At 41.1% G+C, this 67,547-nt stretch overlaps 2 protein-coding genes across 3 annotated transcripts; both read left to right on the plus strand.

Annotated features, from left to right (window-relative positions):
• Positions 1-21,287: 21,287 nt before the first annotated feature.
• On the plus strand, positions 21,288-29,843 carry dicp2.1 (diverse immunoglobulin domain-containing protein 2.1). Its single transcript, XM_041267918.1, has 8 exons — positions 21,288-21,469; positions 22,012-22,147; positions 24,086-24,303; positions 24,845-25,099; positions 26,189-26,470; positions 26,756-27,067; positions 27,782-27,903; positions 28,366-29,843. Exons 1-8 carry the CDS (start codon positions 21,421-21,423, stop codon positions 28,477-28,479), a joined length of 1,488 nt encoding a protein of 495 aa, XP_041123852.1. The 5' UTR covers positions 21,288-21,420; the 3' UTR covers positions 28,480-29,843.
• Positions 29,844-31,659: 1,816 nt separating this feature from the next.
• LOC121326283 (hemicentin-1-like) lies at positions 31,660-60,521 on the plus strand. Of its 2 annotated transcripts, XM_041269527.1 has the most exons (10): positions 31,660-31,738; positions 50,380-50,520; positions 52,039-52,206; positions 53,415-53,555; positions 54,185-54,409; positions 55,450-55,803; positions 56,497-56,727; positions 57,860-58,017; positions 58,234-58,301; positions 60,221-60,521. In XM_041269527.1, exons 2-10 carry the CDS (start codon positions 50,436-50,438, stop codon positions 60,276-60,278), a joined length of 1,488 nt encoding a protein of 495 aa, XP_041125461.1. In that variant the 5' UTR covers positions 31,660-31,738; positions 50,380-50,435; the 3' UTR covers positions 60,279-60,521. The 2 variants fall into 2 exon arrangements, with proteins under 2 accessions (XP_041125461.1, XP_041125462.1); XM_041269528.1 differs by lacking the exon at positions 52,039-52,206.
• The last annotated feature ends 7,026 nt before the right edge of the window (positions 60,522-67,547 follow it).

The following is a 67,547-nucleotide window of genomic DNA, read 5'->3' on the forward strand; positions in this document are numbered from 1 at the left end:
AAGGCTGAGAGGGAGCTGTTCCCATCTCCACCAGCAGAGGGTGAGTGCCTACTTGTACCACTTCCCCTACCATCACCACCTGGAGGAGAGGAGCAGGTGCTTTCTTTGCCTCCATCACCTTCCCCTGCAAGTGAGGGAGAGACGCACCAGTCCCCTGCAAGTGAGGGAGAGCCGCACCAGTCCCTTGTAATAAGGGTAGACTACAAGCCGCTCCCATCTCCGTCACCAGGAGACTACACGATGCTCCCACCTCCGTCGTTTGGAGACTGCACACCTCCACCACCTTCATCGACAGGAGCAGACTCTGCCTCTTCCACCAGCAGAGGATGAATGCCTGCTGGGTTCCCGTCCACCAGCAGAGGGTGAATGCCTGCTGGGTTCCCGTCCGCCAGCAGAGGATGAATACCTGCTGGTATCACTTCCCCCACTAGCAGAGGATGAATGCCTGCTGGTAAAACTTCCCCCACCAGCAGAGGATGAATGCCTGCTGGTACACTTCCCACACCAGCAGGAGAGGAGCGGGAGCTGACTCTGCCTCCATCACCATCAGGGGGAGAGGAGCAGGAGCTGCCTCTCCCTGCACCAGAATGACCAGGAATAGATGCTGGCGGTCCTCAGCCACCCTTGCATAGGATGCTGAGGGAAGCACGGGGAAGAACCGCCTGGCTGCAGTGGTCGAGAAGAGGGCCAACACCCTCACCCCAGCTTGTTCTGACTCCCTGGCTCGCTTTGCCCAAGGATGCCTGTCTCGCTTCGCCCAAGGATACCTGCCTCGCTTCGCCCAAAGATGCCTGCCTGTCAGCCTGGGGTTGTCTGCCGCTTCATATCACCTGGGGTTGCCTGCAACTGCGCATTGCCTGGGGTTGCCTGCCGCTCCGCATCGCCTGGGGTTGCCTGCCACTCCGCATCGCCTGGGGTTGCCTGCCGCTCCGCATCGCCTGGGGTTGCCTGTTACTCCTCATCGCCTGGGGTTGCCTGTTGCTCCGCATCGCCTGGAGTTGCCAGCTGTTCCGCATAGCCTTGAGTTGCCAGCCATTCTGCATCGCCTAGAGTTGCCAGCTGCACATCGCCTGGGGTTGCAGCTGCGTCGCATCGCCTGGGGTTGCCAGCCGCTCTGCATTGCCTGGGGTTTTCAGTCACTCCACATCGCCTGGGGTCACTGGAACTGTTTCGCCAGAGGTTGCAGTCAGCTCTGCTTGGCCACAGGGGTCAGTGTGGCCGGAGGCCCACCAGAGGGAGCTGCCAGCTATGAGAAAGGGGGGAGAGGTCAGGAGATTACCTTCCCCCGCAGTAGTTTCGCTGCTGGAGATCTTGGGGGAGGTCTGGAGACCACCAGCAGCTTTTCTGCTGCTAGACTTGCCCCGGCTGAAGGAGTCAGTCTGGGTGCTGTCAGTACGTCTGCATTTCTGCTGCCAGTGGTACAGCAGGATGAGAGATTCGCTCCACTGTCAGCATGTCTGCTCACAGCATGACCAGTAGCAGCCTGGCTACTGGCAACATTTCCGCCCATCAACCCCTTAAGTTCCTTTTTCTTGGCCCAGGACTTTGAGCGAGACTTTTGGGATTTTAAGGGGGGAGGTGGCCATTGAGGCCATGTGTGCTTTGCACAAGGGGGGTATATGTGACAAAGTGGCCGCCCCTGTGTGTATTTTGTGTTGTATGTTGCGTGTTAATGTTGGTGTACAGTCATTGGTACACAGGATATAAATGGGTCTGTGTAACACGAGTGTTTAAAATGTATATTTGTATTTAGGCACGAGGACAGCACAGCACTTCACGTGCAAGTAAAAAGTAATAATATGTTAGCACGGGGAATTGCAATTTATTAATTCACGTACAGTTGTACCGTGACTCCAGTTGAATGATTGATTAGCAATCGAGTCTCAGTACAGGTGCATAAAAGCAGCATGTTTTCACTCACTCGGGGTTTGTGTGTTCTGTGAGCGGAGAACGGGATTGGAGGTAATAATAATAGTAATAATAATAATAGTAGTTAAAAATATCAGCTCACCGTGTTTGTTTAGTGTTAGTCCATTTATTTTTCTCTTTAATTTGGCGAATGTGTTGTGTCCTGAGTTTTGTTTGTCTTGCAACCTTTTATTTTCTGTCTGTCTGTGCACTATTAAATGCTGAGCGAGACCATTCGCTCAGCTCCACCCAACTCCACCTCTCTCTTTGTTTATTTCCTGGTTCCTGTTCTGGTCTGACGTCCCCCACTCCAGCCGTCTTTGTGACAAGGACAAAGAGTGGAGTAGGCCTTATAGGGGACTCCTTCCTTTACTGATGTATCACTATCAGTGTCACTTCAACTTTTAGACTTGCATAAACAAACACTCACAGAAACAAAGAAAACACTAAAATTAAAATATTCCTCAAATTGTATTTTGTTTGCTATCACCAAAGCAGATTAGTGTCAGACTGTTGGGGAGCATGTGATGTCAGTGTAAAAAGTCACATGATAGTGGTATTATACAGTGCCTTGCAAAAGTATTCAGACCCTCTCACAGTTTTCACATTTTGTGGCTTTAAAGCTTGCAGTCATGATCCTTTGAAGTAGGAATTAATATGTGTTTGTGACAAAGTGGCTGGTGATTGTTAACAGGTGTAGAGGTGATGCAGTGCAGAAGTAATGACAAACAATTGTAATTCCAGTAAGAAAGGGGTTTTAATTATAATTCGGATCTGGTGACCAAAAAGAAAACGCTTGTGCAATACACAACAAATGGGTTTACAGTTCCAAACAAAAATCGTTATCTGCCCCACAATGCTAAAACACAGTCACCAGTCCAGGGTGTGTGTATTAGTGCTCATGGTGGGTGATAACAGACTATTTTGTGACAGTTTGTGAAGTGCAGTTCCGGCTTGTCCTGGCCCAAAAGCAACAGCCCTGGAACGTGTTTAGCCATTTGGTGATTCAACAGACAAGACAATTACTAACAACACATATAACAAACAAACACTCAAGAATATTCTTCTCAGGCATTTACTGCTGTGGTTCTCAGTCCTTCCGGGTATATGTACACAACCCAAACAAAGGAAAATATTACTGATTCTCTGTTCCTTTTTATGCTATTATGCATGACCCCTTGGCAAACGATTGCAGCTGCTTTTATTGCTTGCAGCTACTACCTCCAGGTCAATACTTTCCTGCAACGGAGTCTTGCCTTCATCCAGGCTGACGAACTTCCAGACCCTGGAAATGAACAGTCAGGCCAGCCCGTTTCAGGACTTTTCCTTTCGCTATTTTGTGCCCTCACAGGTCAGGAGGGAGATTTCCAACCAGAACTTATTATATTTCCGTCACAGTGTTTTATACACAACCTACTCCACATATTCAAAGCAAAAACAAAAGAAAGAAATAAATAGATCATTAATATGAAAAAAAATGAAAAAGTCATGAGTGCATAAGTATTCAAACCCTTTGCTCTGGCAAAACTAAATTAATTCAGGTGTACAAAATGACCTTAACGAGCCACACAATTAGTTGAATGGTCTGTCTGTGTGAACTATTAGTGGTTCTCATGATTTCAAAATAAAAACACCTGTATTTGTGAGGTTCCTTGGTCAGGTAGTGAAGTTCAAGCAAAGACTCAACCATGAAGACCAAGGAACTTTCAAAGCAAGTCAGGGATAAAGTCATTGAAAAGCACAGATCAGGAGAAGGGTACAAAAAAATATCGAAGTCTCTGAATATCCCTGTGAGCACAGTCTACACAATCATCAAGAAATGGAAGTTGCATTGTACCACCCAGACACTGCCTAGATCAGACCGTCCCTCCAAACTGAACAGCTGTGCAAGGAGGAAACTGATGAGTGATGCCACTGTGAGGTCAATGACAAATTTGAAAAAGCTACAGAGTTCAATGACTGAGATGGGAGAAAATGTGCATCAGTCAACAATATCCAGAACATTTCACAAAAGTAGCCTGTATTCCAAGGTGGCAAAAAGGAAGCCATTACTAAAAATAAGCCATCTCAAAGCCTGCATGAAGTTTGTAACAATGTACCTGAGTGATCCTGCAAAAATATGGTAAAAAGTGTTGTGGCCAGATGAGACCAAATTGAAACTTTTTGGTATAAATGCCAAGCGTTACATTTGGCGCAAACCCAACACAACACATTTCCCAGTCAAAACCATCCCTACAGTCAAGCATGGTGGTGGCAGGATCATGATATGGGGATGCTTCTCCTCAGCAGGGACTGGAAAGTTTGTTAGGATTGAATGAAAAATGGATGGAGCAATGTACAGGCAAATACTAGAGGAACACCTCTACTAAAGACTTAAAATTGTGGCAAAAATTCACCTTTCAGCAGAACAATAATCCAAAGCACAAGGCCAAAGCTACACTGGAGTGGCTTAAGAATAAGAAAGTGAATGTCCTTGAGTGCACAGTCAAAGTCCTGACTTGAATTCTACTGTGAATCTGTGGAAAGACTTGAAAACCTAGGAATCCGTCCTGGAAGCATTTGGTCAGGGACTGAGATTTGATCTTTACATTGAGGGACTGTCCAGTCCAATTAGGGACAGGTGGTCACCCTAGCTATGTTTAGAGAGAGGTTCCAGAGCTCTATTGAGGTTGCAGTGGTGCTTTTAAGTTTTAAAATGTACAAAGTGAGTCTAAACAACAACAAAAACATATTAGTCAAGAGAACTGATATTTCATACTGCATCAAGCAGCTGCTTAATGTCACTGGCAGTAGAAACAGCGAATGGAAATTTCCACTGTGTCTACAACACAAAGGTCACAGTATTTATAAAAATGGACTTTGCAAAGGAAATGTGATCATCGCTGTGATCTCTGGTAAACGGTCTTATCAGAACCACCACATATTGCGGTGAAATAAAAACACTATCTAAATTTGTATCATTTTCTTTTTCCGCAGACGTACATATTGTTTGAGATCCACACCCCTAACATGAAGCTCAAGTGGACAGACGTGCCGGGTGGGTAATCACAATGAGTTCAACAGGAAACTTCTCATACATCTTGTGCTTGCTGAGCCCATTCAAGATGTGTACTCTTTTGTCCCTTATAAACATTTACCACGGTGTATTTTGTCACAGTATTATCGTAGTTTTCCCATGGTTATACGTTGCATTTAGTATAGTTTACCATATGGTTTCTGGTCTGCTTTTACAGCTCTCCATGCTTTACAATGATTACCTATGCTTTACCTAGATTCACTATACCTATGCTTTACCTAGATTCACTTACTACACTTTGCTCTGATGTTATAGGGCATGCTTTTATAAGGGGTCTTTGTCTGTCTGTCACATTCTGCACAGGGTTTATCAATGCTTGGGATCTACTATAGGGGTCCTAAATATAATAAGTCAGTTCCTTCTCTGAAGTTGTTGCTATTCTGTCAATGGGACCCTTTGTGACGTTATCCAAACTGTACTGTGTTCTGTTACAACTGCACACTACACCACCTACGTTGTACTCAATTCCCTGGTTACATCCAATCAACACCAATCCACACAGACCCGTAACAACATTATGTTTTTAATTTGAAAAACATCATAAGTCACAATATTGCTTTGCAGACAGAAAACAAATCATGTTCCGTTTTCCACAGGTTCTGCTGCCATGCGGAACATTAAGAAACTGTATCGTCATGCTCTTCAAGCAGAGCCTGGTTCTGACTCATTACTCGTGCAGAATCCTCCCAGCAGTCAGCAGATTGAGTCCTGTCTTCCAGTAATGTGTTGATAACAACACAGAGGCTCTGCTGTTTCAGAGCAGCTCTGTCAGCAAACAGCTTGGCTCTGTTTTAGTCAGAGTCGGTAAGTGTCTGACAGCTTGCACAGCTGGCTTCAAAACCGCACTGACCACAAGTTGCAACACAAAACACATTGCTGCTGTTTTGGAAAATAATAAAATATAAAATACACACACACACATTTATATATATATATATATATATATATATATATATATATATATATATATATATATAAGTTATATAATGAAGTGAAGATTGAAACAATATATGTGGGTCATTGTACAGAAATGGGACAAACTGAGTCCTCACCTCAAGGTAAAGTGTATTTAAATATATTGTTCAAAAAGTTTTGATTACCATAACAGACAGTATATCGCCCTGTCACATAGACGGCCGGAGTGGGTGGCGTCAGACCAGAGCCAGGAAATAAACGACAGAGAGGTATGGAGTTTGGTGGAGCTGAGCGAATGCTTTCGTTCAGCATTTAATAATTTATACAAGCAGAAAATTAAAGGTTGCAAAGACAAACAAGACACAGGATACGGCACATTCGCCAAAACAAAAAGACAAACAAAACGGACTATACAGACAAAACACCATGAGCTTCTATTTAATGATTATTATTACATTTATTATTACCTCTGTCTCCAATCCTTTTTTCCACTCACCGAACACACAACCCCGAGTGGGTGAAAACATGTAGCTTTTATGCAGCTGTACCATGACAAGATTGCTAATCAATCATTCAATTGTAGTCATGGCACAACTGCACGTGAATTAATAAAGTGCAATTCCCCATGCTCACATATTATTACTTTTTACTTGCATGTGAAGTGCTGTGCAATCCTTGTGCCTAAATAGAAATATACATTTTTAAACACACGTGAGACACAGACCCGTTTATATCCCATGTACCAATGAATATACATAAACATTTAACACACCATTTGCAACATATACAGAAAATACACACAGGGGTGGGCACTTTGTCACACGCCCCCTTGTGAAAACATGCCTTAGGCCACACCTTTGATCATGAAAAGAGATTGTACCATTGCCAATATGGCCAAATGGTGAATAGATCAGTATGAAACATTTCTTTAAAATTACTGTGTGCCTGGAAATCATGGATTAGGTTTATTATGCTTCATTACCATACATGCTATTATGCTATCATTAAATGTTTTACTATACAAATGATTATAGGTTAGAATTAGTTTGTGATTTATGTTCAAAGTCAGGTCAGAATGTATATGCCACAGATTTTTATAAATTCATAAAATGCTTAAAATTGTCATTACTGTAACAACTTATTTTGTTTCAGTAATGATGGAACTGTTTAAAAATACTTTACCTAAATTACCCAGAAATTCCGCTGACTGAATGCTGACGCAGTGGAGAGCATAGGCAGCAAAAGCTGGTTGCCGATTTGAAATGACATGCGCTGTAGTCTTCACATTGTTGTAGGACGCGTAGATAATAAAATACTATTTTAAATTGAAACTAAATTATTTGTCTCATATTTTTATCTCTGCTGCCACCAGTAAATAAGCTCCTTCCCCTCTGTACAACTGCAGACCTGTTGCTATCCACAATTTGTATGCTAGCTGGCATATTTCCGACCAGTATTTTTGCTTCTAATAAGTTAATAAATAAGGCATGATGACTTTGGGGAATACCATGAACAGTCATCTCAATTTTCCTCCTGCAGTTCTGGCCAAATTATCACCACTTAATAAATGAGACCCATAGTAAAATGGGCTTGTGATTGAAATATTTGCCTATTAATAAAAATGAAAATATAATAAATATTTTGCTCTATTTAACAATGCCAAGATATTTAGTCAATAAGGGGGTTATGTAATGTGAAATGGCCAATAAAAGCCTCGGCCCCACCAAATCCAACAGGGTAGAAACGCACACAATAAAGTGGCCAGGCAGTGCATTGTCTAACGCTCTACTGTATTGACAGTTTATTTTTTTAGAGTAACACAGAAAGAGAAAGTAAGAAATAGACCATTCCTCAAAGTAGTGCAGATAGAAGTAGATGTTTTAGAGAAAAATGGCAAAGATATGCAAGAAGAAAAGAGCAGGGCAAGCTGACAAGTATAAATGACATTTCAAGCAGGTCACAGCGAAGACAATGTAAAAGGTGACGAGCTAATCAAAGGCGGCACAGGCAGAAAGAATGAAACAATTGAAAAGTTTTGTTCAGCAGCCACACCACACGATAGTGACAGTAGTGCAGCAGAGTCTTCAATTCAAATCAGCAAAAGGGGCAGAAAGCATATAAAAAAGGATAGAGAAAAGGTATATCAAACTATGAAAAAGCTGAAAGAAGTAATTGAGATTAATAATAAGAAAGCAGACAGGAAAATGCAGTATCTCCAAAATCTAAAACAACAAAAGAACTGAAAGATACCACACTACCAAATAATACATGAAAGGACTCTTGTTCCATAACACATTAGTAAGTGAACTGAAGGAAAACCACACCAAAGAATCATGTCAGAAAGAAAGACATGTGTACGCAAGGATCTCAGCACCAAGTTGCTGAAAAAAATTGAACAAAAAAAATACAAAAATACATACACATTTCAGTTCGACTGAGTTGTGTTATATGCAGATTAGATGTTTTCTTATTCACAACATATATTAGAACACCTCAAGATTTGCCATTTATAGAATTTATACACCTACCGGCATGAAAACCTCTGGGTGTAAGAATTACCTTTTTTCTGCCACCAATCAGAGATAGAAACATTTGGCAGTCATCTGTGAAAATGTTCAACCACTTTGTGCTTTAATTAGGCTTATCTTAAACAACTTCTAAAAAGTCTCATGCATATTACAATTTGTGGCTATGTGTTCCTTTTCTCTTACTATTTTTAATTAATTGAACATGTGGCCTATTAAATTAAACAATTAAATTAGACAATCACCAAATTGCCTATTTTGACAATTCAGTTCCAGTTGTTTGATTTTGTATGCACAACAAATCTTAACAACAGAAGCAATGGGGTGTTCTAATCCATGTGCACACTGCTGTATTATAGACAGCAGCAATGGGGTGTTCTAATCCATGTGCACACTACGGTATTATAGACAGAAGCAATGGGGTGTTCTAATCCATGTGCACACTGCTGTATTATAGACAGCAGCAATGGGGTGTTCTAATCCATGTGCACACTGCGGTATTATAGACAGAAGCAATGGGGTGTTCTAATCCATGTGCACACTGCTGTATTATAGACAGAAGCAATGGGGTGTTCTAATCCATGTGCACACTGCTGTATTATAGACAGAAGCAATGGGGTGTTCTAATCCATGTGCACACTGCGGTATTATAGACAGAAGCAATGGGGTGTTCTAATCCATGTGCACACTGCTGTATTATAGACAGAAGCAATGGGGTGTTCTAATCCATGTGCACACTGCTGTATTATAGACAGAAGCAATGGGGTGTTCTAATCCATGTGCACACTGCTGTATTATAGACAGAAGCAATGGGGTGTTCTAATCCATGTGCACACTGCTGTATTATAGACAGAAGCAATGGGGTGTTCTAATCCATGTGCACACTGCTGTATTATAGACAGAAGCAATGGGGTGTTCTAATCCATGTGCACACTGCGGTATTATAGACAGAAGCAATGGGGTGTTCTAATCCATGTGCACACTGCTGTATTATAGACAGAAGCAATGGGGTGTTCTAATCCATGTGCACACTGCGGTATTATAGACAGAAGCAATGGGGTGTTCTAATCCATGTGCACACTGCTGTATTATAGACAGCAGCAATGGGGTGTTCTAATCCATGTGCACACTGCTGTATTATAAACAGAAATAAGCCAATGTGTTTTTATTTATGACAGGCGTGGGCTTTTAACTGTTGAGAAATCAACTAATTCTAGATCACAATGATGCAACAGTGCTGAAATGATGTTATTACTGAGAAGAAAAATGGTGACATTCCTTTATAATTATATCATTTAGGGTAAACAGTATGACACATATACGAAAATGCATGCATGGGCAACTGATCTGATTACCATGGTAATTTGGCACTTTTTTGTATCAGTATCAGTATTGTAAGCACAGTGTTGGACAGTATCAGTATTGTAAGCACAGTGTTGGACAGTAGTCAGTTCTGCAGGCACAGTGTTGGACAGTATCAGTATTGTAAGCACAGTGTTGGACAGTATCAGTATTGTAAGCACAGTGTTGGACAGTAGTCAGTGTTGTAAGCACAGTGTTGGACAGTAGTCAGTTCTGCAGGCACAGTGTTGGACAGTATCAGTATTGTAAGCATAGTGTTGGACAGTATCAGTATTGTAAGCACAGTGTTGGACAGTAGTCAGTATTGTAAGCACAGTGTTGGACAGTATCAGTATTATAAGCACAGTGTTAGACACTAGCCAGTTCTGCAGACACAGTGTTGGACAGTAGCCAGTGTTGTAAGCACAGTGTTGGACAGTAGTCAGTTCTGCAGGCACAGTGTTGGACAGTATCGGTATTGTAAGCACAGTGTTGGACAGTATCAGTATTGTAAGCACAGTGTTGGACAGTAGTCAGTATTGTAAGCACAGTGTTGGACAGTATCAGTATTGTAAGCACAGTGTTGGACAGTAGTCAGTATTGTAAGCACAGTGTTGGACAGTAGTCAGTATTGTAAGCACAGTGTTGGACAGTATCAGTATTGTAAGCACAGTGTTGGACAGTATCAGTATTATAAGCACAGTGTTGGACACTAGCCAGTTCTGCAGACACAGTGTTGGACAGTAGCCAGTTCTGCAGGCTTAGAGCACAGTGTAAACACATACTGTAGCACTAAGCTGAATCTGTCTTCCACGGTGGTCTTGACTAATGTGTGACATTCTGAAAGGAACTCTGAACACTCATCACAGCTCACCCACATCAAGACCCCATTTCAAGATTCAAAACAATTCTGTCGGATTTCAAACATTTAAATATTTCCTAAGACTGCTGACAATGTTGCAGTGGCACGTACTGCACCACACAATTCTGTGACATGATTACCAGAGAGATAGAGAGATACAGAGAAAGAGATTATCTATATTTGTAGCATATGTTACTGTGCAATGTGCTGACAGCATTGCCATTAGCAGTCTGTCTACTGGCAACATTGTCATCCATGAACCCCTTAAAGTCCCTGAGCAAGACTTTTGAGATTTTAAAAGGGGGGGGGGGGGGGGGGGGGGGGGGTATGTGGCAATTTTCCCCACTCCTGTATGTATTTGTGTGTTGCGTGTTGCTTGTGGTGTGTTAATGTTGGTGTATAGGTATTGGTGCACTGGATATCATGAGTGTTTAAAATGTATATTTGTGTTTAGGCACGAGGATTGCACAGCACTTCACGTGGAAGTAAAAAGTAATAATATGTGAGCACGGGGAATTGCACTTTATTAATTCACATGCAGTTGTACCGTGACTCCAATTGAATGATTGATTAGCAATCGAGCCTCGGTACAGCTGCATAAAAGCCACTTGTGTGCCACGTCAGGGTTCCAGGAACAGCGTTGAGAGGGAAAGGAAACACGTGGGGTTTAAAGATAGGCTGAGGGGAAGTAACCAGAACCCCTGGGTAGAGAAGGTAATTATACTTACCTGAGGGAACGTTTCCTGACGACCATTTTCTTTGCCCCGCTCCTTTCAGGTTCATCGCAGGTGTTGGCTGGTCGTCGGTTGGAGGTCTGGGCGGTGGGAGTGGTTAGGTCCGCGGCGGGTTCGGGCTGCGAGGGAAGAGGACGTTGGCGAGAGGGGTCTCTTGGGACTCCCCAGAGCTATCAGAGACTGATTCCTTCTTTTTTTGGTTTATTCGCAATTTTGTACAGTAACTTTTCATTTTTTTAGAGAACTACAACAGGAGGGAACTGCCTGGTGTGCTTTTTATTTTTTTTGACTCTCCCTATCTTTTTTTTTTTTTTACTTGTTGCTGTGTGGTTTTTAGTATTATATTTTAACCCTGTTGAGAAATGATAAAAATAGTTGTTACCTATCCAAGCATCCAGTGTGTGTATATTGGAACCCATGGATAAAAAGAACATGCATAGTGGAAATTATTATCTATTCGGTCATCAAGGTCCTTGTCCTTGCCAAGCCCAAGGTGTCGTAGTCGTTACAAATTCTAAAAGCAGGTTACCCCTGGTCACTGCACCCGTGACACAAGCACAGTGTTGGACAGTATCGGTATTGCAAGCACAGTGTTGGACACTAGACAGTTCTGCAGGCACAGTGTTTGACAGTAGAAAGTTATGCAGGCTCAGTGCACAGTGTAAACACATACTGTAGCACTGAGCTGAATCTGTTTTCCATGGTGGTCTTGCTTAATGTTTGACATTCTGAAGGGAACACTCGTCACAGCTCACCCACATCAAGACCCTGTTTCAAGATTCAAAACAGTACACTAGAATTTCAAACATCTAAATATTTCCGGAGACTGCTGACAATGTCGCACTGACACATACTGTGCCACGCAATTCTGTGACACAATTACCAGTCAAGACTGAGAGAGTGAGTGAGAGATGCAGAGAAAGAGCGATAGAAAGAATGAGAGAAATAGAGATTCTCTACTTTTTTTGTTCTATTAGCATGTGTTTCCATGTGTACCCCTTGAAAGAAGTGCTTAGAAATCTATTGTCTTATCAGCACTTCAAACATCATCACTGCCCCTTTAAATATATGCTAAACAAGATTAGTTGAACAAACATTTGTGGCTGTGTGGCATAGTGCCCCGCCCCTGTGTGTATTTTGTGTTTAATGTTGGTGTATAGTCAATGGAACATGGGATATCAACGGGTCTGTGTAACACTAGTGTTTAAAATGTATATTTGTGTTTAGTCAAGAGGATTGCACAGCACTTCACGTGCAAGTAAAAAGTAATAATATGTGAGCACGGGGAATTGCACTTTATTAATTCACGTGCAGTTGTACCGAGACTCCAACTGAATGATTGATTAGCAATCGAGTCTCGGTACAGCTGCATGAAAGCTGCATGTTTCACTCACTTGGGGTTGTGTATTCGGTGAGTGGAGAACGGGATTGGAGATGGAGGTAATTGTAATAGGTAATAATAGAAGCTCACCGTGTTTTGTCTGTGTAGTCCGTTTTGTTTGTCTTTTTTTTTTGGCTATGAGTGCCGTGTCCTGTGTTTTGTTTGTCTTTGCAACCTTTTATTTTCTGCTTGTTTAAATTATTAAATGCTGAGCGGTAACAATCGCTCAGCTCCACCAAACTCCACCTCCCTGTTGTTCATTTGCTTGTTCCTGTTTATGGTCTGACGTCACCTACTCCAGCCGTCTTTGTGGTGTAAGAAGTGAGATTTGGAACCAAGCCTCCATTCTGAGACCAGAACAGGAACTGTAGTTTCTTGTTTAAAAAACAAAACAAAAAAACAAACAACCAAACAAAAAAAAAATGCCAGAAGACACTGCTAGGCTGAGGAACTGGATCCAGGAAAATACTGGGCTGGAGGCCCAGTCCATGCCCATAGCCATCCGGGTCCTGTAGCTGATGGACATGGGAAGATGGGAGGCATATGAGAGGGAACACACCCCAAACTCCCTGGAGGAAGGTGTGGAGTTGGTGATCTGCTCCCTGGAGGCAGCTATAAACAGAACAGCAGCCCAGGTAGCAGGGTCTCCAGCGCCCAGGCTGGGGGACCATGAGAATCCAGTGCCCAGACAGGGGGACTGCAGGGATCCAAAGCCCAAGAGGGAGCTGTTCCCACTTCCACCAGCAGAGGAAGAATGCCTGCTGTCCCCATCTCCACCAGCAGAGGATGCGTACCTGCTGGTATCACTTCCCCTACCATCACCACCTGGAGGAGAGGAGCAAGGGCTTCCTCTTCCTCCATCACCTTCCCCTGCAAGTGAGGGAGAGCCACACCAGTCCCCTGCAAGTGAAGGAGAGCTGCACCAGTCTCCTGCAAGTGAAGGAGAGACTCACCAGTCCCATATAATAAGGGTAGACTACATGCCGCTCCCACCTCCGCCACTAGGAGACTACATGCCTCCACCACCTCCATCGGCAGGAGTAGAGCAGTAGGAGCTGCCTCTGCCTCCTCCACCGCAAGGAGCAGAGCAGCAAGAGCTGTCTCTGCCGCCACCACCTCCACCGTCAGGAACTGAGCACCGTCAGGAGCTGTCTTTGCCTCCGCCACCTCCACTGTGAGGAACACAGCAGCATAAGCTGCCTCCTCCTCCACTACCTCCACAAGCAGAGGGTGAATGCCTGCTGGGTCCCCTTCCACCAGCAGAGGGTGAATGCCTGCTGGTATCACTTCCCCCACCAGCAGAGGATGAATGCCTGTTGGTATCACTTCCCTCACCAGCAGAGGATGAATGCCTGCTTGTATCACTTCCCCCTCTGTCACGAGGAGAGGAGCTGGAGCTGCCACTGCCTCCTTCATCATCAGGGACAGAGGAGCAGGATCTGCCTCTCCCTTCACCAGAAGGACCAGGACTAGATGCTGGCGGTCCTCAGCAGCCCGTGCATAGGTTGCTGAGGGAAGCACTGGGAAGAACTGCCCGGCCGTAGTGGCCGAGAAGTGGGCTAAAACCTGCACCCTAGCATGTCCTGACTTCCTACATATATTCCCCCAAGGATGCCTGCCTTGCTTCGCTCAAGGATGCCTGCTTCACTTCGCCCAAGGATGCCTGCCACACTTCGCCCAAGGACGCCTGCCACGCTTTGCCCAAGGATGCCTGCCTCGCTTCGTCCAAGGATGCCTGCTGTGCTTCACCCAAGGATGCCTGCCGCGCTCCGCCCAAGGATGCCTGCCTCGCTTCGCCCAAGGATGCCTGCCTGGCATCGCCTGGGGTTGCCAGTTGCTCCGCATCGCCTGGGGTTGCCAGCTGCTCCGCATCGCCTGGGGTCGCTGGAACTGCTTCGCCAGGGGTTGCCGTCAGCTCTTCTTGGCTGCAGGTGTCAGTGTGGCCGGAGCCCCACTAGAAGGAGCTGCCGGCTATGAAAAAGGGGGGATAGGTCAGGAGACCACCTTTCCCCACAATAATTTCGCTGCAGGAGTTCTTTGGGATGGAGTCCCCCCAGAGGGAGCTGCCAGCTATGCAGGGGAGACAACTCAGGATATAAATGGGTCTGTGTAACAAGAGTGTTTAAAATGTATATTTGTGTTTAGGCACGAGGATTGCACAGCACTTCACGTGCAAGTAAAATGTAATAATATGTGAGCATGGGGAATTGCACTTTATTAATTCACATGCAGTTGTACTGCAACTCCAATTGAATGATTGATTAGCAATCGAGTCTCAGTACAGCTGCATAAAAGCATCATGTTTTCACTCACTAAGGGTTGTGTGTTCGGAAGTGGAGAATGGATGAGAGAGAGAGGAGTAAATCTAAAATATGATAATTGCTATAGCATGCTGGAACAGCCAGCACTGTACTTGTTTAGTGTTCGTCCACTCGTTTGTCTGTCTGTTTAGTGTTAGTACGTTTTATTTGTCTATTTATTTTGGCTCAAATGCCGTGACCTGTTTTGGTGTCAATGTTTTTGTTACAAGCTTTTTATTTTCTTTTTTGCAATAAACCGGCTTAAGCAAGCACATTTACCATATCACTCGCAGTGGTGTGTATTTTCTTCTGGTCTGACGTCACCACGGAAGCCAACCTGTCACAGTACCCCTTTAAAGAAGTGCTTAAAAATAATATTTCTTATAAGCAGTTATCACTGCCCCTTTAAATGAATGCCTAACAAGATGTTAACATTGGTTTCATTTCCTCCTATCAGTTCTAACAATGTTGCACTCGTCCCATTCTGTTGTGTTGATATTGTGTTTGTTTTCCAAAACGAGCCAAGAGCCAAACAATCTTCCTTGCAAGAAAAGGTGATAATGTTGTTATTTCTAATAAGAGGCAAGATATGGATTTTAAATAATCCTTGGTTGGCAATTCCTTTAAAGAGGGACCACTGTTAAAGTAACACAAGGCAAGAGAGTGGATTTTAAAGATGGTTGGAACGCCTATAAACCGAGGGCCAGTGATAATGTTAATAAAGCTAATAAGAAGTAAGAGAATGGCTTTTGAGAGGCTTGGTTCACACTCCTGTAAAGGGAGGTAACAATGATAATGTTAATAAAGCTAATAAGAAGTAAGAGAATGGATTGAAGATGCTTGGTTCACACTCCTGTAAAGGGAGGTAACAATGATAATGTTAATAAAGCTAATAAGAAGTAAGAGAATGGATTGTAAAGATGCTTGGTTCACACTCCTTTAAAGGGAGGGGTCAGTGATAATGTTAATAAAGCTAATAAGAAGTAAGAGAATGGATTGAAGATGCTTGGTTCACACTCCTGTAAAGGGAGGTAACAATGATAATGTTAATAAAGCTAATAAGAAGTAAGAGAATGGATTGAAGATGCTTGGTTCACACTCCTGTAAAGGGAGGTAACAATGATAATGTTAATAAAGCTAATAAGAAGTAAGAGAATGGATTTTAAAGCTGGTCAGCACTCCTTTAAAGGGAGGGGTCAATGATAATGTTAATAAAGCTAATAAGAAGTAAGAGAATGGATTTGAAGATGCTTGGTTCACACTCCTGTAAAGGGAGGGGCCAATGATAATGTTAATAAAGCTAATAAGAAGTAAGAGAATGGATTTTAAAGCTGGTCAGCACTCCTTTAAAGGGAGGGCTAGTGATAATGTTAATAAAGCTAATAAGAAGTAAGAGAATGGATTGAAGATGCTTGGTTCACACTCCTTTTAGGATTCTCATGCTCACATTGATGAATATTTTCCATTTCACTTTTGAACTGCTCTTTCTGTGCTGAAACTTTTGACAATGTAAAAACAAAACTATACGTCAGCGAAACCATCTAGAAGTGTTTTTAACCCTGTCTAAACAAAATAGTTATCGGTACCTGGAAATGACGGCGAATTACTATCATTTACATGAAATTGCATGAAGTTACAAGAAATTACTTTAAAATGATCTTCAATGGCAGCACAGACAGACCGACAATGGCACTAAAATGGCAATGAAAGGGTAGCACAAGTATAGGGAAACTACAATGAGGTAAGGCTTCCATTGGTAGAATGGGACCACAGTATGTTAACTGTACCCTTCCCAAATGATCTTCACTGGCAATGCAGACACACAAACAGTGGCACTCTAAAGTAATGGTTCTGTATTATATGTAAGGGCAATGGTGGCACAGGTACAGGGCAGCACAAAGGGGTGAGGCTGCTACTGGTAGAATGGGAGCACAGAGGGAACGTATTTTTCACACTTTGCCACCCCTGTAACAGTTTACAGAATATGCAAAAACAGCTGGAAAAGTATGTGCTACCAGCTCATACACTGTGCATCAGAGCTGCACAGCATCAGTCATACTGGAAAAATTGTGGTTAGGATATTATGCAAAAACAGTGCTTTAAGAAATGCTGGTGTTGTTGAGCGGAGCCTATTACTACACTAAGCAAACCACAACACAAATCTTGAAAGGGATCAAAGCCAGCCTAGGATTCGACTCTGGTGTGAAAGATAAACAACTCCTGTGCTTTACACAGCTACACTGCATCATCGGCCTGTTTTAAATATTGCATTGGCTGTTTTGTATCTTACTGTGTGAGCATCTTTCTGCTCCGTATACTTCTGTGTTGCTGTTAGTGTTTAGATCACACTATGTAACACAATTTTTGTTCCTGGGTAGTAAATGTTATTTCCTAATTGCTTATGCCTCAGAAGTATAGAAAATGGCTATTATTCCCCACAAACTTTGCTTTTGTGACCAGGACAGTGATATTTAGAAATTTACCTATTTCCAATGAGAAAACATGCAAATTTGTGTCTTTTTGTTCACATAAAGTCAGAAAAAAACAACATATGAATCCAAATTAACATGTATTTATACTAAAGTAATACAAAAATGACTACAAAAGATTTAGAAGTGAGCAGTTTTTCGAGATTTATGATTATACTGTAAATCACTTTCATGAATCAGCCCCCAAATGTAGTCTCCCATCATGTTCTCGTTATACTGTCCTTGGTAGCGACGTTCAAAGTCCAGTATATCCTGGTGGAAGCGCTCGCCTTGCTCCTCCGAGTACGCTCCCATGTTCTCCTTGAATTTATCAAGATGAGCATCAAGGATATGGACTTTGAGGGACATCCTACAGCCCATTGTGCCGTAGTTCTTCACCAGAGTCTCAACCAGCTCCACATAGTTTTCGGCCTTGTGATTGCCCAGGAAGCCCCGAACCACTGCGACAAAGCTGTTCCAAGCCGCTTTCTCCTTACTAGTGAGCTTCTTGGGGAATTCATTGCACTCCAGGATCTTCTTTATCTGTGGTCCGACGAAGACAGTGGCTTTGACCTTTGCTTCAGACAGCTTAGGGAAGAAGTCTTGAAGGTACTTGAAGGCTGCTGACTCCTTATCTAGAGCTCTGACAAATTATTTCATAAGGCCCAATTTGATGTGCAGTGGTGGCATCAGCACCATCTGGGGGTCCACCAGTGGCTCCCATTTGACGTTGTTCCTCCCCACAGAGAACTCGGTCCGCTGTGGCCAGTCCTGCCTGTGGTAGTGCACCTAGGTGTCCCTGCTGTCCCAAAGGCAAAGATAGCAGGGAAACTTGGTAAAACCGCCTTGGAGATCCATCAGGAATGCCACCATTTTGAAGTCTCCTATGACCTCCCAGCCGTACTCATCATACTTCAAGGCGTCCAGTAAGGTCTTAATGCTGTTGTAATCCTCTTTGAGGTGCACCGAGTGAGTCAAGGGAAGAGACGGGTACTTGTTACCATTATGGAGCAGCACGGCTTTGAGGCTCCTGGATGAGCTGTCAATGAAGAGGCGCCACTCATTCTGGTTACAGGCGATTCCGATTGCCTCGAACAGACTGGTCACATTGTGGCAGAAGCAGAGCCCATCTTAACGGGTGAAGAAGCTGGAAAAAGGTTGGTGACGCTTCCTCTGATCTGCGACTTGCACACTTTCATCTAACAGGTTCCATTGCTTGAGCCTAAACGTCAAAAGCTCGGCACTGGACTTGGTGAGACCAAGCTCTCTAATCAAGTCGTTGAGGTCTTTTTGGTTGGGGTAGTATGGGTTTCTCTCCTCAGCTCCACCTCTGAAATTGTCATCTGGATCTACAACGTCTTTCTCGCTCTCTGACTTGCTGCTCTCTTCTAAAGACGGCTGCTCTCTCTCTGGTGGAGTGGGTACGGGGAGCTCATGGCAGTGTGGCACCGAGGCGATGGATGAAGGAAGGTCTGGATACGTTTAACAAATTTTATAACATAAAATTCCGAGCAACAATTGTCCATCTTACCTTCCAGAGTTTTCTTGAAGTGCTCGCAGGTGAAATGAGGTGCCCAGGGTTTGTCTTGATCCCCGACAGGCATGACGAAATATGTCTTGTAGGCCTCACACATCTTAGCAGATGCTTCCATGGAGTACTTTTTCGCTCTTGTCTTGATAAATTGGCCTCAGACATAGCTAAATGCGTCTGCCGGATGCTTGCAACCTCTTGATGCCATCTCAGAAAAATGCAGATATGTATCCACTTAGGCAGCTGGAACTAAACTGAACTGGTGGGCTTAAGGCCCCTGTATTTATACTACTATTTATATAACTGGAAAGATCTAGAAAGTTCTAGAAGTTACTCCAAGTTTACTCAGCATGAATCTATCTGGAATGTTCTGGAAAATAGGTACATTTCAAAATATCACTGTCCTGATCACAAAAGCAAAGTTTGTGGGGAAAAATAGCCATTTTCTATACTTTTGAGACATAAGCAATTAGGAAATAACACTTACTACCCAGGAACAAAAAAAACCAAAAAAACAATTGTTACACGGTGTTATTATGTACTTTAATGTTCTTTTCCAACCACTGGCTGCTGCTTCTGAAAAGACTCCTGAAGGTTAAATCACTGGAGTGAGGAAGTGCTTTTAGAAGTGACCACTAGGAGGTGTGCGTCTGTAATGTGTGCTTCCCTCTGCAACTGTGGCAAAAATCATTGTAGAAAATGCCACATACCAAGAGACAGAAATTACAGCTACACACCCCTAGTGGTCATTTCAGAAATTCAACTTTGAGGTGACACAAGAAGAAACCAAATCAAGAAGACAAGACAAACATTTGGGGTTCATGCCTTCATCAATGCAATGAGGTCAACAGTAAGTTTTTGTTTCTTCTGGTGTTTGTTGAGCAGATCTTGCGATGCTGTACATGTAGTTAATTTAGAACTTCAAAACAGCCGATCTGAAACTCTAGGAGCAACGCAAGGGAGCAAGGAGCCTGAACAGTTTCTATCTCTTCTCACACAAATGTATGATTCTATAAAGCTTCAACAGAAAGGAAGTCCTACAGAATAAAAGATAAGATGAGCAGGAAACCACAAGAATGAAGAGACAGAGAGAGAGAGAGAGAGAGAGAGAGAGAGAGAGAGAGAGAGAGAGAGAGAGAGAGAGAGAGAGAGGGGGAGTGGGGGAGAGAGGGGTGCAAAAGCAGGGCTAGGGGAGAGAGAAATGCAGATGTGCAGTGGTACTTCAATGGGAATGTAATACTTTTGCATTATACTGAGAGGAGATGATGGTACAAGTATAGAACAGCTACAATGGGATGCCACTGGAAGAATGGAGCAACAGTATTCTAAGCATACCCTTCTCAAATGATCTTCAATGAAAAAGCAGACAGACAGACAGGCAGACATTGACACTACAATGACAATGTAATGGTCTATAGACTGTATTATACTAAGGAACAATAATAATTTAGAAAGGGTATATTTAGCATACTGTGGTCCCATTCTCCCAATGGCAGTGTCACCCCATTGTAGCTGCCTTATATTTGTTCTACCACTGCCTCTCAGTATAATACAGAATCATTGCATTGTCAGTGTAGTGCTACAGGGGGAAAGGGGGTCGTGCAAAATACATATATTTGTCTGCCAGTAAAGTTAAAAATGCTTATCATCAGATTTTCCAGCAGACGCAAGTCAAACCGAGATTTGGAAAAAAATAAAACTTCAAAGAAATGAATTTAAATCATCAAACTGTGTGACCCCCCCCCCCCCCCCCCCCCCCCCCCACACACACACACACACACACACACACACACACACACACACACGTACCTGTCTAAATCAGCCGGACGAGATTCACGTCAGTCTTATTAAATGATATTTCCTATGTCGTCTGGCTGTTCTAGTTCCAAATCTGGTATCTATTGTTTAGAGAAGTGAGGTTCCCATGTGACGTATATGTAAATGAGTCTCAGTCCGTTCTAAAGGTAGGTGTTTTCCAGAATTGTGCAGTTTAGAATCAATGCTTTACTCAGAGAAGTCATATTACAGTCTGAGTTATATTACAATCCTGCAGATTTTACAAGTTTATTTTATATAATCACATTTTTTAAAATACTTTTTAAAAAATATTCTTGCTATTATTATTATTGCTGTAAAATTGCATTAAGGATTATAAGAATAAAGACACTGACAAAGCAAAACATAAACATAATCTGTTTTCTATTATTATCATAATTTTTGTTATTATATTTTAGATTGCAAGTATTTTGTTTTAACGCTGCAAGAAGCACATATACTTGTATTATTACTGAATATAAGTGAGAATTATACATTATAACAAAATCAATATAATTAAAATATTTCTTAAGGATTATCAAGCTTTAAATAAGAAAATAAACCATGCTTCGTTTTTTCATTTTGCTTATTGGGATTGCTCTGTTCTGTGATGGTAAGTAAAGATTATTATTATTATTATTATTATTATTATTATTATTATTATTATTATTATTATTATTATTATTATTACTATAAATAAGGGTGCACTTTACTATAGTTTGTTGTGTTTGTATAATGGGAGATCTGGAATTGGGAGATCTCTGTACTTTACTACACTTACTGCTGTACTTTTACCATGGAACACCAAAGCAGTAAACTGAGGGTCAGCTGGACAGGTGCAGCTCAGAGTTGTGAGAGGAGTAGTCTTGTACCATAAGACAGGGAATGGGGGTCGGCTGGACAGATTCACTTCTATTAGTTTATATTAGTGAGGTGACAGACAGTAGTCTTGCATAAGAGACAGGGAAAGGTGGTCGACTGGACAGATAAAAAAATGGAAGCAGCGAACAAAAAAAACTCGTTTCAATGTATTTATTTTTTTTAAATGTGGTTTCCAAAGGAACCATATCTAACATGAAAACGACATAAAAGAGATTCGAAATCGCTGTTTTAAATTAAAGGTCGTGTCTGTCTTCTTTTGTTTTTTCTGCACAGTATCACGCAGCTCTGCAGAGGAACATGTTTTTGCGGGCGTTGGATCTCGAGCTTTATTACCCTGTTTTAAAACTCCTCTGCCTCACGGAGTTAACAGAGGTACGACAGTTCACTGGTTCAAAATATTCAGCAAAAGGTGAGGCAAGCTTCAATACGTATTTATTATTTATTTACTTTATTTGTTTTTTCATATTTAAGAAGTTTGTTACCTCAGAAATGTACCGGTTACCAAAAGAATTATCAGTAGTTCAACAGTTTGATTTAAGATAAAAAGTAATCATAATTTAGGTCAAATTTCGTTCGAGATATATATATATATATATATATATATATATATATATATATATATATATATATATATATATATATATATATATATATATATATATATATATATATATATATATATATAATACAATATTAACGGCAGGCTTATGTATTTCTATGTGGGGTGTAGGTATATTACGGAAGAGCTCTGTTTTAAATTAACAGTACCCAGGTGGTAATTCCAGCAATGGGCAGCGCTGTGCTGGTTTGCTGGTGTCCAGCTGGTCGCGCTGGTTAAGGAGACTAGTGCTCGTTGAGGAGCTGGTTAAATTGGTCTATTGAAATGCCTTTTGAGCTGTTTGTGTTCTACTCTCTTAAGCTAAGGGGGGCAAGCAGGGGCACTGGCCCCTCCAATAGTCCTCTCCAAAATATTGATTTCTGCTTAGCAATGTATTGCGTTTGCCTTTCTGTCACTGACACTAACAAACTGAACTTATTTCCCCGTAAGGTGCAGTTATGGACGCACATGTACTCGGTTTGCACACGTTCCCCCATAACGTGAAGTCAAAGACTGGCGCATGTTTCCCGTTAAGTTGGAGTCCAGTTAGTGGAAAAACCGTTTTTTTTTTAAAAAAAAAAAAAATGATGCTATTTTATGCTAAATTGAAAACCGGAAAACTGTTAATATACTAAAGGGAAAGCACTTGTGAAGCTGAATCAAGAATTTCAATGCAGTGTTCCTGAAATGCAATGCGATTTATTTGTACACCATATTGAGCCTATTTCAACGCTCGGGAATCGGATAATGAGATGTCTACCAGAACTCAAGAAGGTCTGTATAGAACACGACCTGGGACTTCTGTATCCTGATGTATTCAACCTACTGGTGCTTTTGGCCACGCTACCTGTTACAGTTGCTACTGCAGAAACATGTGTCGGTGTTAAAAAGCTCCACAGCGTATGGACTTTTAGTGAAATGTCGAGTGTAATGCTATTTATTTATATAACCATATCAACACACGCACACAGATTATATATGTGCACGCCCCTGTATACCCGCTGGGTGCCCCCGTAAGACAAGCGTATGTAGATGCAGAACGAAAGCTCCCACAGCGTAGCTCTCGCAGGGTAGCTCACACAGGGTTGTGCTGCTCACGCAACTCGTAATTTACGTCGTGAATCATTCACGCTCAACACAGCTACACGTGACGATAAACAGGGTATGGGATGGGGAGAAGACTGAATATACTGATTACGCTGTGAGAATTAATTGGTGATTTACGGCCAGTACCCCACAACCCTTAGGTTTAGGGTTCGGTTATTGTTGTGTGTATTTTAAGTTTCGGCCAATTTTCTAATTCGGACTCCTGCTGTCTAGGTTAATTCTGTCCTCTGTGAAACTGCGAATTTGTGTATTGTTTTAAAACAAATATTTTATTGCACATTTAAACAATTGAAAATGTAATTTATTTTAATTTTAACTGGGAAATATGCACTTGTCATTTATTTAGCAACCTGACAGTTTGTCTCGGATTGAGATTTGGTATTAAGTTAATTTAACTAGCAGCTGCAACTGTTTTAGAGTGGACAGAATTGAACTGTAGTTATAGAAACAGAAACAGGATGTTCATAATCCTTTAAAACAATTTGCAGAAACTAAACAGCAGTAGGAAAATATTAGGAATATGTTTATGATGCAAGCTTTTAAACATCAAGGAATGCTTAAATAAAAACCCTGGAGATCAGTAATTTATTAATTGTTGCATTAGAGTGATGGCCGTTCTGTTGTTTTCTGTCTTGCTGACAGTGTTGAGAGGACGGTGTGGAGGAGTGAGAAGAGTGGTCTGGAGTTCTGGAGCAGCCTAACCAGTAAGCGGATGAAAGCTCATCAGCCCCGCTTCCACAGCGGAGATTTCTCTCTGGCTGTGGAGGACATGCGGATGTCTGATGCGGGGCGATACAGGTGTGCAGTCAACTACGAGAGAAAGAACTTTCAGAGGTTCCTTCACCTGCACGTCATGCAAGGTAAAGAACCAGCTTAGACATCACTGCATACATAGACCTTACCTGATGGGAAACTAGAGGAAAGCAAGCAGACAAGTGTTTGGGCTAGTGCCTCCATCAGTGTTACTGAAATTAGAAGAAACTGAGTCAAGCAGACTAGCTGAACATTTTTGATCTTGACTTCTGATTGAGTGCTTTGAAGTTATGGATTAGAAATGTTACCTCTCGTGCACTTTATTGCATTTGCTATGTAGGGACGTTTTGAAAGCAGACACACATGTTACAACAACAAACAGGTATAAGAAAGTTCTCATTGTGCTTTCCGGCGGTCTTGCATCTGCAAGGTCATTTCACCTGGAGAGTAGCATCCTCTTCACTGAGTCAGTGAAAGGCCCTTATCATGCAAAGTTCAGCACATGACACTTTACTGTCAACACAGCCTAACTGTGAATGAACTGCATTAGTGGGCTATTGAATGGCGAGGGAGAAGGGAGTGCTGTAGGGGGGCACAGACAATATGTAGCATGACTTTAACTTCATTGGATTTGCTTTCCTCTCTCAGTGTCTCCTGCAACTGCCGGCCCCTTCATTGAGGGCTCGTCGCTGACCCTGCAGTGCAGTGCCTCTGACTGGCCACAGGGGGCGAAGGTGAGCTGGCTCCAGAATGGCATCGTGCTCCAGTCCTCTCGCAAGCAGCAGATCAGAGAACGCAGCCTGGACATCAAAGATCTTGACAGAGAGGACTCCGGGAATTGGACCTGTCAAGTGTCATACCTGGGGCGCACTGCCAGAGTTAGCTACACTCTAGAAGTGCTGGGTAATTATTGAACACTTGATTTACTGATTTTAATATCAATAAAAAATAATGATTGGGCTCAGTTCAATACATGACAAGAATGTGCTGTTAAGACGAACCCTTTTGTACAGCTATGGCCAAAAGATGTGCATCCACCAATAGATTTAACTAATCTTGCTTCATAATGTCGAATGAATCTTGACATGTTGAAATCTATCATGAAATACTGTACTAATATTATGGTTTCCAGTAGACTTGCCATATCATTTTGTAGTTTCTTTGACTACGTGATGTTAAATAAAAGTTGCAGTTACTGTTCTCAAGATTACATTTTAATTATTGTGCCAAACAAAAAAAAACTGTACCTGTCTACAATATTATTTAATGTGAACACTGTAGCCATGAATGCATTGTGTGGCCCTGCACTTCCTAGAGAGGACACTAGGCTGTAAAATTATTTATGAAATAACTACATGGAGATCCTATATGGAAATACTGCTGTAAATATGGAATACAGGTATAGATTATACATTTATAATAGGTTTCAGAAATTAATTCAGCTTTTAGGAACCTTTTGCAGGTGCCCGTAGCTGAGAAAGACATTACTGGTGAACAATGATCTAAGCAGGAACAGCAATAGAGAATCATACAACAGCACTCATGATCAGATATTTAAAAAAAGATATATTACATAAATATAAATAATATCAAAAAGGGTTTCAGTGTGTTCTATTAAGTAACATTCTCACTGCTTCAGGGCTGCTATCAGGGAAGTTAGACTCTGTTTAATTTCTAAAACATTTCAATCAGAAAAGCCATCACAAGAAGTCCTCCATTAGAGAGCTGTTGCTGTTTAAAGATGTGCTGCAACATTTATTACATTTATGTGCATATGGAAAAATAAAAACTCTGAAAAATGACCACACCCTGCACACATCCTACTGTACAAATACTACAGTTCAACTCTGCATTTCACACATATTTCTTCGACAATGGTTATATGTTTAACAAATAAATCATGAACACATGGTAAAAGGTTGAGACATCTGTTAAACTATTGCCATCCCTGGCTGGTTTTGACTGATACTGAATTCTGAATTCCTGGTGCAGGTATTTCCAGTCCCTCCAGCAGTGGTAGCATGGTGTACGGCAGCCTGGGGCTCCCAGCTACCCTGCCGTGTGTGTTCAGTGCTGGCCTGTCTCCATCCCACACGGGCTGGCAGCGGAAAGCAGACTCTTCCACGGTACCGGGGTCTCGCGCTGCTCCGAGCGGCCGCAACGCCTCCCTGCTCATCCCCTCTGTGGAGTTTAGTCACGGCGGGGTCTACACCTGCTCCGGCAGCGTCAATGGGAAGAGGATTGAGAGGAGCGTCAGGCTCGTGGTGGCAGCAGGTGAGGAGGGGCTGTCTGGAGGAGGAATCTTGAGCCCTGTATATCACTGAGCTCCACAATATGGCTGTTTTTATCTAGGAGTGAAGTTTCCCATTCCCATACATCTGCATGTCTGTCTGTCTGCTGCTTTAATCAAAATAAACTCAGGAGGAATGTAGTAAAATAACACAGACACCAAGATCAAGAAATTATATTGTAGTGTCAAACTGCACAGGATTATTGTGGGTCTGTCTGTCTGTGTGCAGTTCTTGATTCTCACCTGCATAATGTCCCCTTTGTTTCCAGTCTCAGTGAAGCCCAGTGGTTTGGTCTCGGAAGGGAAGTCGGTGTCTATGACCTGCACTCTCAGTGACTATTCGCAAGTGGACAGGTTCGAGTGGACGAAAGTGACCACAGACTCCAACCAGACTGATCCTACTGACGCCCCGGAGCAGGCCCCTCTACTGACCAGTAACCAGGCGAAGCTGGGGGGTCTGAATTTCGACAGAACATTCCTTATCCCTAGAGTGAGCGAGCAGCACGCAGGGGAATGGATCTGCTCTCTATACAGCAAGGGGAGCCTGGTGGGACAGATCCCATTCCAACTGCACATCACAGGTGAGGAAAACACGGCTGCATCCGTGAGACACACAAACAGCAGGTGCAATTACAGAGGCTCCTATTTGTGAGCCTGGCTGTAATAGAGCTTCTGTTTGTCTATATGCCCACTAGTGGATTTCTGCCACTACTGCATCTACAAAAGGTATATTATGTTTCATGAAATGCAAATTGGGACTTTGTTTCACCACTTAATAATCTTAAGAGAAATTAATATGTCAAAAGCACTTGGAGAGTGCCTACATGTTTCTTTGTCTAAATGCTTCAACTAATAGGTAAACAAGAAGAAACTAAGAGTGTCATTTAAAATCATTTCTGCAAGTCTGTTTTTTTCTAACACAGCAAATCATTTATATCTTTAAATCAGCAATACCTGTGTGACCATTAACCTGTGGCCTCAACAGAGCTCTGCGAATCATGACTGAACAATCAGTACGTCAGGTACACCAGAGTGTAACTCTGCCCCCTGGTGGAGTGAAATATACCACATTTGCTGTCTGGTAATAGTATGTGGTATTTGTCACATCCACTAGGGGCAGAGTATAAGGTAATGGCCACACTCCTCTGTACCAGGCACACTGAGAGTAAACATGATTCTGAGAGCTCTGTTGAGGTTACAGGGGTGCCTGTGGGTGGGTGGGCAGGTGTTTTAAGGGGAACTTTGTTTTAACAACTTTCTATTGTTTCACTTTGACCTCTGAACCCCCATTGCAGGTCAACTCCAAGGTTCTGCCCCAGCCCAGTCTTCCAACAAGGTTGCTGCGGTAACCCTCCTCTCCTTCCTGTTTGTGGTGTTGCTTCTAATTGCGCTCCTAATGTACCGTTATCAGAGAAAGGTGAGTTCCACTATCCAACAGAACCCATAACCAGGGTTCTACATTCTTGGGGTTCTGGAACCCTTGACGTTCTATTCAGAACCATTTGGATTCATACTGAAACTGTTCAATATCAGTTCCCGAGTACAGTCTTTGTGATTTACAATCAGTTACTATGTTATACGTAACCATTATTATACCAGAAAACATTGTGCATGGTTTGAGCAGCTAGGCGTTGCACAAGATGACATCTCTAAGAATAAGAGTCACCCTGCACACCACTCGGCTGCTTTCACAGACCCTGATGAGCACTGATCCTGGACTATCCTATGTTACTGTAGGTAAGGTAGCACGAGACTAGTGCTAATCAGGGTCTGTGAAAGCAGTTGCTAAAGTTGACCCAGTACACTGCAGTGTAACCATTGCCCTGTGAAAGGAGCAGAGTCATGTCATTTTTAAAATTTTTAAATTGTTTTCCTCCAGCGAGCAAGGAGGAATCTGCACTTCCCAGGGCTGGAAGCCATTCAAACTGAACAGTCAAAGAAATCCCGAAGGGAGAAAAAGAGCGAGGAGGCTCTGAAAGAAGACGGGCCATGATGAATCACACTGGAATGAAACCATGGAGAGCCAGTCAGCTCTGACACAGGGCTGCTCCTGTATAAGGGGTAGAAGCAAGGGGGGCAGTGAAAATAATGGAGAAATTAAAAGAGCGCCAGCCAAGATTTAGAATCCATTTCCTTACCTTCAATTAGCACTAGTAACATTCTCACTGTCTCCCTCTTTCTTCTGTTGAAGATCTTTTCGTTCTTTTCACTTGTATTTTTATCCTTCAGTTTGGAACATGCAAATATCAGAAAGAAAATGCTGTAGATTGCTGCTGCTCCTATCGTATTGTAGTTCAGAATCCCTCCAATGGGTGAGCAGCAGTCAAAACATGTGACCTATAGCATGTTGCCAGGATGCAGCAGTGTATCTACAATGTTGTATTTAATATGTATATGTATATATCTTTTGCATATTCTGAATTAACATTAAAATAAAATCAAGTGAAGACTAAAAGCTTCTCAGCACAGTAACAGGAGGGCCAGTAATGAGAGATGCAGTGATTGAGAGAGAGAAGTGGATTTAAAGCTTGTGTTACTACACTTTTAATAAAGCTTCACAATATGGGGGAGCAGCAAAAATGGTGCTGGGGAAATGGATTTTAAAACCTTTAGAGACTAGCTCTTAATATGATGTCATATGTTTAGAATTAGAGTAATATCCAGTTTAGAAACAGCATTTTCATTTAATTTATAAGCAGTCTATAACCTTTAATTACATAGCATATAAGTATATGTCTATATATACACCTATATTTTACCAGTATTTCTATGCATTGTATAAAGATATCATTAAAATAAAATATTATTTTAATACTATATCCTACTACACTATAATTAAAGGCCTATATTTTCATTTTTTATAGTGAAATATTTCTGTGGTTCACACAGAATACAGTTTTTCTTTTTTTTTTCAATCTTTTGAGCTTGAAGGTATTGTGCTCACGGGTCTCAAAACATTCATTTGATTCTTGTTGAAAGCAGCTGTGAGCGCAGCGGGGCCATCATTCCAGTGGGACCCCAGGCTGGGTGTGAGATGCACGCATGTTTGAAACAGTGCTGTAAAAGTGTAGCCTCACACATCTGCTCTGAAACGCTCTGGTGTGCTTATTAACAACATATACAATTCAAAAACACCACTCAAAAATTATACTAGTTTATCTTATTATTTTAGCCATTTTGTTCATTTATTTAAATAAACAAATACATCCCTGTGTCATTTTCTTTAAAGTAAAAAAAAAAAAAGGAAAGTCTGCAGCTGTTTGAATTGCATGTGATAGGGGCTGAATTTGACTGTTTTTTCAAAATATTTTTTGTACATAGAGCTTTTATATATTTTATAATGTTTTTTGCTGTTAAAATTATACCAGAATAAACACATTAAAATTAAATTATATGTGGTGTATTATTACCTATTTGACAATAATATGTATTTATTTATCTATCTGACAACGGTATCGATCTGCCTATCTTCTGACAATAGAAGCTATCTATCTATCTCTATCTATTTTTCTATCCAGCAGTCTGTCTGTCTGTCAGTCAGTTATAATCATATGATGCACACACTCAGTACTTCCTTCTTGTTGGGTTGTGTAATCTGCTCACACCTCAGATAAGCAACTTTTGTTTCTGTAAAATGTGCTGCAGAGAAGATATTTGGGTTGCTTCTTCATTTTGAATTGAGTTAAGCAGTCACTACTACTTTCTTAGTTTGTTGCCTTTGTGTTTTCATCCACTACTCAGACCCCTTGCTTTATTGCCTTCTTTCTTACTCACTAAATATCTTGGTGTCCCTGACTAGATAATCGTCTCCTCTTCAAATACCTGCAAAATATTTTAGTGAGTGAGCGAGCAAGTCGTCCACATGTGCAGTAACAGTTCAGAACCACTGGGGGGATCTTTGTTCTTCAGCAATGTGTTTCTGCTGCATGTTTGTTCTTCTGTTTTCATGTAGGGGCCCATTGTTAAAATATTTTCTTAGAATTTACAATAAAAGTCGATACACTTTCAAAAACTAGCGACTCATTACATAAAATAGTTGAAAACATAACAGTTGATGCAAATATTTGGCTACAAATGAACCGGCGTTGAGGTATTGAGAATCAGCAGATTTCTTTGGAATACTATTAATGTAAACAGTGACGGGTTTATTGATGAGAAATACAAGGGCATTGCAAAGAAAATGTTTTTCCTCACATTTCAGATATACTTTAGGCTACTCCCCACCTGCCGGGACAAGTTAAAAAAGAGTTCCCCTGATGTGAAACGGTATTCAAACTGTCTTTGTCTTGAGGTCAGACTCCCTGCAATGCACACATTGTCATGAACATGAGAGGAGGAACACATTCATGACAATATTATATCAGAAGGCTCTGTTGAGTTAAAAATAGGATTTGATATTTAATATGACTGACAAACAAAAAATAAAATGTGCTACTACTAATTGACACCGGGGCTCCAGCCTTGGTAGTCACCAGCACACAAATACCATTTTATACCGTCCCACAGAAAAAAAAGAAGAAATATTGAATTGTGATGCCTGTCTGTCCCTCCACCCGGCCGTCCGTCCATCCATCTGCCTGCCTGCCTGCCTACCTGTCTGTCTGTCTAAATGTAACACTTTGATTTCCACTGATATCCAATAGTGAAGAAACTAAGTAAGATTTAACACAGGTTATTGGAAGAATTTGAGAGTGTAATTGAAAGTTGAATTCTCCAATAATGACGGAAGACATGAAAGGTACCGGAGAACCAATGAATAGTAGGCAAATGGGTTTAAAAAGTTAATGACCACCTTTAAGAACATGTGTTGGAAAAGCTGAATTCCACAATGATGAAGGAACGGTGAAACAGGTTCTGTAGATAATTAGGGGATGGCTCTGTTTTAAAATACATTTACGAAAGACCTTTCATTAGAAATAAAGAAAATGCATAGCAATAACAATAGAAAATGTATTGGATTAAATTGCATAATAAACTACCCACTCCCAATCGCTGCTGTAGATTTATTCAAAATGAGAGCAGAATAAACTTCCTGTTTGATGGGTGTGCCACAGTTTCCTATCACGTGTGTGTGTGTGTGTGTGTGTGTGTGTGTGTGTGTGTGTGTGTGTGTGTGTGTGTGTGTGTGTGTGTGTGTGTGTGTGTGTGTGTGTGTGTGTGTGTGTGTGTGTGTGTGTGTGGCAGCGCGCACACAGAATCTATTCACATCAGTCTCTCTGAATCCAGCGCCTCGTTTCATTCTCATCACACAGGTAAGGATTTTCATTATTAATTCGATTGGTTTCCAGCCGTGCTTAAATAACGAACCGATCGTGACCGGTACTTCTGAAATGTAACGAGACATCAAACAGCGCTGCGACCATTCCAATGGGATACTTTTTACAAACTATAAAACACACCGCACCAAGGCTGAAGCACGTCTGTTTAAAAGTCAACATGGAGTTAGTTAAAAAAAAAAAAAAAGTATATATCTTAAAAGAACCATATACATATAATGAAAAAGAAAAGTAATTGACAAACTGACAAATAATATACATATTAGGATATATTTGTAATATATTACATTTTATGGTAAAAAGTACCATATATATATATATAATATTATATATATATATATATATATATATATATATATATATATATATATATATATATATATATATATTATATATATTTGCATGGCTTAGTTAGAATTCAAAAATATAGAGCCCTGACAAACTTTTTTTTTCCCCTCGGGACTGTATTGATGAATAGCAGCATTAATAGATTGAGCTACTTATACTACCAAGCTGTAGGTGAAATATATAATTATAAATCTCCGCTCATTTTCGTGGATACGCATACAGTCAAGAAGTATATAAATATTGCAGCAGAGACAACTAAGATGCCGGAACTCTTCTTCATAAGGAAAGACTGAAGGCTGCAGCTCAACAGTTCCTGTATTTAAGAGAATATGTTTCTATAATTATACATGATGAAGAATAGAGGGAAGTGACTGAATAACTACTGGTGCTAACTGTGTTAGCTTGAAATACAGAACAATACAGGTTACCCTGACACGATTGTACTGGTGTATAATGTGCACAGGATATTGAGGCGATAAAACAGGGTTACAAAATAAAGAGTGGAGGGATAATTTAGAGGTCTTTATTTTAATATTCTATTTGTATGTATTTTATCATCATCATCATCATAATGTTATATTCATGTTTATGATTGAAACTGTAGATTTAAATAATTAAAATATAAATATGTTAAAAACAACGCCGTTAATTAGTTAATTTAATTAATTTTGACGTTTTCGTCGGTGTGTGTGTGTGTGTGTGTGTGTGTGTGTGTGTGTGTGTGTGTAATTTGTTAAAAAATATATACATATTTTATTTATTGGAATATAGGCAGAAGTAGTATCGATAACCCTTTGTGTCTTTATGTGTAATGTTTCCTATGTATCTTCCAGTTTTGCACAACATGCAAAATGTTAATATTGTTGATCCTGTTCTAGACACCAGTCTAGATCAGTTTCGCAAATAACAAACTGAATTTAATTGTAAAAATCTGATTTAAAAAAAAAAAAGAAAGAAAGAAAAAAAAAAATGTTCACACTTCTTGCCTTCTTCCTCACTTTGCAGTGTTCGATCTGTAGCAGATTTCCAATGTCTTGAGGTATATTCTGTAAGCTTCTTTTATTATCGAAGGCCCGGTCTAAGTTGATAAACGCAGAAGTACAATCAATGTGGTTTATTAATTAAACTTATAAAACGACAGGCACTATATAAACCAAAACAATGTCGTATCACATCGTCGTCGGGAGCACAGTATACCATATTAGAAGCACAATGTTGCTCTAACGACTTGCTCGTATTACCCGTCGCATTCCACAGACACCAGTTTACTTGGCGTAAAAAGACAGCAGGACCACAGTCATCTCCCTCATTGAACTTTGAGAAACATGGCTGCTGTATGTATATTTAAGACTAGAGAATTACAGCGACAGAGAGCATCGGAAGATATGAACGCAATATCTTGAACATGTTTTTTTTTTCTTTATTATTATTATTATTATTATTATTATTATTATTATTATTATTATTATTATTATTTATTATTATTATATTGATGCTGTTTTATTGTTATTTTGTCATTGTTATAACAGTATACTGTTTTTCGATACTGCATTCTTCTTTCTGTTTGAATCGACAAGCGCATTGAGGTATTGTGGTATGAAAGGCGCTGTACAAATGCATACAATTGCAAATTAAAATTGATCAAGAAACTGTATTGAACCTCTTGAAGAGAGAGGGTATGTGACAGACATCCCCAAAATCCCAATGCCGCTCTCTTCTGCTGTTGAGAGTGCGAGGGGAGCGTTGGGGTTAAAGTTAGTGAGCGGGCTTCCACCTGACCCCATTTTCAATCGATTGAATGGGACGTTATCAAGAAAAATCATCCCATTTCAATCAAATAGAACGCTCTAACGCACATATTATTAATTCCTTTAATAATTAGGCTCATTGGGTTTAGTTTTTTAACCCTCCTATTATCTAGCAGGTGAAAACTGTTCGAAAGACATAGCAACGAGCTACTGTTTCATCCTGCCTATATACAGCAAGCTTTTCCCGCAAATTCGGGGTAAGCATTATTTTTTTGTGAAGGCTACAAACGTCCACATAAGATGTAAAATGTATCAATAACGATTTGCTCATACACATCATCTATAAAACAAACCACACGCGCTGTGACTTACTGTATTTTAACTTTCGTTTGTATTTTATTCCATTTAGAAAAAGGGAAATTGTGGAAAACGCTCTGCAGCATTTATATTGTACTTAAAAAATATACACTGTATTGCGCCGCGCATATCAGGATATATATATATATATATATATATATATATATATATATATAGCTACGATGTCTAGATTTACAGTCACAACATGGATAATATACGCTGTGGTGACACGTGTATTTATGGTGTATTAAAATATTTGTAATTTAACATATTGAAAAAAAATCAATACTTTAATATCCACATGTATTAAATTATACCCATATCCATTAAATTCAATTTCAATTAAATGATCTGCTTCTTCCAAAAATAAAGCGTTACCCCAATTAACTAACTGATTCCACCAACACCAACATTTTCATCATATAAATACAAAGGTGAATATCACCTACTTTCTCACAAAAGCCCTGTGTATGCATTATGTGTGTGTCTGTGTATAATGTGTGCGTGTGTGTGTGTGTGTGTGTGTATAATACACATCTATTCCATTTATTTTGCCATATAGAATGAGCAAAGCATTTACTAGCCTACCTTTAGCATTTAAATTCGAAAACAAGTTCGATTCCAAATGGAATATAGAAACGTGTGATAAGTGTTAAAAATTGGAGGTGATAACTTGTCATAAGACCTTTCGTATTTACACTTACACCTTCATGATATAGAAACAAGCCCAATGGCTGTGGTGCTGTATAGTAAAAGACACATCTGCAAACGACTGAACAGTCGAATTAAATAAACGACATGCATAGTTTATCAATATCAGTAGGCTACTCGTATTATAACATACTGAGCAAGGTTAATTGTCTGAAACGCCACCGTTGGGAAACTAAGATGCACCAAGATATTGAGTGACAAGAAAGAAAGAAAGAAAGAAAGAAAGAAAGAAAGAAAGAAAGAAAGAAAGAAACTATTGCTCGCCCTAGTTCTGCGTTTAAATCTCTCCCCATCCCCTTTTCAGATTGGCAGGGTGGGCGCTCAGTGCTGTATGCGGGGCTCTGCGGTTCAAATCAGTGCCCAGATCCGCTTCTGTGCGCAGGAAGCCGGGGGCTTACACCCAGAGCTCTGCAGCAGCGAGTGGGGTTGGATTCTAAACTCTTTGATTTTGTGTAAGCAGGTTTACCAAAAGTTTCAGAATTCTATGAAAAAAATCGACGCAGTTATTTCCGACCGCATCTGATTGCGCTTAATCCTGCTCTATACCCGACTCTATAAAGAGACCCGTCAGGATTGCGTAGTTATGCTGCAGAAAATGGTTTCCCGTTAACAACTGAACCCTAAAAGATGCCCCTCGAATAAGTACTGGACAGCGGCTGCTTATCCAGTTGTAATGAAACCTGCATTATTTTGCGAAAATATTTGATTCATTTATAATCTGGGGGTTTAAGAAGGCTGTCTGTCCGTCTGTTCCAATACATTTTTACATTATCTTATGTTTATAGAACTACTGTCCAATTGTAACTATAAGGTTCATTTTTAGCAGTTACAATTTTACACACACGCATATACATATTATATAGCTGTATACATATACAATTACAGTGCATATAGAAAGTCTGCACCCCCTTTTAATTTTTTTACCTTTTGTTGTCTTATAGCCTGGAATTAAAATCCATTAAAATATATATTTTTTCCATTTATCTACACTTCCTACCCCACAACTTCCAAGTGAAAAAAATGTTCTAGAAATTTGTAGAAAATGAATTAAAAATAAAAACTGAAATAGCTTGTTTGGATAGATGCCCACCCCCCTTGTAATAGCAATCCTAAATTAGCTCAGGTATAACCAGTCGCCTTCCAAATCACACACCAGGTTAAGTGGCCTCCACCTGTGTTAATTGTAGTGAATCACCTGATTTCAGTATAAATTCAGCACTTCCTGTAGGTTCCCTCTGCAAGAAAGTTTAAACTGGGACGGAAACTAGAACCTAAATCCAATCGAAAATTTGTTGCATGACTTGAAGGTTGCTGTCCATCAATGCTCCCCCAAGGAACTTGACAGAGCTTGAATGGTTTTGTAAAGAAAAATGATCAAATATTGCCAAATCTAAATATGCAAAGTTGGTAGAGACCTATCCCAACAGACTCACCACTGTAATTGCTGCCAAAGGCGCTTCCACCAAATATTAACTCAGGGGGGGTGGAGACTTATCCAATTATAATCTTTCAGTTTTGTATTTTGAATATATATATATATATATATATATATATATATATATATATATATATATATATATATATATATATATATATATAGTATAATACACTTCAGGTAAACACAACTTTCCCCTTAAATACGTGGAGCATGGTATGTAGATAAGTGGGAAAAAAATCCTTTGAGTCACTGACACAACAAAACCACTATGTGTACACCGTGTAGACATTCAAAGGGGCGGGGGTTGTAGACTTTCTATAGGCACTGTATAAAATGCACCAAGCTATGAGAACCTGTATATGGGATGTTGGGAAGAAAATTTCATTTTTAATGAAATCAATGTCTTTTTTCCTTTTATTTTTTATGGAAATGATATAGTGACGATATTTTAATGATATGGTTGGGATCCAAATAAAAACTTGAACTGTTTGTGGGTTATATTAATTCAGTAGATTACAATTTACAATTAAAATTGTGAATCAGATATACAAAAAATAAACTTTCTTGATTTAGAGATCTATAAAAGAGATAACATGCTACATACCACTCTGTTTAATAAACCTAAAGAATACAATTTAATATTAGTTGCGAATAGTCAACGTCCAAGGTTTCTGATAAGAAATATATAGAGGTCAATTTTTTCAAACTAAACGAAACTGCAGCACAGAAGACCAATACATTAGAAAATGGAGGAAATGTTTTCAAAATTCAAGATGCGCAGATATCAAGATCGCCGCTTGAAGAAAACCATTCAGGAAATGTGTAGACAGGGATGCATTCCTTAAAAAGAAAACTCACAACCCAATTAATGCCAATATGATCTTTTTTTTAATTGAATTTAATCATTCTTCAAATGATATTAAACAGATTGCATTTAAACATTGGCATATATTAAGGATAGAGCACATACTTAAGATAACAATACAGGACAAACCACCCTTGATAACATTTAAACGTGCAAGAAATTTAAATGACCAAATTGTTCACTCATTCAGTCCTAAATTGGATCCTCCACAAATTTGGTTATCAAAAAATCCCCTCAATGGTAATTATAAATGTGAACATTGTATTCATTGTTCAAATACTACTTACACAAACTATATATCACATCCAAGATCATGCAAAGAAATCAAGATACAACCATTTACTGGGAAGAGAAGCACATTGTTCACATTTCAAACACTGGAACCATTTGGACTGAATGTCCCCTAATCTAAGATGTAGACCAGATTTCTATTTAATTATAAAGGGTAAATGGATTATTGTGAAATATGTCCATTTATATATTTGTATGAATGCAGCTTCAAGTGTTGTAAATTCCAATCCTGATTTTTTGTTTTTGTTTGTGTATTATTCTGATTAAGGTTATTCATGCTTTCCAATTGATGAGTGAAATTAGACCTCACTCATGTAGAATAACTAATATAATCTTAGCTTCTTCTGCACACCAATATGATTGCAAACAATTGTAATAATAGACGATGCTAATTGGTCATGCGCTTGATCATGGTTTTACTAATTAGACTGTATATAAAAGGTTGTTAATATTTAAGTCAATCAATTATTTAACCTAAATATATAATGAGTATTAATTATATAATAGATTATCACCTGCAACCAATTGTCATAGTTATGATAATGGATGCGCTATGTATTTAAGGTCTGAGATGCACTTTTCATGTACTGCTCTGATGAAGACATGTTGTCGAAACGTGTAAGCTAATTTTTGTAAGAACAAAAAACATTGTTTTGTTGAAACCTTGATTGTTGACTTTTGTGAGTTGCCATATTTTCCTTTCTGTTCCTTTATGGCTGGATCGGTACCTTTTTAATACATTTTTTTACAGGACAACCTTCACTTGCATAAAGAAGGAAACACATTGAGTGAAATAGCTTGCATCAGTCGATTTTCAAAGTGTGGTATTCAAAGCATAATCGACAAGTGCAGAATAACATCATCTGTAATTGACAAACACAGGACTGGAAGACCCAAAAAGCTGTCTAACAAGGATGACAAATACTTGAAGATAATATCTTTAAGGAGTAGAAAGAAAACAAGTGTTGAATTAACAACAGAACTGGAAGAAGGCACATGTGTCATTGTCCAACAAATCAACAGGACGAAGGTCACTCTTGAAATCAGGACTTAAACGATGTGTTGCAGTAAGAATATCTCTGTTAAGAAAGTGGAACAAGACTGAAAGGCAAAAATATGCATAAGAACACAGAAATTATATGGAACAATGGTCAAAGGTGCTTTTGACTGTTGATGGATTTTCTTCAAGTATTGCTCATCCTTCCTGATTATGTTTCAATACCTCACCTTGAAAATCAAGTTATGTAAGTAAGCTATTTTACTCAATGTTTTTCTTTTTTATGCAAGTCAGTTTGGTTGGGACATTCCTCGACACAAGGTGTTTAGAGGATACTTACATTTTATAAATTTGCAAATAGATAAGCTTATGATAAACCCAGGATTTTTTTTCTTCAAATTAACTATTTTTTGAAAAGGGAAAATTTAGTGTTACAAAACAGAAAAACAACCAATCCTCAGAGAGAGCGAGAGCTCTGAAAAGACCTCTATTCCATCTATAGCACAGTTCTTTGGTTTTGTAAACAGAATCGTGCTGTTAACCATCTTTCAAAGCACAGGAGTTAATGACATGCTGGAGGGCGTCCGCTTTTATACCAGCCTAGTGTGATTAAAAGAAACAGTGAGTCTGAACTCAGCTCTGTTAGAAGCGCACACACATATACATTCTGCTCTGAGTTTCACCAGCGGTGCAGAGTTCTGCAGCCTGAATTTAAACCACATCAAGACACTGTAAGAATGATCTGACATGATACAGAGCAGGAAGGACTGGGGTTGAACTCGCTTTTCGATAAACACAAAGAGTTCTACAGTCTACTCCTGCACTCCTTTTCACTTTATAGGAAACATTTTTATAACTGAAAGTGCACCTTTGTATCATTATAATTTTTAGGCTTCAGTGAGGCTTCTGTTTCTTATTTTATCTGTAATATTCTAAAAGCATTGAAGAAAACCATTCTGGAAGTTAAATGTGTAGACAGGGATGCACTCCTTAAAAAGAAAACTCACAACCCAATTAATGCCAATATGATCTGTTTTTTAAATGAATTTAATCATTCATCAAATGATATTAAACAGATTGCATTTAAACATTGGCATATATTAAGGATAAACCACACACTTAAGGAAACAATACAGGACAAACCACCCTTGATAACATTTAAACGTGCAACAAATTTAAAGGACATACTTGTTCACTCATTCAGTCCTAAATTGGATCCTCCACAACTTGGTTATCAAAAAATCCCCCAGTGGTAATTATAAATGTGAACATTGTATTCATTATTCAAATACTACTTAACACAGTAACATATATATATATATATATATATATATATATATATATATATATATATATATATATATATATATATATATATATATATATATTCAGATCAGGCAAAGAAATCAAGATACATAATTTTATTAATTGCAATACAACTGGGGTGGTGTGCATGCACACATGTCCTTGTGGTTCTGCATATGCTGGACAAACAAAAAGACCACTAAAAATATGAATTGCAGAACATAAAGCAGCTATAAGAACTTCCAATCAAGAGTATGCCATGGCTAAACATTATACTAAAGCTGGACATGGTTCCTCTCCACACTTAGATTTGTGGGTTTGGAGAGGGTCCAGGTCTCAGCAGGTGGGGATAATTTGGTAAACCATTTACTGGGAAGAGAAGCACATTGTTCACACTTCAAACACTGGAACCATTTGGACTGAATGAACATGTGAATCTATGTCCCCTAATTTAAGATGTAGACCAGATTTTTATTGAATTATAAGGGGCTGAAGCAGGGCGATAGGAAAGCCCTGCTTAAATGTATTTATTTATTTTTAGAATGGGGTCTCCCTCCACCCCTGTGTTATTTATGTATTATGCTATATTTATTGTTTTTGTTATTGTAATGACGGTGTAGCTGTGCATTTTTGTTTTGTTATCGTTTTTATTTTTTAAACGTGTTCTGCAGAGGCGATGGGAGTAACTCGTCCTCTGCCAAGAATGATTAAAAACCTTGTGGTAATGTGTGGCTGTCGGCTAGTGCATTGTTAAACTAGCCAACAGACACAATTAATAAACTCGTGCAGATTGTGGTAATAGAATAATTACGAACTAGTTAAACCCCTCGGCCACGGTATTTAAGCCGGCAGCTCTCCCTGCACTGGATGGGTGTTCAGAGGAGGAATGAGAGCGAGCGAGGAGTGATAGAGAAATTTAGAAAAAAAGATATAGGAACAGTAAAGGCGATCACCCAGCCTGACCTATATTTGTATTTCTGTGTTCGTGATTTGTTTCATTAAAAACCTTTATTTGCTGCTCTGTGAGCAGTGTTCGTTTTGTTTAAATATTTTATTTATTTTTGTTGTATTTAAATAAATGGTGCGCTGAGTCTTTTTTGCCCTGCAGTTCCCTGTGTGTTTTCATTTCCTGCTTCTGGCCTGATGTCACCGCAATGCCATTTCCTGTCACAGGGGAAAATGGATTTGTGAGGCGTGTGAGTAAAAATGGATTTTCCAGACAGTGATTTACATGTAAAAATAAAAATTTTATTTAATATTACACGGAAAAAAAAAGAAAAATAATAAAGAAGGATGTGAGGGAGGGAGTGCTGGAGTAATCAAAAATAAAGGAACAGAAGCCTCTTAGTCCTCTTCGCGCTCTGCTTAAATCCAAAAATAAAACAAAAAGGAATAAAAACAGAAAAGAGCCAAGTTAGTAAGGCCTCCGTTCGTGACACAGTCCAAAACTCCCACGTACTTCCCTCCAGCCTTTTTTCCCCTGCCTCTATTCCTTAGGACCAACCCCAAACACAGTAGCACGTTCCCTTTAGTATGCAAACCCTGCCCCGGTAGTCAGTAGATCACCAATCCCAAACTGACAGGTATCCTTAATTTCACTTGACTCCAGTGACTGGAATTTACATACTCGTACTTCCGCCCCTCACCAAGGTGCCGCCCCTCAAAAAGATGACTTTTGTCATGGTCACAAGACCTTGGTAAGGGAAGTCCCGAGTTGGTTTGATGCCTTCTACTGTTGGGAGGCTGAATTGCAGACCGAAACCCCTTTGACTCATCACATATCCCACCCCTCAGAGTGGAGCCGAAGGAACACTCGGAAACCTCTAACCCCTCCTTTTCCCAAATCAGCGTTTTGATGTAACTTACCTGCACGATGCCTTATTTGAAAGGTGAAGGGTTGGAGCGCCAGGTACCACCGCGTAATCCTAGCGTTTGAATCCTTCATTGTGTCTAACCACTTTAAAGGGGCGTGATCTGTGATGAGTACAAAGGGTCGTCCCAGAAGATAGTATTTTAAGGACTCCACCGCCCATTTTACTGCCAGGCATTCTTTCTCTACCACAGAGTACCTTTGTTCTCTCGGCAGTAACTTCCGACTAATATATAATATCGGGTGTTCTATACCATTTTTTTCCTGGGACAGAACCGCCCCCAGACCAGTCTGTGATGCATCGGTCTGAAGGATGAACTCTCGGCTGAAATCCGGGCTTACTAATGATGGGGCCTGACTCAAATTAGTTTTAATAGATTCAAAGGCTGTCTGACACTCTGCACTCCACTTAATTTTATTTGGAGCGTTCTTTTTAGTGAGATCAGTGAGAGGGGCGGCTATAGTGGAAAAGTGTGGAATAAAGCGGCGGTAATAACCAGCCAATCCCAACAATGATCTCACCTGGGTTTTTGTGGTAGGTACCGGTGAATCCAACAAAGCCTGGACTTTTGAAACCAACGGTTTCACTCTACCCTTACCCATTATGAAACCTAAATATTTTGTTTCTTCTTTTCCAATAGCACACTTTGCCATGTTCGCTGTGAGTCCCGCCTTCCTCAGAGACTGTAGGACGGCTTTTAATCTACTCAAATGTTCTTTCCAGGAAGAACTGTATATGACTACATCATCGATATATGCAGCTGCATACTCTCGATGAGGTTGTAATACCCTGTCCATCAGTCTCTGGAAAGTTGCGGGAGCTCCATGAAGTCCGAACGGCATAGTACAAAATTGAAAAAGACCATCTGGGGTTGAGAATGCCGTTTTCTCACGAGAGGCTTTTGCTAATGGAATTTGCCAGTATCCTTTCGTCAGATCCAAAGTTGAAATAAACCGAGCTCGCCCCAGCCTGTCTAAGAGTTCATCTACCCGAGGCATGGGATATGCATCAAACTTAGAGATAGCATTCACCCTCCTAAAGTCTATACATAACCGTAGTGACCCATCTGGTTTGTCTATTGGTACAATTGGGCTACACCACTCACTTCGGGAAGGTTCTATTATCCCAAGTTTCAACATACACTCCACCTCCCTCCGGACAGAATCTCTCCGACTTTCTGGAATGCGATACGGTCTCTGTCTAACTCTTAGACCTGGCAGAGTGATAATAGCATGTTCGATCAAATGCGTTCTTCCGGGCACGTTAGAAAACACATCACCAAACATTTTGATTAAATTGCTTACCTCTTTGCGTTGATCAGGAGTTAATTGTTCCCCCATCGGAACCCCAGCTGCTGATACTGGCTCAATTGAGGGTCCATAGTCCTCTCCCTCCTGTTCGGGAGATATAAAATGGACCTCCCGTTCTTTCCACGGTTTGAGGAGATTAACATGATAAATTTGATTTTCCTTCCGACGCCCAGGCTGTCGGATCTCATAATTAACTTTTCCAATTGCTCGAATAACCTCAAAGGGACCCTGCCATTTAGCAAACAACTTAGATTCCGATGAGGGCAACAATAACAACACTTTGTCTCCAGGTCGAAAGTTCCTAATTCTTGCATTTTTATTGTAGCTTTGCTGCTGCTTCTGCTGTGCCACTTTGAGATTGTCATGTGCCAATCGACCGACTAATTCTAAGCGATCGCGTAGCTGTAATACATATTTCACTATATTTTTAGAGTCTTTTGACTGTTCTTCCCAGCCTTCTCTTATGAGATCCAAGATACCCCGCGGCTGACGACCGTACAAGAGCTCAAACGGGGAAAACCCCGTTGAGGATTGTGGTACCTCACGAACTGCAAAGAGCAAGTAGGGAAGCAGTTTAGCCCAATTACGTTTCTCCTGATCTACAAAGCGGCGCAACATATTTTTTAAAGTCTGATTAAATCGTTCAACAAGCCCATCCGTTTGAGGATGAAAAACTGAGGTTCTAATTGAACGGATTTTCAATAATTTATATAGTTGCTGAATACAGTCTGACATAAAATTAGTGCCCTGATCAGTGAGAATTTCTTTCGGGATTCCCACCCTAGAAAATATTTTAACCAATTCATTTGCTACTACTTCTGCACTCATAGAGCGTAAGGGAACAGCTTCTGGATATCTCGTTGCGTAGTCCACTACTACCAGAATATACCGATATCCTGACTCTGTTCCCTCCAGAGGGCCTACTAAATCTACACCAATCCTCTCAAACGGTACTCCAATAATTGGCAGTGAGACCAGAGGTGCGGGGCGAACTAACTTAGGGGCAGCTAATTGACATTCCGGACACTCAGATACATACTTCCGCACAAGACCATAAACCCCTGGCCAAAAAAAACGGGCCAGAATTCGTTCCTGAGTCTTTTCAGTTCCTAAATGACCTGCAAATGGAATGTCATGCGCCAATCTCGTGACTTCTGACTGAAAAGGCCTAGGAACCAATAACTGTTTTACGAGCTGTCCCGTCCCGGGAGCCCGGGTTATTCTATATAATAAGTGCCCAGATACAGAAAAATGCGGAAATACCACTGGTTGTCCTTCCTGCATTTCCTTCCCCTCAACATATCTAACCTGTTTCCAAGCATACTGTAATGTGGGATCATTTTGTTGTTCATAGCCCAGGTCAATATCTCGGTCCCAATGATTAGGTACGCTGAGAGGAGTGTCTTTTATTATGTGACCTTCCACATCAGTAACCTCGCAGCCTCGGTCACAAAACGGGAAAATCTCGCCAATTGCTTTCTCCCATTGCTTAGATTGTCCCTTGGTAGAAACTAAGACCATTTCCCGACCTAAAATACGATCAAAAAATGGCCAGTCTCTTCCCAGGAGAACAGGGTATGGTAAATATTGCGCTACAGCCACTTTAACGTAAGCTGAGTAACCATCAACAGTAAGTCTAACTTTAGTGGTGGGATAAACCCGAGTTTCTCCATGGATACATGAGATAGCCACTTTACCCTGTGGTTCCCAGGTTACCCCTCCAAAAGAGCTTGTCGAATCAATGTTTGTGCACACCCAGAGTTTGCAAATGCATTAGTACTCTTATCCCCGACCTGTACTCTTAATTGATAAGGGCCCTCCCAACATTCCCCAGTGTTCCTACCTGTTACTGCCAACCAGGATCTTCTTGCCAGGTCTACCTCCATCATCGGACAATCCCTGGCTATATGTCCGGGCTCATTGCATCGGTAACAAACTGGGGTAGAAGGCACCAACGGGGTTTGCTTGTCCTGTGAGTCGGTGACTGACAGGTTAGGGGGTTTTTCTCTCGCCCAAGATGGGGCTAACCTCGACCTCCATGGTCTGAAGGTCTGGTTACCTCCTCTGGGCTTCACTGATGGGTTGGTCCTGGTTAGTTTAGGCGCAGGAGTGGGGTCAGAGGCGGCGCCTTCATTCGCATCCTCACAAGCCTCCACCAGGATGATGGCCTTCTCGAGCGTGGTAGGTTGATTTCTTTTAACCCCCAGGCTCTATACGCTGCTTGCGCTTGTCCTGTCAAACAGGGTGCCAATTTCATGGCCCAGTGTTCCTTGGGCCACCCTGCTGCTTCTGCCACTCTCTCAAAGGTGACCAAGAACGCCTCAGGATCATCTTCCGGAGTCATCTTCTGTAGCTTTGGTTGTGAAGAAAACATCCGGGCAACCGCTGTTTCCGCCGCTGGAGTCGAGATTTTCTCTACCAGCTGACCAAAGAACTGGGCGAGTTGTTCCTGGCGCCGTGCTTCCCTCTCCTCTCGCTTCTCCTCCTGCTCCCTAAACATCGCCAAAACTGTAGCTGGATCCATCTCCCACAATGACACCACGTGTGAGGCGTGTGAGTAAAAATGGATTTTCCAGACAGTGATTTACGTGTAAAAATTAAAATTTTATTTAATATTACACGGAAAAAAAAAGAAAAATAATAAAGAAGGATGTGAGGGAGGGAGTGCTGGAGTAATCAAAAATAAAGGAACGGAAGCCTCTTAGTCCTCTTCACGCTCTGCTTAAATCCAAATATAAAACAAAAAGGAATAAAAACAGAAAAGAGCCAAGTTAGTAAGGCCTCCGTTCGTGACACAGTTCAAAACTCCCACGTACTTCCCTCCAGCCTTTTTTCCCCTGCCTCTATTCCTTAGGACCAACCCCGAACACAGTAGCACGTTCCCTTTAGTATGCAAACCCCGCCCCGGTAGTCAGTGGATCACCAATCCCAAACTGACAGGTATCCTTAATTTCACTTGACTCCAGTGGCTGGAATTTACATACTCGTACTTCCGCCCCTACCAAGGTGCCGCCCCTCAAAAAGATGACTTTTGTCATGGTCACAAGACCTTGGTAAGGGAAGTCCCGAGTTGGTTTGATGCCTTCTACTGTTGGGAGGCTGAATTGCAGACCGAAACCCCTTTGACTCATCACAGGATTACTGTGAAATATGGCAATCTATCTACAGTGGCTAGCAAAAGTATTCACACCCCTTGGACTTTTGCACATATTATTGTGTTACAACATGGAATCAAAATTGATTTTATTACGAGTTTTTGCCACTGATCAATCCAGAAAAAGCCCATAATGTCAAAGTGAAAAATAAAATCTACAGATTGTTCTAAATTAATTATAAATATAAAACAGAAAATAATTGATTGCATAAGTATTCACCCCCTTTGCTATGATACACCCAAATAAGCTCTGGTGCAACCAATTGTCTTTAGAAGTCACATAATTAGTTGAATGGAGTTCCCCTGTGTGCAATTAAGGTGTTTCACATGATTTTGGGTTAAATACACCAGTCTCTGGGAGGTCCCACAGTTGGTTAGTACATTTCCTAACAAAAACTACATCATGAAGATGAAGGAACATTCAAAGCAAATCTGGAATAAGGTTCTTTCAAAGCCCCAGTCAGGGGTAGGATATAAAAACATTTCCAAGGCATTGAATATCCCCAGGAGCACAGTAAAGTCCATTATTAAGAAATGGAGAGAATATGGCACAACTGTTAATCTGTCTAGAACAGGCCATCCTCAAAAACTGAGTATCCGTCCGAGAAGTGCACTAGTCAGGGAGTCCACCAAGAGGCCTATGGCAACTCTAAAGGAGTTACAGTCTTCCACGGCTGAGCTGGGAGACATATACGACAACAATAGCCTGGGTGTTTCACAAAACTGGCCTTTATGGGAGAGTGGCAAAAAAAAGCTATTGTTGAAAAAAACTCACATCAAATCTCGGCTAGATTCGGAGACTCTGAGACCAAGTAGAAGAAGATTCTATGGTCTGATGAGACCAAAATAGAGCTTTTTGGCTTCAATGTCAAGCGCTTTGTTTGGCGCAAGCCTAACAACACACATCATCACAAGAACACCATCCCTACCATGAAGCATGGGCTACGCTATGGGGATGCTTCTCTGCATCAGGGTCTGGAAAGCTCATGACGATAGAGGTCAAAGTGGATGCAGCAAAGTACAGAGAAATCCTGGAGGAAAACCTGCTGAAGTCTACAAGAGACCTGGGACTTCTGAGAAGATTTATCTTCCAGCAGGACAATAACCCCAAACATACAGCCAAAGCTACACTGGAGTGGCTTAAAAACAAAAAGGTCAATGTCCTGGAGTGGCCCATTCAAAGCCTGGACCTCAATCCAATTAAGAATATGGAGTTGAAAATTGCTGCTGACCAAAGGTCCTCATCCAACTTGATGGAGCTTGAGCAATTTTGCAAAGAAGAACGGGTAAAAATTGCAATGTCCAGGTTTGCAAAGCTGGTAGAGACTTATCCAAATAGACTCATGGCTGTAATTGCTGCCAAAGGTGCCTCTACCAAACATTGACTCAAGGGGGTGAATACTTATGCAATTAATTCGTTTCTGTTTTTTATTTGTAATTAATTTAGAACAATTTGTAGATTTTATTTTTCACTTTGACAAATGGACCTTTTTGTGATGATCAGTGTCAAAAACTCCTAATTAAATCCATTTTGATTCCACGTTGTAACACAATAAAATGTGGAAAAGTCCAAGGGGGGTGAATACATTTGAGAACCACTGTATGCAGTAAGCACACTCGCTGTATTAGCCAGGTGAGTTGCCTACGCCTCTCTGTCACCCTGCATTGAGGGTTCGGGCACTCTAGCCAAACCACCCACTGGTAGGGCCTTAACCAGGGCCGCGATGGTGGAGTCTATCGGGGGAACCCTGCCAGGCCAAGCTTATCCGCGCCTTCTAAGGAGGCGAGCAGTGTTCCCTGTTTTAGTATGCAAGGACCTGAGGCCGGGCGCTCCCAGAAGGAGTTTACTTCCTCCATGAGGTCTGGGAAAGTTGGGAACCTCTGAGGACGAGGGGCCACCACCCATGTCTGGAAAATGGACCACTGTGGTTCTGCCTCTGGTGTCCAAGCTGGACAACGGGGAAGGTGGGGGGTGGGTACTGGCTTCTGAAGCACTCTCGAAGCCAGGCTGTTCCTCAGCAAGGATCTTACTCACTTGCATTTCAGACGAAAAGGAGATCCCGTCCCCAGAGGCCGCTATAGAGAACGTGTCCTCCTATGCCCGCTGAGACATCCCTTCCCACCCCTCCTGCACTCCCTTGGGGGAGGGCGGGTATGGCAATTGGGGTTGCAATGGGACATGGACAGGGGCCTGGGCTGCTGCTGGAGCCTGTTTAGCCAGGAGTTCTAGGACCTGGGATATCTGGGCCTTAAGGTTCATAATATCCCTCATTTGCCTCGAATACTTCACCCGTCTCGCTTGGGGTCCTGGAATAGGTCGTCTGGGGCTCCCAGAGCCACTGACAGTCCCGCTTGCCCTCATGGCCCTTTTCAACCAAGCCTCTTTCATTCAGGGTTGGAAAGCCTAAGAAATACTACAGGCCACGTCCCTCTCGAGGGCCAAGGTGACATGTTAAATGCCCAAGCACCACACGCAGAGGGTATGCCTGTCCTCCTGCAGAATGTTGGTGTTGCAGACCATGCAGGGACGGGACCCCGATTTACCTGACATGGGCCTGATGTTGTGCATTCCCACTGAACACTGCTTGCACTGCATTCCAGCACTGGCTAAGTGCGAACATCTTGTGCCCTCTTTCTAGTGCTGTAGCAAGGATACTAAACACTGCACACCATGCACTGAGTACCGTGGGCACCTTGTGCATCATGTCCCATGCCACACTGTATGTCCTTGCACTGTGTAGTACTAAGCGACATGTGCACTGTGCACTGAGTGCACTGTGTGTGCTAAGCCCCGCGCGCACCAAGTACCTTGACACTATGGGCACTGGGTGCTGTGCATCACCGTGGGCTGTAACGCTAGTTTGAGGCAGTGACTATGCACTGTGTACAAGGTTCACTGCGTGCACCGCTTGCACCATGCATCCCAAGTGCCATGAGCATTGAATACCATGCACTATGTGCACTGCATTCCGTGCAGCATCGTGTGTACTGAGCACCACGTATGCCATGTACCGTGCAGAGCTGATTGTTCACTGAGCACCTGTGCACCGAGATATAATATCATGAGCTATGGAGGAGAGCGTGGCTGGAAGAGTCACTCGACAGCTGGTGTAATGCAAAGCCTAGCCCCGTGGAGGAACTGTGTACTCTCAGGAAGAATAGACAATCACCCACGGATGACTGCACAGGCAGTCACATATGACAGACAGATATAAAGAGCGGGCTACCACGCAAGCAAGGAGGCCGCTGAAAGACAGAAAGGCAAAAAAGGCTCAGTATTTTTAAAGTCTTTGATTCCGGGAAAGTGGCAAGCCAGCTTTCAACATGAATGAAAGAGAAATACAACCGACTCAAGAAGTTTTTTTCTGTTAACACGCTTAGCTAAGCACAGAGGTCTTACCGTACCGTCAGAGGAAAAAATGAGAAATATCTTCCTTTGGCTGGCAGTTTTATTCCCTTGGTGGGCGGGACTGAGTGCATCATCCCAGGATGGGGCCTATCGGCAGCTCTGGTATAGACTGCTCAGCAATACCTACCCGAAGGGCAGCAATATCCCATACCTAATGTCGTGGTGGTCGTCTTCGAATTGAAAGGGAAACAACGGTTCTGAACCACGGAAGGTGTCTATGTCAATCTATAGGGGGATCGGTTAGCATCCTAATAATACAGTAATTATAGTAATAATAAAAACAAATACATGAGTTGCGACAGCTACTCTATACCATATAACTATAGGGAACTTCACTGAACAGACTAGGAAATAACACATCAATAAAATATGAGATAGAGTCAAGGTTTCTATAAGAGACTCTCTGTTGGCGAGGAGTCCTTCAGATAGAGCTGTTTTGTTGGAAAACTGAGCTTTGGATATTTTTTTTAATTATAAAAGAAGCTGCAGGAGCGCAGGTTTTGGCATCCCAGTGGAAGTGTATGGGTGAGATTTCTCACACAAAGCAAGGCATGCAAACAGAGATTTTTAAAACCCATTTTGCTACCAGAATATTTTTTACTGTGTCTTATAACTCTTTCAAAACTGCCCACGTGTGCTCTACAGAGCAAATAGAAGGCAGTATGTGACAAGGAGATTTAGAAAATGATTTCATCCGCAAGAACCACTTCCAACAAACTGTAAAGTGGAAACTAATGTAAATAACAATGTGCAGTCACCACATTTCTAAAGGTGATGTGCTTGTTCTTATTGAGTTGTTTTATGTTTGAACAGATCTGCTGCTGTATTGTTCTATGTTTGGAACCGTGTAAGAAAGCTGGTTGAAGTTTATGAAGAATCATATCATTGGATTTTCCAACATGGGAAACAAGGTGAAATCTGTTATGCGCGTTTGGCTAAAAATGTTCATTGTTGGTGAGTATTAACACTTCTTTCTTTCTTTCTTTCTTTCTTTCTTTCTTTCTTTCTTTCTTTCTTTCTTTCTTTTTTTCTTTTCTTTTCTTTCTTTCTTTCTTTGCACTTAATTCTTTCTTTCTTTCTTTGCACTTAATATCTTGGTATCCTTGAATAGGTAATGGCCTACTCTTCAAATTCATCCAGTCATTCTGTATGTATGTATGTATGTATGTATGTATGTATGTATGTATGTATGTATTATTATTATTATTATTTATTATTATTATTATTATTATTATTATTATTATTATTATTATCTGGAAACACATGTGTAGGGAGTGAGAATTGTGAATTGAAGCGTACTGGAGTGACAGTAACACATTATACTAGCAGCCGGTTAGCTGGTAGGCGAAGTAGGCAAATGCCGAGAGCGGCAAAATTCAGATCACGTCATAATTTCAAAAATCTGTATTCTCCCAGCTTGCATTATGACTTGAATCATGACAAGTAGCCCACATTTTATTAAAGTCGGTACACTCACAGCTTGGCGCTACTGTACCGTAAGACTTCAAAAAACAAAATACACGTTATTGTATTGTTAAAAAAAAAAAAAAAAAATGGTTGTCAGTTTCGAACCCTGGTTGTTGCAAGTGAAAAGGTTAGCTGCATAAATCCCACTCAAGCAGAAACTAGGTAAGTTACTTAAAATATTATAATAATCATACTAATAATACTGTGTGAAGGTGCTGCACAATACAACAATACTAGACTTTCAAAGTGATTAACGTGGCACTTATGCTTAAATGGGAGAAACATAGCCTGCTTTTATTTCAAGTGGATAGGTTCCATTACTGTCCTAATGTGGGAGCGCGGTTTCTCAAAATTGAAACTGAATGATGCCTTTGCAGCAAAAAAAATAAATACAAAGATGTGGGGTGAGGGGCAGGAGTCACGTTTTCATAAACTTTTTCAAAGTCTTTTTTTTTTTTTTTAAATCAATACCTTTGGTACATTTTTCTTTTTTTTTTGGGGGGGGGGGGGGGGGGGGGTTTTTATATATTGCCTAGGGCGGCAAAATGTGTAAAGCCGGCACTGCTACCAACAATACAGAAAACTGCTAAACAATAATCAATAATCAAAAAACAGAGTATAGCAAAATCTCTAGGAAACCTTATAAAAGTTTGCCATAGTAAAAAGCATAGCAGAGTGTAATAAAGCATAATGACAGCATGGTAAAGCATATGTAAGCATTGTAAAGACCAGAAAGTTATGGTACAGCATATTAAAAAACATAGCAAACTATGATAAACTAACCCTTATAAAAGTTTCCCATAGTAAAACCACAAGGAAGCATTGTAAAGCCTACAGAGGTATGGTAAAACATAGGGAAGTATCGTAAAGCAGAGAGAGCTATGGTAAAGTATAGGTAAGCATAGTAAAGCATATTTAAAAACATAACAAACCTGAATAAATGCTATATGACTGCAGTCAGCAAGTACACTTTTTAATCCTTGTATAATTCTGTATGCTTTGCAGGATTCTTACAGGCAGCTTCCCGTGAAAACATATACAGCTCTGAGAAGAGCGTGGTTACTTTGCCTTGTGATGGGAAATCACAGGCACAAGTAACATGGAGCTATAAGAAAGATGCTTCTTCTGCATACTCCATCATTGTCAAGACTTTAGGAAGTAAAACACTGTTTGGTAGGTTACCTTGATACCAGACCACCTCTGCTCATCTGTGCAGCTTGGACAGGAGAGGAAATATTTAGTCACCCATACTTTAACCCACTACTGAGACCCCATTCTTTCTTTCTTTCTTTCTTTCTTTCTTTCTTTCTTTCTTTCTTTCTTTCTTTCTTTCTTTCTCACAAAATAGCTTGGTGACCTGAATAGACCTTCGTCTCCTCTTCAAATACATGCAACATATTTTAACAAGCTATCCCACAAGTGCAGTAGCATCTGAAATATTCTGCATTCAGAAGCAATTAATGCAGGATCACTAGGGGGGACACATGTTCTTCGTTATACCCCCAAAAATGTGTTTCTGGAAAACTGACTACTCAACCAACCTTGTGCAAGTCTGACCAGTCCTTCCCCAGTACAGAACCCAGTCTCTGTGCATTCACTCATGGCTCCAGTGCTTGTTGCAGGGGGGTGTTTGCAGTGTTTATTAATAACTCTCCTTTTCCAATGTTCCGATGTCCCGACATTTTTAACCAAACTTCAAAGAAGACATGGTTTGCAACGGAGCCAGATAACACTTCTTGTGTTAATTATGTCTGTCTGTCTTTATGTCTGCAGCTTTAATGAAACAAAACTCTGGAAGACTGTCGTAAACAAACACAGACACGAAGAAGGAATTATCTTTAGTGTCAAACTGAGCAGGATCATGACATTTCCAGAATAACACTGTTCATGTAGTTTACTACACTAAATTAAAAGTATGCAAAATCGCAATACATGTGATTAGAACACATAATCCACGAACTGGAAAGAGCAGTGATTGAGCAGCAGTCACACGTTGTTTGTTAGTTTATATAGTAATATATAGTGACGCAAGCACTATATTCAAATAAATAAGACATGTAAACAAAGCACTGTGCAATTTTCATCTATGTGTTCTGATTCTGAACTTTTGAAAAAAGGTGCTATGTAGCAGTTTGCTGAATCCAATTCTCTTTCATAAAAACAAATGAAAGGAAATGACACATCTATCCTTTAATCAGACTTGCTGAGTAGATTTCTGCTAAACTATCGTTCTATCTTGAATGACAGTATTGTTTTTTGAAACAGGTAAAGATGTCTTGCTAGCTAGCAGCTTGCTCAGGGCTGGCAGTGCTTGTGAAACTGGCCCCTGACCACCTGACTCACCAATGTTTTTATATCCTGTATTTTGTTTTATTTGCTAGGTTCCACTCCAGTTAAATTAAAAGCAAGACTCCAAAGTGCAACCCTGCTTATACAGGACGTGGAGACAGACTTCGCTGGTTTTTATCAATGCGAGATTTCTGGTATAAAGAAAAAAGAGTACAATCTACAGGTTGTTTCTGGTAAGCAACAACGAAAATATATATTTTTTGGGGGGTGGGGGTGGGGGGGATTCATTAGAGTTGCACTGGGCAACTCAAATATGCTTCCCTGCCTCTCTTCAGAGACATTTTAGTAACAGGAAGTACAAAATGACATATTAAAGAGGTTGGAAATTAACTTGTATAACACAAAGCATGAAACTCTGAAAAGTAGTGACACCTACTGTCCAATAGAGGGAGCCGACTTATCTAACCCATGTTGCACATGTCTATCGCTAAGAACTTGAACTGAAGAGCAGCTCCTTTAACTGGGCAAAAGCATCTTAATACAGACTATATGAAAGAAAGCACAGTAATTAAGTCACAACGATAGGGAACACTTTGAATGATGGTAAACGTCATTGAAATTGAAGGAAGTAAAGAATTATTATTGTTGTACGAAACAAACTTTAGTATGTCGACAAGTTCTGTTTAATTCTAACACAGTTTTTTTCTTGGATATTTATAGTAACAAATAAAGTACACCAAAACCAGACAGAAAATGCAGTCATTTCAGGGGGACCCCAGCTAGTGCTCTTGTTGTTTATGTCATTAGAAACCCTCGAGGGAAGGACAGTCTTGCTATGTACATTACTCCTCATATCTTCCAGTGGTTCCAGAGCGCCCCGGCCCCTACCTGCAGTCTTCCTCGTTGAAGCTGAACTGTGTGGTCACCGGCAGCTCTGGCGATGTACCAGTGTGGCTCCAGCCTGGTAGTGAGGAAGTGTGGAGTTCAAACACCACCCTGGAGATTAAAGAGTTAACAACGGAACACAGTGGGATTTGGAGGTGCAGAGTGGAGTCCTTTAAGCTGGAGCAGAGAGTGGAGGTGCTGGGTGAGAACAGTTTTCTTTCTTTCTTTCTTTCTGATAAAATAACATTGAAAACACAGATGGATAAGCTCAGGTTGAGTGAACAATTCTGTCATTGAAAATAATCATTATCTATGATCAAATGTGAAATATTAACCTCTTAATACCACCAGCAACATTGCATCAACTCAACCTTCTCTTTTCTAATGAAGATTTTGTATTATATATATATATATATATATATATATATATATATATATATATATATATATATATATATATATATATATATATACACACACACATATATATAACACACACATGTGTATATATATATACACACACACACACATATATATATATATATATATATATATATATATATATATATATATATATATATATATAAATAACAGTCTGCAATTAATATATATAATACACAAATATTCTTAAAAAAAATATTTTATCATTCATGTATTAACCCACAACCCATACCCATACCATTAGTGAGAATTATAACAGGCATAGTACGATAATAAAGGCTACTTTGGAATTTGCCGATTATCTCAAATACAATGCTATAAATGAAAAGCTGGTGTGGGGCTTCCTGGTTCCTAATCACTTTCTGTGTGTCAGTCAGACTCTCTGCAATCTACCAATATGCAGCAGTTTATCAGTGGGGTTGCGGTTCAGTGTTAATGTTGCCATATTTATTAAGAGGAATTTTTTGGTTAGCCCTCATTAACAATGTGGGTAACACTTTACATTAAGTGTCTCTAATTACAGTGTATTTACTTAGTAGTTAGTAATTACAATGTTATTGTTGCATAGTTACAATGTATTTAATGTGTAAATCTTTTTATATGATATAATCCTAACCCTAACCTTTTTCTGATTTACTCATTAAGTACATCATAACTGTGCATAACATTGTAATTACGTGTAAGTGCACATGTATAAGTAATTACTATGTAGATACACAGTAATTGGAGACACTTACTGAATTACAGATGTAAACTGTTTCCAAAATGAGTTTGTCAAATGTCTATATTTACATTGTCCAGGTATTAAAGCTGACCCTTCGTCTGGGACCCTCTCTGTTAAAAAAGGGGATTCAGTCTTCTTTCCTTGCGAGCTGAGCAGCAGCCTTACTGAACCCCAGTACCAGAGTGAGGGAGCGAGGTGGAGCCGAGTTACACAGGAATATCCCATTGAACAGGAAATACTCTTGCTCGATGGTTCAGGAAAAATCCTTGAACTAAATAAACTGCAAAACAGGATGTTATTCTCTCCCTCCAAGGGGAACCATTCCATCAGCCTGAGCAAGGTCAGACCTGCTGATGCTGGGAAATACACGTGCCAAGTGCAAATCAGTGGAACTGTGATGAAGAAATTCTTCCAGTTAAACGTGCTGAGTGGTAAGTCAGATTCACACTGATTGCTCAGAGCCGAGTGCTCTGGGCCTGATATACAGTTACTGTCAAATGTCAGTACTGACAGTTCTGTATGACACTGTATGCACTAATGGCTAACTGCTCTGGATATTATATATGACGGTGAATTAGCTGACTGTCATTTTGTTTGCACTGCTGTGTGGTGTGAGGGTGAGTCACACAGTCAGGGGTGCAGGTCTGTGTCCTGGCTGTGCTAAGTTGTTGGTCTTTGCTGGGGATTCCGAAGGGATCGTCACTTTGGATCTGGCACTTCTGTGGGGTAGGGAGGCAAAATCAGCAGGGACTGTTTCTCCTCATCATGCTACAGAGAACCCTGCTGGCCAGGGAGCTCAGAGTGGACACCTGCAGGGCTGGCCTTTGTCCTCTAAAGGTTGGTAGCTCGCTGACATCCGCTCTCAAGTTCCTGGGTGTAGAAGAGAAAGCTGGCTTGGTCGTGGGATCGGAGGACGCCCACTGAACCTTCACTTCTCCTGAGCAACTGTGTGGGGAATTGTTGCGGTGAAAGAAAAAAAAAAAGTAATTGACATTCTAAATTGGGGACAAAATAATAGGGTAAAAAATTAAAAATAAATAATAATGTAGAATGTAATGAGTTATTAAGTAACCAAGAAGGAATCCTAATGTAATCACTGATGCCCGCTCTCCTGTGTTCTTTAGTCGAGTCCAGCGGAGTTAATGGTGTATGCTCTCTGCACGGCAACGCATCAGGATTTTTAATGGAATGGAGGGACGAGGATGGGCTGAAGAGAGACTCACCAATGCAGGAGGTTGACAACAAGACCACACTGATCCTCTCCATGGCCCAGAGGAACTCCACAAAGTTGAAATGCAACTTATACCTGGGCAGCAAACTGCAAACCAGCATCGACTACACACCAGGCACAGCAGGCAAGCACAGCACACTCCTGCAGTCAGAGGCTAAAGTAAAGCACAGTTCCCATGCACATAATGTACTCATTGCATATTAAATATACACATTGGTGTGAGAGGTCTTTTAAAGCTTTTCAAAAGGATTGACGTTCCTTGCATCACATTTGATTTTTTCAGAGTCATGACAGCAGACACATGGTTAGGATTGCAAGAAGAAACACCCAGAGTCATTGTTTAAAAACAAATTAAAACATTTTTAGAAAATGGAGACTGCACTCCAGGGCTTGTGGGTTGTGATGTATAAACATACAGCTTTGCTTTGTGCCTCCAACCCAACTACAACTGTAAGTTAATGCAACACAATATACACCCTGTCCTGTGTTATCCCTTACATATTAAACAACTTCTAAAAACTCAAATTCATTTTTTATTATTATTTTTTTGCATGTGTGGCCTATTAAAGTGGTGAATTCAATTAGACAATCACTCATTTGCATATTTTAATAATTTTTAGTTTCAATGGTTTGATTTCATGTGCACAATAAATTAAAACTACAGAAGCAATGGGATGTTCTAATAAATTTGCACACAACTGCAAGCACATGCTAGAGCCATTTTCATTTGAAAACATGATATCTGTTGCTGTTCTAGGTTAAAGGAAAATCTGTTTGCAAGCTGTGCTTTTTGACTGTCTTGTACTTCCTGGGTCATTTCACCTGGAGGATGTAATTGCCCACCCCTTCACTGGCTTCTTCCCTGTCAATATCCAATCAGCTGTGTTCCATTTTGACTGACATGCTTTCAGCTAGTAACATGCTCAGACCCACAAGACACTGTTGACCCAGGTAGTACAATTGCAAACAGATAACCCAAGTATAAGGCACAGAACCTTCTTTTAAACTAAAGTAGAACCAGATCTCATGTTTCAAAATGAAAATACACTTGAGGCATGACATTACAACGTCCAGAAATACTAAAAGAAACATAAAAAATTCAATGCATTGGACATCCAAAAGGACTTCCAGTAGAAACGTCTGTCACTGAATCTATTGGGTTTCTTCTAAGACTTCTGAATTCCACACGACTGAGTGTTTAATAGTTCTGCATGTGATTCCAGTGTTGTTGGTTTTCTTCTTCTCCCTGCCACAAGGTGACAGCAGCAGCAACAACGTGCGCTCCAGAGGCTGGGTGGCATCTGTTCTGAAGATGGAGTTGTGGGTTCTGATCTCAATCTGTGTGGGCGGAGTCATCCTGATTTGTCTCGTTGGCATTGTCATTGGGCTACTGGTGAGACGGCGCCGCCTGAAGGTAAAATGAAGAAAAGCAACAAAGCTGAATTAAAAAGTTCTGGCTGACCACACACTACCCCCCGCCACCCCGAAAAAAAATACAGTGCCTACCCTTTAAAGGAGTGCTAATCATCTCTAAAATCCATGCCATGCTCTTACCTGTTGTTAGCTTTATTAATATTATCACTGGTCCCCTTTAAGATGTGCTAACTTGTTTATTCTTTTTTATATCCAGAGACTGGCTCGGAGAAGAAGGTCGGAAAAAATACCTTTGACCCCGCAGCAGTACTGTCAGTGTCAGCGGTGAGTGAGAATTCAAATTCAAAGCCCACTCCCATCACCATACCCCCCCCCCCCCCCCCCCCCCCACGCGGCTATGCTTTCACAAAGGGAGTTACACTGGGATCCACATTCAGCTCCTATAGCCATTTAGATTTCCTCCAATCTTTAATGAACTCCTATTTTTTAAAAGATAAATCCTAAGTTAATTTTATGAAACTACAACCAAACAGCTAAAGTATTTGCCCCCTGTCTGATTTTCTGCATTTTTGCATATTTTTGACATTGAATGTTATCAGATCTTCAACCAAAATCTAAGATAAAAGAGACCCTGAGTGAACAAATAACACACAATTTTGATACTTATTTCATTTATTTATTAAAGAAAGTTATGCAGCACTCAATGCCCCCGTCTGAAAAAGTAATCGCCCCCTTAGACTCAATAACTGGTTACGCCACCTTTAGCAGCGATAACTGTAACCAAACACTTCCTGTAGTTACTGATCAGTCTCTCACAGCGCCGTGGAGAAATTTTGTCCCACTCCTTCATGCAGATTGCTATCATTGACATTTGTAGGTTTTCAAGCATAAACTGCTTGTTTCAGGTCCTGCCACAACATCTCAATGGGGTTTTTGGACTTTGTCTAGGCCATTCAAAAACTTTACGTTTTTTGTTCTTCAACCATTCTGATGTAGACTTGCTTGTGTGTTTCGGATCACTGTCTTGCTGCATGATCTAGCTACGCTTCAGCTTCTGGTCATGGACGGATGGCCTGACATTCTCCTGTAGAATTCTCTGATACAGAGCAGAATTCATGGTTCCTTCAATGATGACAAGTCGTCCAGGTAATGCTGCAGCAAAGCATCCCCAAATCATGACACTACCACCACCATGCTTGACCATTGTTATGAGGTTCTTACTGTGGAATGCAGTGTTTCTTGGACAATTTTACGCCTTGCTCTTGGAGAGATTTTGGCAGGACGGCCACTCATGGGAAGATTCACTACTGTCTCAAACTGTCTCCATTTGGACAATATGGCTCTGACTGTGGTTTTGTGGAGCCCCAGAGCCTTAGAAATGGCTTTGTAATCCTTTCTAGACTGATAGGCATCAACAACTTTTTTTTCCGGAGGTCTTCAGGAATTTCTTTTGATCATGGCACAATGTGCCTCTAAAACAGGGCTTCTCAAACTCGGTCCTGGGGAACCCCTGTGGCTGCTTGTTTTCATTCCAACCCAGCTCTCAATTACTTAACTAGACTCTTAATTGAACCGATAATTTGCTTAATTAGACCTTTTTACTTGTTTCCACTCTTAAACAACTGCAGTTCAAGTTATCAAATGTTATAGCTAACTTGAAATATGCAATTGTCAAGAGCTGAAAACAAGTAAAAAGGTCTAATAAAGCCTGATTGTTAACCAAATTAGTCAAACAGCTGACCTAACTGGGGGGGTGGAGGGGTGGGGGGGAATAACTTTTTAACACCTGACGATTGCATGTTTAATTTCCTTGCACACCAAACAAATGAAAGCAGCATCAAACTTTGGTGTCATTTTTTCTCCCAGACTCCCTCTATATACTACTACAACCCACAAAAAGATCTGAACAAATTCAATGTGAAAAATTTGCAAAAATGCAGAAAATAAGACAGGGGGCAAATACTTTTTCATGCACTGTAAGTCATATAATCCACTTTCTCTTCAGCATTCTCAAGGTGTCTGAGTAAGCATTTGTAAAATTAAGAAGATAGTTTTTTTCTCAGTTCAAAACATAGGAGTTATTTAAAGAATGGAGGAAACACTGTGACAGTACGGCCCTCGTTCTCTAGAGGTGTGATTTCACAAACACACGGGATGTGACTTGTATTGGCAGCCCTAGTTTTATGGCCAAGCACAGTCTTCAATGCTGCACCTTGACACGACTATTCTTTGTTTATTTTTAGCAAAAGAACAAATAACGGATCTCGCAGACTGAACTCCTACCAAGAGGAAGACAATTAAACTTCAACAAACTCTGAGATTTTAAATATGTTGCTTGTTTTTTACTTTGTGTTTATTTTGTGTCTGCCCTTTATTTTAGTGCTTTTAAGAAGCTGAGGTGTTCTAGCAAACCAGTGTCTGGTACAATAATGGGTTACAGAAAGCACTCCATTTGCATGCCTTAGTTTAAAAAAAAAGTTTATTTTTAAATTTAAAAAGTTGGGTATAGTATACTAATTCTGCTACTGGTGCATTACGTTACTGCAATATATATATATATATATATATTATATATATATATATATATATATATATATATATATATATAACTAGTATGTGTATGATGAAAAACACTAAAGAACTAAAATTCACAATCATTTCTTGATTTAAGTGTTAGTACAGAACCATACTTATTCTTTATTTTACTTGTTATGTGCTTGTACTACTTAATGAAAATAAAAAACATTATAATAAAATATGTTTATTATATTATTATTATTATTATGATGATGATGATGATAATCTGACATACTAATCTGTATTTTTATTTGTGTTGGATATATGTCGCACTGCATAGGTTCTAAACCAAGGTCTCTCTCAAGGTCTCTCTGTATCATTGATTTCTCTTCCGTATCTTGACTTCTCGTGGTTTTTGTAACTTTTCAGTCTTGTAACTTAGTTTCCTCCCTGCTGCGGTAGTTTAGTTACAACTGTTCGTTTCAAATACTTTTGTGTGCAAATGTGTGAATCTCATTATAATATCGAAGTTTCACGTTTACCTTGATGTATTGTCATTTTTTCCTGATTTAAGACTTCAGTTTGTGCCTGTTATTTCATTCATGCATGTCACTCACATAGATTCAACAAGCTGTTCGTATGTGGTATATCGTAATCCTTGGTTCCCTGAAAGAGAAGACAACAACATTAGGTATGAGATAGTCCTACTCTTCGGGTAGGCATTGCTGAACTCTCTATACCAGAGCTGCCGACAGGTCTCTTCCTGGGATGATGCACTTGGTCCCACCAACAGAGGGAATAAAACTGCCATCCAAAGGAAGCTATTTCTCTTTTTCCATCGAACCCATGAGGGTGACCGAATCGACCATGTGGTGGTGGTGGTTGTCTTCTCTTTCAGGAAACCAGGGTTACGGTAAGTAACCTAATGTTCCCTTTCAATTCGAAGATGACCACAACGACATTAGGTATGGGATAATGTATACCAGAGTTATCGTGAGAGAGAAGGAACGGAAGCATATGAGGGACGCACAAGCACTGTCTAACCGGTTAGCGGTGCGAACTTACATCCTCAAGGACCCTTTTGCATACAGAAGGCAAGGCAGGGTCTACACATGAATACGGTAGAACCTGGAGAATGTACGTGGTGTAGCCCAGTTAGCCACAGTACAAATATCAGACATCGAGGCACCTTTGAAAAGGGCCCAAAATATCGCCAAACCTCTAGTAGAGTGTGCAGCTACAGTACCCGCAGGAGGCAAGCCAGCACTATTATACGCAGTCGAGACTGTGTCCACAATCCAGTGTGACAGAGGCTGCTTAGAGAGGGGCTGTCCTAGGGTCTGTGTTCCATGACAGACGAAGAGCTGGTCAGATTGATGCAGAGCTCTTGTCCTGTGCAAGTAGCATCTCAATGCCCGCACTGGGCAGAGGAAATTCAATCTCTCATCCTCCATTGAAGCAAAATGGAGGTGGATGGAAGAACTCTAGTGTCACAGATTGGTTAATGTGGAAAGCAGTAATCACCTTGTGGAGGAAAGCAGTAATCACCTTGTGGAGGAAAGCAGGGTTGGTGCACAGTGATACCCTGTTGTCATCCTCCCAAATACGCATGCAGGAACTGTGCACAGACAGCGCCTGCAGCTCACTGATCCGCTTAGCGGAGGTGAAGATCAAGAGGAAGACTGTCTTCATAGAGAGGTACTTCAGCTCTATGGAGTGTAAGGGCTCAAACTGGGCCTTAGTGAGAGCCTCTAGTACAATATTAAGGCTCCATTTGGGGTGAACAATACTCCATATGGGTAGCCAAAATACACGCACCTGGAGACATGGAATCTACGAAGGCATGGCAAGCAGAGATAGCCGCTAAATACACCTTCAAGGTGGAAGGTGACCTTCCAGCATAAAGCAGTTCTTGTAGAAACTGCAAGATGACTGGCATAGGACAAGAGACAGGGTCAAGGTTCCTAGTCAGTCTCCAAGCTTGAAAATACTTCAACTTATAAGTATACAAAGAAATAGTGAAGTCTGCCCTAGTGCTCTGCATCGTATCCACAACCACATCCGATAGCCCTAGGGCTAGCCAGCGGTCCTTCTCAGGGGCCAGACAATTAGCTGGAAACAGGTTCTGGGTGCCAAAGAGAGCCTTTCACCTGACTGAGGAGATCCAAACAAAGTGGAATCTTCTAGGGCTGGCCGTGCAACAGCTGCACATGGTTGAAAACCATATTCTCCTGGACCAATTGGTGTAAGCCGACTCTTTGCATCGTTTATGGTGAGGCCCAGCCTGACCAGATGCTCTGTCACAACCACCGTGTGGGCCAGTGTTCCCTCGAGACTGGGAACCGCAGCCTCAGGGGAGCCAGGATAGCGTCTATGCACTTTGAAAGCGTACTTGGAGCTAGGGAGAGCCCGAATGGCAACACAGCAAACTCGTACATAGTGTCCACAGTGGTGAACCAGTTGCCCGGCCTGGCAGACTGGAGGATGTGATGATGCTTTAGAATTTGGAACCTCTTTTTCTTGAGGAGCCTCAGTTCTAAGATGGGGTGAAAGCCAATGTCTTTTCTGGGTACCAGAAAATACTTCGAGTAGTGCCCCTCTCTGTGGGAGATGGGGTCTACAAGACGAATGGCTCGCTTGCACAACAAGGCAGCCACTTCTTTCTGAAGTACCGAGGTTTGTAGAGGGTCTGTCATGAAAGTATTTGTAACACCTCGAAAGGGAGGAGGTCGCAAGAGAAGCTGAAGCACATAGCCATTTTGCAGATGGTGAGCACCCAAGTGTCTGAGGTGCAACCACGCCAGTACTGCAGTTTTTGTGTCGAAAAGGGGGTCTGAGGCCGCCAGACTTCAGTGGCACTGATCGGGCTGCTGAGGCTGGGGCTGGGCAGTTTGGGCTGAGTGTTTAGGGTGCTGACACTAAAAACGCCTCCTATGATGCTGGTGTGTGGACTGGCCATGTCCTGCATTCCCTCTGACTGCTGGGTGAGCCAAGTTACCTGCTGCTGTGCCCTGTAGACAATGCCTTAGGTCACCCAGCAGAGCCGTCGGGACTGGAACTGTTCTGGTGACAGTTCGTGTCTAAGAGCTCACCAGTGGCTCAACCTGCTCCATGCAGAGGCACGGGGAATGAGTAACGTGGCCACCTGACGGGACGCCTCGCATTGCCAGTGGGAGTTCTGCACTATCTCCTCCACAGCTGGCCCAAAGGTGTATCCTGGGGATATGGGTGTGTCGAGCAGTGCAGCCTTATTCGCATCAGGCACTATGGCTTGTGTCAGCCACAGCTGTCTGCGAGCCACAATGAAGCTAGCTAGACTCAAGCCAAGAGCTTGCCCTTGGAGACCGGAGTTCTGCAACAGTGTGCTGGACAGGTGACACAACTCCATGGCCACCGCATCAGGGAGCAGAGCCTTGCTCAGTACACCATCCAAGTATGCGGTAAGCATGCTTGTTGTATTAGCCAGGTGAGTTGCCTGCACCTCTGTTGCATAAGCTTGTTTTACATGCGTCTCCTTCATCCTGCATTGAGGTTTGGGCATGCCAGGTCTCTAGCCAAACCACCCACCAGCAGGGCCTTAACCAGAGCCTCGATGGTGGAGTCTACTTGGGGGAACCCCATCATGGCAAGTTTATCTGCACCTTCTAAGGAGGCAATGTGGTCTGTTTTAGTAAGCTAGGACCCGAGGCCGGGTGCTCTTAGGAGCAGCATACTTCCTCCATGAAGTCTGGGAAAGCCGGTAACCTCTGTGTCCAGAAAACGGACCGGCAAGGTTCTGCCGCTAGCGTCCAGAGGACCTGCAGGAAAGCTGCAGCATGTGCCGAGACCGAGCTGGATGACAAGGGGGTACTGGCTTCTGAGACACTCTCGAAGCTAGGCTCTTCCTCAGCAAGAGTCTCACCCACTTGCATTTCAGAGGAGAAGGAGGCCCCATCCCCAGAGGCCGCTATAGAGCGTGTGTCCTCCTGTGCTAGCTATGGTGACCCTACCCACCCCTCTTGCATTCCCTTGGGGGAGAGGGGGTATAGCGGTTGGGGCTGCCAGAGCCTGTTTAACCATGACTTCTAGGACTCCTGCCACAAGGGGGCCGATACGTAATGTGCCTACCCTAACCGCGTGGTCAACACACACCTGGTCAACATGTAGCATGTATCAGGGGAGGGACGCAGGGCTGAAGCTGTGGTGGGCGAGTTGAAGCAGACAGCAAAACACGGCAGAAAGATAGTAAAAGGAGAGAGTACAATGTTTGTTTACAAGGCCCGACTCACCAAGGTGAGTGGGCCTACGTGGCCAAAAGGATCTCCTTAACATCAGGGATGTGGCACGGTCTAGCCCTGTGGAGGAGAGTGCGGCTGAAAGAGTCACTCAGCAGCGGGGGTACGGCAAAGCCTAGCCCCTTGGAGGAACTGTGCACCCTCAGGAAAAATAGACAATCACTCGTGGATGACTGCACAGGCAGTCGCTCACATATGACAAACTGATACAAAGAGCGGCCTACCACGCAAGCAGGGAGGCTGCTGAAAGACAGAAAGGCAAAAAAGGCTTTTTTAAGTCGCTGATTCTGGGAAAGCGGCAAGTCAGCTTTCAGCACGAATGCAAGTGAAATCAATTCGACTCGAGAACAGTGGCGGTTGGTTAATAGTGTTCGCATGTTCGCCGAACCCCCAGCATTTTTGTAAATGAATTGCGCTTCCCATTGTCTGGGTGATGTGCGTTTCATTTCCTCCACTCACGTGACACAGGCACATCAACAATGCAGCTCATCCCATCTGTCCAATAGATTAAAGATGGGCTGTGTTCGCTCAGAAATGAGAGCACCTAAACCCGTTGTGCACATGCGCAGTAGCAACCAGTCGTCAACCAGGACTGGTTATGATTGGTTTAAAAATGTCTGGATGGAGCACAGCCTGGTAGCGAACACCGCGATCAGGCAATCAGTGCGCATGTGTCAAGATAACCACGGCTAAATACAAACTGCTCAAAACTTTGTCTCTCAGTCTTGCAGAATGTTGCTTTGCAAAACGACAAAACATGTTTAAGCTGTTTCCATATTGCTATTCTAATTATTCTAAAAGTATCTAAAGTGCAGGTGAACAGTGACTGAGGAGAAGCATACACTCGAACATTTAACAAGTCCTGGTATAAGCCGAGGTCATGGGGTTGTGCAAGTGAAAGCCACTACGCACAGTTTTTCTTTCTTTGTCTCCTTTTAGCTAAGGCTCGGGGTGAACTAGTGTACTACTTTTTAGGTACATTGTTCCCAAAACTGGACGTGTTGTTGAGCATTTTATTGGGTTCACTGAGTTGAAACATGGAAATGCTGAAGGTATTTCCACTGCCATTAGCAACAGCTAGATACCATATTCACCGAAGAAAGTGAAAAGCCTAAAATAATTGCACAGGTCTATGATGGAGCTAGTGCAGTGCGTGGTGAGAGTGGTGGGGTCCAGAAGTAAGGGACAAATATCCAAATGCACATTATGTCCATTGCTATCCCCATCAAGTAAATCTAATAATGTGTCAGGCAGCAAGTCAAGTTTCAGAGGCTCAAATTTTATTTCAGACCCTCTCTGGTTTTTCAACATTTTTCTCTCGCTCTCCAAGGAAAAATGCTGTTTTTGGATGAAGTTGTAATGAAAACACTTCCAGCTGCTCCTCAAACCAGGTGGAATTTTCGTAGTCAAGCAGTGAGGACAGTGTGTGAACAGCGTGAACATTTGCTGGAGTGTTTTCAAACAATCAACGATTCAGAAGACTTTGACAGCATCACAGTTAGAGAAGCAAATGGTTTTTGCCATAGCCTCAATGACAGAGAGTTTCTGTAATTCCTGTACTTGTTCCAAAAGATAATGCTGCAAGTGGATATTTTTTACGCGAAACTTCAGGCAAGAAATATCACGTCTGTTGATACTAATGCAGCGGTCACTCAATTTGTTAAAAGCATTCAGGACATCCGAACATCTGTTGGGACACTAGAATCCAGCCTCCCTGAGAACCTGCCACCAATGGGAAAAAGAAGAGGAGGCCCAAATAACTAAAGATTGTGACACAGCTGCCTTGAAAATTTGTGACATCATAATCTCTCATGCCAAGGAATGGTTTGCCTTCAGAAAGTGCCTTGTTGCTGCAAAATTGCTGCAGAGTGACCATTTTGATGAGTATCAGGTAGCTTTCCCAGACAGTGTACTAGAAGAAACAGTTCAAGCATATCCAAAGCTTGGAAAGATCTCTTTATGCATTGACTTACAAACAGTGTATGAAACTAAAGATTTTAAAAGTGCTGAAAATGCATTAAGTATGCTTGAATTGATGATATATAACAACTTGGACAAAACATTTCCGGAGATTACAAAGCTACTGAAGATAGTTATAACCACTCCAATGACTATAGCAGAGGCAGAAAGGTGCTTCTCAACACTGAAATGGATAAAAACCTTCTTGAGAAACAGTATGAAAACTGAACAATTAAATATATTAGCCATGTTAGCAACTGAAAAAGGCATGATGACTGACATACTCGACTTTAATAATAAAGTAATTGAAAAGTTTACCAAGATAAGACATCGCTGAGCAGCAAGAAACAGATCCACTAGGCAGGAATATCACATATCTAATGTCATGGTGGTCGTCTTTGAATTGAAAGGGAACTTCTCAAATATGATTAATATATATATATATATATATATATATATATATATATATATATATATATATATATATATATATCCGTAATATATAGATATATAGTAACAGAACTGAGAAAAAGTTTGTGAACCCCAATGATAATTATGGAAATTCCATGGTTTTACCATGATAGCCTTCTTGAATCAAAATATCTTTTCTTAAATATCCAATAGGGTTTATATTAACCAATTCCATGTCTTTTGAAACAAAATGATGTATGAATTAGACAAAAAATGAGTAATTAAGATTCAGGGTATGTGAAAAAGGAAGTGAACCCCTGGTTTTATTGGCTCAATTGGGATAATTAGAATCAGGTGTTTAAATAACTAGGTAGATGTTCAGGGTTTAGTTTGGGATGCCCCACCCTAT

This window comes from Polyodon spathula, chromosome 13, assembly GCF_017654505.1.
Source record: "Polyodon spathula isolate WHYD16114869_AA chromosome 13, ASM1765450v1, whole genome shotgun sequence".
NCBI lineage: Eukaryota > Metazoa > Chordata > Actinopteri > Acipenseriformes > Polyodontidae > Polyodon > Polyodon spathula.

Coding starts and splice junctions, on each gene's coding strand:
- dicp2.1 (XM_041267918.1), top strand. CDS start 21,421: ATGCTTCGTTTTTTCATTTTGCTTATTGGGATTGCTCTGTTCTGTGAT. Junction 22,148..24,085: donor TTCAAAATATTCAGCAAAAG/GTGAGGCAAGCT, acceptor TCTTGCTGACAG/TGTTGAGAGGACGGTGTGGA. Junction 24,304..24,844: donor TCACCTGCACGTCATGCAAG/GTAAAGAACCAG, acceptor TTCCTCTCTCAG/TGTCTCCTGCAACTGCCGGC.
- LOC121326283 (XM_041269527.1), top strand. CDS start 50,436: ATGAAGAATCATATCATTGGATTTTCCAACATGGGAAACAAGGTGAAA. Junction 56,728..57,859: donor CTACACACCAGGCACAGCAG/GCAAGCACAGCA, acceptor CCCTGCCACAAG/GTGACAGCAGCAGCAACAAC. Junction 58,018..58,233: donor TGAGACGGCGCCGCCTGAAG/GTAAAATGAAGA, acceptor TTTTATATCCAG/AGACTGGCTCGGAGAAGAAG.